Below are 70,812 nucleotides of genomic sequence, written 5' to 3'. Positions count from 1 at the left end.
TTTAATAAAGAAGTTTAGATGAGTTTACTTATTTGCAACCCAATTCTGTTTATACCAAATCTCAATCTACTTAAAATCGGTCAGGTTATAAATTACCATCCTTAGTCTCTATGGCAAGGCCCAGTTAAATTTTCAATTAGAATGCATGTGATTTGACCCAGTCAATTGGCAGCCAAGGGGTTCCATCAAATAGGTTCAACTCCACAAGGATGAGGCGAGTGTGACGTGATGGGCCTCATTTGATATATCTGTTAATAATTTTATCAACTTGGTAAACTGGTTTAAAAAGCATGGATGGTATAAATTCTCATATTAGTTGGTGCACTCCTCTTACTCCTCCTAAATTAAAATAAATTAAATAATTAAAAATATTTTATTAAAAATAGATATATGCATACAGGAGAACAGCGGATGGCGCTCAAGAACAAACAAAAGCTAAGTACAATAGGCATGGATTGCCTGCATTATAATAATGGAGATTCATGGTCTTCGCTGATGGCCAAATGATTTGCCAAATTATTGTTGATTAAATTAATTAAATATTAAATTCTCATAATTCTTTATAAAATATATACTCGATGATCTGTACTATCTATAATAGATTTTATTTGCCACATTTCCCTAAATGCTCTCTCTCTCTCTCTCTCTTCATGATAAGTATTAGTCTTTTAAATTATATGTAACTCCAACAAGTGCATATCAGGATATCAAGGTGTTTTCAGAGTTTTGGGTCTTGGGTAACAAGATTGTTTTGGGAGGTGGGGCTTCCCTTGATTTTGGTCTTTCTAATTGCTTTACCTAGCCTCTTGGTGGGACCTTATCTCTTCTTTTCATTACCTTAATGAACATGAGTTAGACTTTGCATCTTGCTTGTTCTTTTAGTTTTTTTTTCTGAAAAAAGGTGCATTTAGCCAGACAAAGTATGCCACGTGAAGTACTTTAGAGTTTTGTTGTATTTGCATACTAATTTATTCGTTACTTTTTTTTGGTGTGATAGGGGTTTTATTTTTAAATATCATGGTGTAACAAAGATTTTATTCATTTTGTTTCTTTTTCTTTCTTTTTGTCTATAATTTATGAAAATTAACACTAATTTATATGGATCAACTAGATTAGGTCATGATGAGTAGGTAACATTTTTTGGCTATTTATTAGTAGGATCTAAGTGTGGGTGGATTTCCAGCGCAGCATTTTTTGGCCCTAATTAGCTTTTAACTCTGGGTATGAGAAAGGGGACAGGGACTCCTGCTGTCCTACCATACATTCTTCCCTTGGCCTTAATGAGCTAAGTGTCGGAAACTAAATTTGCTAGACCATGAAATTGACTATAGAAGGTTTCAAGCCTTACAATAGGCCTAAGCATGGTGAGAAGTAATGCAGTTTATGTCCCATTCTTAAGAACTCATGCATTTTTTTATTTGAGAAAAAAAAAAAAACCCTTTCATATGACAATTGACTAGACACTCCTCCGGCAAAACTTCCCTTTAGGATTCCATGTTTGAGCATCCAAATTGTGCTCAAGTTGGTGTTTTTTGGGCTCTCAAGATGATATTGAAGGTTTGGCTTCCTTGGCCATTCTCGGTGTTCCATCATAACGGATGACTCTAGTTTTAATGAAGCTCAAGTCCTCTTCTTGGAGTCGTGGGCTTCAAGATGAGAATTGCTAGGAAAGGGAAGATAAATACTACCGGTTGGTAAGATATATCCCTTAAGTCACAGCCAATGTCTTGCATTTGCGGTGTGCCTGCTCAGCTGATAGAAGTGGACTGTTTGGTGAAACCGGAGTTTAGGATGAAGTTATGCTGATGAGCCTTTCCAATATAATAGTAAAGTATATGGAAGACGAATACTATAGTTATGACCAAGCTTCCCGGAGCTTAGAAAGGAATCAAGGGAGCCTATGTGGATATTCAAGATCTACCCAGTGAATAAATACATGCCCGCTCGAGTTCTCACATACTCTTCCAATTTAAACCTTGACGTCCTCGTCGGGCTAAGAGTTCAAATCCATTCAAATCTAATCACAAGCACCACAATCGGCTAGTGGTCAGCCCCAATAGATATATGCTGCAGTGTCCCCTAATCCACATAGGTTATGAGCGGATCCACTCTAATACCATTTGTAATAACCTAGGACCTTTTTTGGTTCTTTAGTCCTATATAAGTACCTAAGATCTCCTTAGTGAATAACCGATGTGGGACTAAATATACGCCTACACGGATCCTCACATACTTCCCCCATTCAAGCCCTGATGTATGCTAAGGGTTCAAATCCATTCAAATCTAATCACAAGTACCACGATCGGCTCGTAGTCAGTCTCTATGAACTCGTGCTACAGTGTTCCATAGTTCACATAGGCTATGGGCTGAGTTCGCTTTGATACCATTTATAAGAACTCAAGACCTCGCTCCAAATGGCTAGTCGAAAGGTATTATTTGGGTTTCTTGATCCTATATAGCTACCCAAGATCTATCCAGCAAATAACTGATGTGAGACTAAATACACGCCTGTACGAGTCCTCACATACTGCCTCTGTTTAAGCCTGACATCCTCATCAGACTAAGAGTTCAAATCAAATTCAAATTTAATCACAAATACCACAATCAGCCCATGGTCAGCCCCAATGGATCTATGCTACAGTGTCCCCAAGTCTACATAGGTTATAAGCTAGGTCCGCTCTAATACCATTTGTAACAACCTAGGACCTCACCCAAAATGGCTAGCTAGAGGTATTTTTTGGGTTCCTTAGTTCTGTATAAGTACCCAAGATCTCCTTAGTGAATAACTGATATGGGACTAAACATACGCCCGCACGGGTCCTCATATACTCCCTCCATTTAAGTCCTGACGTCCTCGTCGTGCTAAGAGTTCAAATCCATTCAAATATAATCACAAGTACCACGATCGGTCCGTACTCAGCCTTCATAAATCCATGTTGTAGGTCCTCTAGTCCACATAGGCTATGGGTCGAGTTCGCTCTGATACCATTTGTAACAACTCAATACCTCACCCAAAATGACTAGCCAGAATATATTATTTAGATTTCTTGATCTTGTAGATAGAGCTCCAATGCAGTTCAAGCCGCACTGCAACTTAATTTGCAAATCGTTGAGTTGCAAGGGCTCTACCTTAGCTATTTGGAAGGAATACGAGGGGACTGGTGGAGGGGTGGAGACTGAGAGCGATGGAGGAAAGAGGGTGAAGGATGACAGGGGGGAAGGTAACATAGAGACAGGTTGCGAGTGGGGGACCTCCAATGTCGGCAGTTGGGGTGCATAATAGCTAGATTGAGGAATTGGGTGGGTTGGGAGGATGAACAAGACGGTTGGCATCTCAACTGTTGGTGTCCAAACACCAGGCCAAGCTGCAGTGCTTCAACAACTTGAGTTGTACCATGCATCTCAACTGTTGGTATCCAAACACTAGGCTTAGCATGCACCCCTAGGTGGTTGAGTTACAGGTGGCAACCGGGCTGGGCTGTGTCAAATATGAGTTGAGTGGGATGCGGGTCGGATAAAAAATTTATCAACGCAAACGCGACTTATTTATTAAATAGATCAAAATTTTAAATTTGAATCAAACCTATTTATTAAACAGATAATCCGACCTAACCCACATGACCCATTTATTAAATAGGTCAAGTCAAGTTAAACATGTTAAACAGGTTAGATAGACTTTTCATGGGTTAAATGGATTTAAACAAGTTAAACAGATTAAGCAGGTCGGGTTAAACATGTTAAGTAGGTTTCAAACGGGTGATGTTTTAAGTAGATTAAGTAGGTCAACTCAGTTATTAAACGGGTCAAAATAGATTACATGAGTCAAAAGTTTAAATCTGAACTCAACCCATTTAATGAATAGATCTAGATGGGTTGATCCATTTATGATCCAAACTTGTTTATGTTAAACCCAAATCTACCTAAAACAGGTTGTTCGTGGGTCAGATTGATAGGTCGGGTCATAAATTGCTACTCCTTAATTGAGTTGCCCGAGGTTTACCTACAAGATTGCAAACAATTCCTTAGCCTTCCAAACCCTGCTGAGGGTCGGATCTGAATGCAAGCCACTTGGCAAACACTAAGAGATTTTATCAGTGGATTTGTAATTAGAAAATTATATTGTGAGGTCAAAGCCAAAAGATAGTCCCTTAACCTCCCACACCCTAATGAGTGGGGAATCTGAACGCAGGACTCTGGCAATCACCAAGATTTTATCAGCAGATTTTCAATTGCAAAATTATATTGTGAGGTCAAACCCAAATTTTTTTTCACCCTCTTCCTCCCTTAATGATTTTCTTTTGTTGCTATAAAAAAAATGAATCATTTTTTCTCCATTTATGTTCCCCGTGGACATTGGACATTGAATGTTTAGATGTAAGAAATTTAAGTTCTCTAGTTCACGGTAAAACTATGAGGTCAGAGATGAAGAAACACACTCTCTCTCTCAAGATAACTATAAGGACATTGAATTAATTTTGGAGGAACCAGGAATCTCCAACGCAACTTTCTTCTATTCTTACTCTAGTGGAATCATTAATGATGGGAAGCTGGAAAGAAGGCCATCACTAAAAGCAATGAAAGAGAAGGCAAAGATAGGAAAGAGAAGAAGAAAAAAAGTATCTTTTCTGTGTTGTTTAACCGTCTCAGGATGTTCCCATTTCCACAGTAGAGTGCAGCTTTGTCTTGCAGAGGAAAACAAACAAAATCCTACTTTCCTGCTGTGAAGACCCGAACTGAAGTCGGCAAGGAGTGCCGACTTCAGTTGGGTCATCGTGGTTTGCCCACGAAGACCACGCCGGCCGAACGGCCAGCGAGATCTCCGCACGCCCTTCCCCTCTCTCCCTCTCCCTCTCTCCCTCTCTCTCTCTCGCTCTTTCTCTTCTCTGAGAGCCCCAACCCTTGTTCCATTTCATTTTTCCTCCTCATTTTCCCCTCTTCTAGAGACGGTCGCCGGAGCCGTAGGCGTCGCCGGAGCCGCCATCGCCGCCGGAGAAGCCACTCGTCGACCGCCGGAGGTGAGAAAGACTACACATTTACTGTTTTATGGATTTAAGAGGGGAAAGAATAAGGTTAGGTTAATCAATTTCATGCCCTGTTTCGGAAAGACATTTTTTTTTTGATCGACCGGCCGACGGTGGCCGGCCGAGGTCAATCCGGCCGAAATGGGTTCGGCCGGAGGTGGGTGACGGGGGGCCGGGCTTCCAGCCCCGGTCTCCCTCTCTTTCCTCCCTTTTTCTTCCTCTCTCTCTCTCCTTCTTCTCTCTTTCTTCCCGTTCGGTGCCGCCTGTGAAGGTGGGGTAGCCGACGGCGGCTGGCCGAGCACGCCGCCGAGGACCACGGTCGGCCGCCGAGGGCCGACCACCAGCCACCTTCTTCTTCTTCTTCTTCTTCTTCTCCTTCTTCCTCTTCTTCTTCTTCCTCTTCTTCTTCTTCTTCCGCCGGCTGGGTGTTTTCCTTGCATCATTTTCTGTGCCCTGTTGGTGTCTCAAACCAGGCACAGATGAGCTTTGGGTGTTTCCTTTGCATCGAAATCCGTGCCTTAAGGGTGAACCAGACTTTGAACCGGGTTTAAATTGTGAACCGGTTCCACCTATTCCATGAATGGGTTTTGTTATGGTCTGATCAGACCTGGTTTGGGTTGGGCTAGGGGTCTGTGTTGGGCTGAGTCGGGCCAAATTGGAACTGTGGGCTGGTTTGGGTTGGGCTCGAAATCTGATCCGGACCTGTTATCTGGTTTGGCTCAATTGGGCTTAATCTGTGTTGGGCCACGATTGACTTGAGTTTAAAGGATCCTGATTTTAGAGTCTATGTTTGATCTTAGGGGCCCATTCTTGGATCTATGAACTTAAGGGTTTAAGGGATTAGAAATAGTTTAAATTATATTTCTTAGTTAATTAAATAATTAAAGTTTGTGTTTTAATCAGGGGTTCGTGATATCTGTGGCAGGGATTCTTAAGCTAACCCAGGTAGGTAATCTTGCTCAAAGTATGATTTACATGTATTATGCATATGTGTATGGTTATTTCCAGCATATTGATATGTTTTACATTCTTGGCATCATTATTATTTAGAAGCATGTTTTTGACTGGAAATCGATCATCTGAAAATCTATTATGTAGATATTGGTTTGAAAACTTATGTTTATATTAAGTTTGATTGTTGGAAATTGTGGATGTGATTTTGGAGACCGCGTGACTATTGTCTAGGATTCCCGCCAATGGGGTGGAAACGTTGGCCCTGTCGACTTGTATGAGGAACTAGTTCCGGCACTATGGGGTGTTTTGGCTCTGCGGAGCATGCTCTGAGGAGTAGAGGTTGGGCACCCTGGGGTGCAGCACTGCGGTGCAGGGCTCCATTAGGAGCAGAGTGTTGACACTTCGGTGTGACCATGCCACTGGGTGATGTGGCCGTAGTCATGCGGTTTGATCTGTGGATTATGTTATGCGTGATGTGATAGACTGAGATGGTATATATATATATTACTTGAGTATCGGATTGGTTTGCGGATCATCATATTTATTTTGTGCACATGACCTGTAGTTACATTGCATATGCTTTAATACATGTTATCGTGACTTTTTGCATGTTGTTACCTACTGAGCTGTTGTAGCTCATACCTGTTTTTGACATAATTACAGGAGATGATTGATAGGGAATTCGGGAGGAGAGGACTTATGACACTGGACATAGATAGATTTAGATTCATTTTGTCATAAGTAATTGATCTTGTAAATAAATGTTATCAACTTTATTTGAGACATTTGAAATTGAATTATTGATTTGATTATCATAAATGATAGATTTTTAGTATTGATATTGTGATCTGATGTTGCGACTTGAGTGTCTGATTATTCAGCCTTGCACGCCCGTGCGGTCCGCCGTGCGGGTGTGCGGCGTCTGGCGCGTCCCGGGCCTAGGTTCGGGTTCGGGGCGTGACAGATTTAGTGGTATCAGAGCTTAGGTTAACGATCATTAGGGACATCAGAACAAAAGAACAATAACTAATGAAAACCCTAGGAGCATAGGGACATATGTGAGGAAATAAGAGTGGGGTAGTAAACTCATAGGATGATTTTTGACTTAACCCTAACTTGTGGTATTATGTCTGTATCAGGATGCCGCCCCGCCGTGCTCGTGTACCACCTCGTCGTCTGATTGAGACGATGGGAGATGATCCGGCGACTCCTCGCCCAGCTGAGCGAGTTCAGGAAGAGGAGATTGCTCCGACAGTTTTAGACCGATCAGAACAGGATCAGGCGGGAGGATCGACCCCAGTATTGGAACTGGTCAGGGAGGTGATTGGGCTGGTCAGACAGCAGAGGGACCCACAGCCACAGCATCCCTCTGCTAGCTCGTCGGATCAGGGGAGGAGCATTGCAGAATTCCGGAAGTTGGCTCCTCCGGCCTTCAAGGGAACCACAGATCCCCAGGAGGCCGAACACTGGCTAGACGAGATGGAGAAGGCCTTCAGGGCCATGGGATGCACCGAGGAGGAGAGAGTCAGATATGCTACTTATATGCTCCAGGACCGGGCACACCACTGGTGGGAGTCAGTGGAGCGGACCATGATACAGGATATCGGGACTGTGACTTGGGCTGGATTTCGGACGGCTTTTTATTCCAAATATTTTCCGTCCAGCCGTGTCAGAGAGTTGGAGAGAGAGTTCCTGAGTCTCTCTCAGGGGAGTATGTCAGTTGAGGATTACGAGGCAGAGTTCGATAGATTGTCTCGTTTTGCACCCTCCCTCGTCCAGGACCCTATAGCCAGGATGAGTAGATTTGAGGAGGGATTGAGACCCCACCTGCGTCGAGGCTTGGCTGCTGTTCATTGGACCGACTATGATGATCTTGTAGACAGAGCGAAGAATATGGAGATTATCTGGAAAGAGACGCAGGAAGCACATAAAGGGAGGCTGAAGAGGGCCAGAGATTCTGATTCGGATAGTGAGCGGCATGTACGTCGACCCGTGCAGATCCGTCACGGAGCAGGACAGCGAGCTCCACCTGGGAGGACTGCACCAGAGCACCGGGTGATATCAGGAACCTGTTATTTTTGCAGTCAGATTGGACACAAGGCCATTGATTGTCCCCGGAGACTGCCCAGGGTTGGAGCATGTTACAGATGTGGCCAACAGGGCCACAAGATGGCTCAGTGTCCTCAGACCCAGTCTAGGACTATTGTCTGTTATGGGTGTGGTCAGCCGGGCCACAGGATTTCTAGTTGTCCCCGGGCCGGATTTGTGCAGAGGCCACCGAGCGCTAGGGCTCCTCAGCGGCAGATTCCCCCTGATCCAGCACAGATTTCTCAGCCAGCCGCTCCCAGACAGCAGACAGGAGGAGGGTCTCGCACCCAGGGACGGGTATATGCACTGACACAGCAGGATGCTCAGGCATCCAACACGGCAGTGACAGGTACCTTATTAGTACATTCTACTTATGCATATGCACTATTCGACTCAGGGGCCACACACTCTTTTATTTCATCTACATATGTGCATAAGCATGATATATTTTGCTCACCCTTGGAGAGGGAATTATGTGTGAGTACCCCAGCTGGGGGTAAGATGATCACTTCACTGATATGCAAGTCTTGCCCAGTAATTGTAGAGGGTAGAGACTTGAAAGCTGACCTTATTGTCATGGACTTACATGAATTTGATTTAATTCTGGGTATGGATTGGTTAGCTATATATCACGCTACCATTGACTGCTTCTCGAAGCGGGTGACTTTCCGAATCCCTGACATTGAAGAGTTTTATTTTGTGGGTGATGGAGGGTGTGTCTCCTCTCAGATAGTGGCAGCCTTACAGGGTATTCGGTCTCTCAGGAAGGGGTGCTCTGTGTATATGGCGGCCGTCATGGATTCTGAGCAGTCGGAACAGAAAATTGAAGACATACCCGTGGTCAGGGAATACCCTGATGTTTTTCCTGATGAGCTTCCTGGTTTACCACCAGTTAGAGAGGTAGAATTTGCCATTGATCTAAACCCTGGTACGGCACCCATATCTAGACCTCCTTACAGAATGGCCCCGGCTGAACTAAAAGAACTGAAGGAACAGTTACAGGAGCTATTGGATCTGGGTTTCATTCGACCCAGTGTCTCTCCTTGGGGTGCACCAGTGTTATTTGTGAGGAAGAAGGACGGCAGTATGAGGCTATGCATTGATTTCCGGGAAATTAACAAAGTGACTATCAAGAACAGGTACCTCCTGCCCCGGATTGATGACTTGTTTGATCAGCTTCAGGGTGCCCAGGTGTTTTCAAAGATTGATCTGCGATCAGGATATCATCAGTTGAGGATAAAGGAGTCTGATATAGCCAAGACTGCCTTCCGCACCAGATATGGCCATTATGAGTATCTGGTGATGCCTTTCGGGTTGACAAATGCTCCAGCTGCATTTATGGATCTGATGAATAGGGTATTTAAACCTTTCTTGGACAAATTTGTAATTGTGTTTATTGATGACATTTTAATCTATTCCAAGAGTCATACTGAGCATGAGCAACACTTGAAAATTGTTTTGAAAATTTTGAGACAGAATCAATTGTATGGGAAACTGAAGAAATGTCAGTTCTGGCTGGATCAGGTGATGTTCTTGGGGCATGTGGTATCTAAAGAAGGAATTATGGTTGACCCGAAGAAGATCGAAGCTGTAGTTGACTGGAGCAGACCGACAAATGTATCAGAGATCCGCAGTTTTCTTGGATTAGCCGGCTATTACAGAAGATTTGTAGAAGGCTTCTCTAGTATTGCTGGGCCCTTGACTCGACTCACTCGCAAAGGAGTGAAATTCGAGTGGTCAGATCAGTGTGAGAAGAGCTTCGAGGAATTGAAGCGCCGGCTAGTGTCAGCACCTATTTTGACTCTGCCAGTCACGGGTGTTGATTATATTATTTACAGTGATGCCTCCAAGAAGGGTTTGGGCTGTGTGCTGATGCAGAATGGAAAAGTTATTGCCTACGCCTCTAGACAGCTCAAGCCTTATGAAGAAAATTATCCCACTCATGATCTTGAGCTTGCAGCTGTGGTGTTTGCTTTAAAGATATGGAGGCACTATTTGTATGGAGAGACATGTCAGGTATATACTGATCATAAAAGCCTGAAATATCTCTTTACTCAAAAAGAGCTGAACATGAGACAGAGGAGGTGGTTGGAGTTGTTAAAAGATTATGATCTGACTATCCACTATCACCCTGGAAAGGCAAATGTAGTAGCAGATGCACTGAGCCGGAAATCTTCAGGGAATATTGCAGCCTTGATTACTACTCAGAAGGATATTCTGGAAGATCTGAGGAGAGCAGAGATAGAGGTGTATCTACATGAGGCTACTATGAAATTGGCAAACTTGCGAGTCCAGCCTACACTTATTGATAGAATTAAGGCAGCGCAAGTTGATGACCCTCGACTCCAGAAGATCAGGAAAGATATCGAGTCTGGTACACAGTCAGATTTCCGTATACATGAAGATGGCTCTTTGAGGTTTATTAACAGAGTCTGTGTTCCAGAAAATCCTGGTCTGAAGAAGGAAATCATGGATGAAGCTCACAGTACGGGATATACAGTGCACCCAGGCAGTACCAAGATGTACAAGGATCTGAAAGCGGTGTTTTGGTGGAATAACATGAAGAGGGAGATTGCCCAGCATGTATCGCAATGCTTAACTTGTCAGCAAGTTAAGATTGAGCATCAGAGACCAGCAGGTATGCTACAGCCTCTGCCGATTCCAGAGTGGAAATGGGAGCATATCACTATGGATTTCGTATCAGGACTACCTCGTACCCTTAGAGGTCATGATTCAGTCTGGGTGATTGTAGACAGACTGACCAAAACAGCTCATTTTCTGGCAATCAAGACTGGGATGACACTGGAGAAGCTGGCAGAATTATATATCGAGCAGATAGTACGGCTGCACGGAGTTCCAGTATCCATTGTATCAGACAGAGATTCCCGGTTTGTGGCACATTTCTGGGGCAGCTTGCACAGAGCTTTGGGGACCACCCTTAGCTTCAGTACAGCCTTTCATCCACAGACAGATGGACAGTCTGAGAGGACCATCCAGATTCTAGAGGATATGCTGAGAGCCTGCTCTATTGATATGAGGGGCTCTTGGGATCATCACTTGTCACTGGTAGAGTTTGCTTATAATAATAGCTACCAGGCAAGCATACAGATGGCTCCTTATGAGGCTCTATATGGTAGGAAGTGCAGATCGCCTATCTGTTGGGATGATGTGGGGGAGAGGAAGATCTTGGGTCCAGAGATGGTGCAGCAGACAATGGAAAAGATTCAGTTGATCAGAGAACGACTCCGAGCAGCTCAGAGTAGACAGAAAAGCTATGCAGATATCAGGAGGCGGGAATTGGAATTTCAGGTCGGAGATCATGTGTTCCTCAGAGTATCCCCTTCTAAAGGGATCATGCGGTTTGGAGTTCGAGGCAAGCTCAGTCCGAGATATGTGGGACCCTTCGAGATTCTCGAGAGAGTTGGATCTGTTGCTTATAGACTGGCACTTCCACCTGCTCTATCGGGAGTTCATTCTGTATTTCATGTCTCCATGCTGAGGAAGTATATTGCTGATCCAAATCATGTGATTGATGTGGCACCTTTGCAGCTTCGCGCCGATCTTACATATGTGGAGCAGCCTGTCCGTATAGTGGATAGGAAGGACCAAGTCTTGAGAAGACGCACTATCCCATATGTCAAGGTCCAGTGGAGCAATCATAGTGAGAGAGAAGCCACCTGGGAGCTGGAGGAGGAGATGAGAGAAAAGTATCCAGCCTTGTTCTCGGATTGAGGTATGTTTTTAATTTCGAGGACGAAATTTCTTTTTAGTTGGTTAGAGTGTGAAGACCCGAACTGAAGTCGGCAAGGAGTGCCGACTTCAGTTGGGTCATCGTGGTTTGCCCACGAAGACCACGCCGGCCGAACGGCCAGCGAGATCTCCGCACGCCCTTCCCCTCTCTCCCTCTCCCTCTCTCCCTCTCTCTCTCTCGCTCTTTCTCTTCTCTGAGAGCCCCAACCCTTGTTCCATTTCATTTTTCCTCCTCATTTTCCCCTCTTCTAGAGACGGTCGCCGGAGCCGTAGGCGTCGCCGGAGCCGCCATCGCCGCCGGAGAAGCCACTCGTCGACCGCCGGAGGTGAGAAAGACTACACATTTACTGTTTTATGGATTTAAGAGGGGAAAGAATAAGGTTAGGTTAATCAATTTCATGCCCTGTTTCGGAAAGACATTTTTTTTTTGATCGACCGGCCGACGGTGGCCGGCCGAGGTCAATCCGGCCGAAATGGGTTCGGCCGGAGGTGGGTGACGGGGGGCCGGGCTTCCAGCCCCGGTCTCCCTCTCTTTCCTCCCTTTTTCTTCCTCTCTCTCTCTCCTTCTTCTCTCTTTCTTCCCGTTCGGTGCCGCCTGTGAAGGTGGGGTAGCCGACGGCGGCTGGCCGAGCACGCCGCCGAGGACCACGGTCGGCCGCCGAGGGCCGACCACCAGCCACCTTCTTCTTCTTCTTCTTCTTCTTCTCCTTCTTCCTCTTCTTCTTCTTCCTCTTCTTCTTCTTCTTCCGCCGGCTGGGTGTTTTCCTTGCATCATTTTCTGTGCCCTGTTGGTGTCTCAAACCAGGCACAGATGAGCTTTGGGTGTTTCCTTTGCATCGAAATCCGTGCCTTAAGGGTGAACCAGACTTTGAACCGGGTTTAAATTGTGAACCGGTTCCACCTATTCCATGAATGGGTTTTGTTATGGTCTGATCAGACCTGGTTTGGGTTGGGCTAGGGGTCTGTGTTGGGCTGAGTCGGGCCAAATTGGAACTGTGGGCTGGTTTGGGTTGGGCTCGAAATCTGATCCGGACCTGTTATCTGGTTTGGCTCAATTGGGCTTAATCTGTGTTGGGCCACGATTGACTTGAGTTTAAAGGATCCTGATTTTAGAGTCTATGTTTGATCTTAGGGGCCCATTCTTGGATCTATGAACTTAAGGGTTTAAGGGATTAGAAATAGTTTAAATTATATTTCTTAGTTAATTAAATAATTAAAGTTTGTGTTTTAATCAGGGGTTCGTGATATCTGTGGCAGGGATTCTTAAGCTAACCCAGGTAGGTAATCTTGCTCAAAGTATGATTTACATGTATTATGCATATGTGTATGGTTATTTCCAGCATATTGATATGTTTTACATTCTTGGCATCATTATTATTTAGAAGCATGTTTTTGACTGGAAATCGATCATCTGAAAATCTATTATGTAGATATTGGTTTGAAAACTTATGTTTATATTAAGTTTGATTGTTGGAAATTGTGGATGTGATTTTGGAGACCGCGTGACTATTGTCTAGGATTCCCGCCAATGGGGTGGAAACGTTGGCCCTGTCGACTTGTATGAGGAACTAGTTCCGGCACTATGGGGTGTTTTGGCTCTGCGGAGCATGCTCTGAGGAGTAGAGGTTGGGCACCCTGGGGTGCAGCACTGCGGTGCAGGGCTCCATTAGGAGCAGAGTGTTGACACTTCGGTGTGACCATGCCACTGGGTGATGTGGCCGTAGTCATGCGGTTTGATCTGTGGATTATGTTATGCGTGATGTGATAGACTGAGATGGTATATATATATATTACTTGAGTATCGGATTGGTTTGCGGATCATCATATTTATTTTGTGCACATGACCTGTAGTTACATTGCATATGCTTTAATACATGTTATCGTGACTTTTTGCATGTTGTTACCTACTGAGCTGTTGTAGCTCATACCTGTTTTTGACATAATTACAGGAGATGATTGATAGGGAATTCGGGAGGAGAGGACTTATGACACTGGACATAGATAGATTTAGATTCATTTTGTCATAAGTAATTGATCTTGTAAATAAATGTTATCAACTTTATTTGAGACATTTGAAATTGAATTATTGATTTGATTATCATAAATGATAGATTTTTAGTATTGATATTGTGATCTGATGTTGCGACTTGAGTGTCTGATTATTCAGCCTTGCACGCCCGTGCGGTCCGCCGTGCGGGTGTGCGGCGTCTGGCGCGTCCCGGGCCTAGGTTCGGGTTCGGGGCGTGACACCTGCTATCCAGGATTCCTACTCACGAGCGTCCATTACCTTGTGGCAAGTTACTTTCATAGCATCTTATTTTGTTTCTCATAAACATAAATCTACTCTATATTTTCTATTTCATGGAAGATCTCAGAGACATATAAAATCTAAAACAGCAGCTGCAATACAATCGACTAGAGCAAACAAAATAAAGCACATGTAAGTGACCCTCTCTTTCTCTCTCTCTCCATCTGCTTTCCTATCAAGTACCAACCTACCTCTGACTGCACAGGTCCAAGAGCTTCTTCCTGCCTTCCACAATGTCATCAAAGAAATCATCCAGTTGTCCTACAAGACCCTCAATTCCAGACCTCAACATCCCAAACCACCCCTTCAAGCCCTCAACCCTCTCTCTCAGACCTCCTGCAATCCCCTCAGGCTCACATCCCATCCTCCCTCCCCTCTCCAGATCTTCCCTCAGCTCCTCTGTTGCTGCCCTCGCCCTCCGGAACTCATACATCAGAGTTCCCGGCCGGCCATTCATCCCTTCCATCTCCTCCACCACCCTCTGCTGCAGCCTAGCCATCGACACCATGTATCCTGAGCCGAAGAAGAGCGAGCTCTCGGTGGCGGCGGAGTGGCAACTCGGTTCCGGCCAGCAGGAAACTGATCCCCACAGCAAGATCATGAGCAGGAAGGAGCTGGCATTCCTGAACGCATACAGCACTCCCCTGAAGCCATTGAAGCCAACGAGTTTGGACTCCATGGGAGCCCTGTCGTCGAACCGGAGCGACAGCGGCTCGACCCTCGTCTCCATCAATACCCTGTTCTCCTCCTCCAAGCCCATGCCTTCTCTCCGGCACACCGAGATCGCCCTCATCACCTAAAGCAGAGAAAGATTAGCTATCTGTATAGAATTGAATTGAAGAAAGGAAGGAGTTTGATGGGAGACCTGACGGGTGAGGTGGGGACTGGGATTGCAGCGCCACTCATCGAGGGAGGAGACCATGCCGGCCCCGGCAGAGCAGTAATTCTCGATGCCGGAGACGCCGAGCTTGATCACATGGCAGGCGTCCCGAAGGCGGGAACTCTCGTCCATGTATTCGTCGAGCCATTTCTCGCCGACGGGCAGGTGGAGCTTCTGGACCAGGTGGGTAAGGTGGGAGTGGAGGGAGCGCAGGAGAGCCACGGCATGCTGGAGGAATTGGAGGGACATGAAGGCGTTCGACGAGAAGGAGCGGTCGAGGTCGTCAAGACCATGGGTGAGAAAGGAGTAGAAGCTATTGACAGTAGTAGAATAAGGCTTCATTTGGATAGGGAAGAAGTGCTGTTGATTCTGGAGGTTTGGTTGGTAGATGGAACTGAATCAAGGGAGGGGTAGGAGGAGATTTAAGCAGGTGGAATGGCTTCATAGCTCAGCTTCCCAGGTTTGAAAGGGATGGCTTGAGAGCAATGATGGGTGTCTCCTGTGGAGGAGAAAGGATGATTGGGAATCTGCCATTTCCCATTGTTTAGTGGCAGAAAGAAGAGCGAGCCATGAAACTTGGAACACCCACCTCATGAATCCTGTTCATTGAACCTCTCTCCCTGGAGGAAGGGGTGGGGAGTTGTTCCTCCTCCTTCGCGTCGTTCTTGCTTTGAGGTAGGTCGTTGCCTTCTTAATTGCTCTAGGCGTTCCATCTACGCATGGAGTGGGGCGCAGTGGGGAAAGGAGGAGCAATCTAAATTGACTGAATTGATTGGATTTCTCCTCCAAAATGGGGACCAGGAGGAGAGGTGGAACAGAGGGCCCTTTGAGTGCTCTCTTTGCTTCTTATTCTCTTCTCCTGAGTGGTGACCTTTTTCTTTCGACTAGTAACCTTTTTGTTGCTCTATTACATACCATTAAGGAAAGGATTCCAAGTTAATCATGAAGAAGAATTTCTGCACACCTACTACTTCAATATAAAAGTTGTGGATATGATAATTGATAGTTTAACTGTGGGTGATCGCTTAGTTCAAGTGAAATTTAGTAGATTAAACAAGAGATTTGTCCAACTGCCCAACGCACATTCCGTACGAGTCCCCATAGTTGGGTTTCCTTCCTTCCAAGCAATGGCATGATGGATTTCCTTGGTAATCCGTCCATATTTCTCCATCCACTACACAATTAGTCTTTTTATGCTTCTCTTTTCTCCCTGTTTTAGGCTGTCAAGCTGGGGCTTAGTCCCTTCGCTGCCTCGCCAATAAGAACAAGCCTTAGTTTGGCTTTAATTGAAGTTAAAATGGAGGGAGGTGCCCGCGGGTTTTTGGAGAACGGGATGCTTGAGAGAATTTTAGGAGCATGTTGGTTTTAAAAGATTTCATTGGACAATGGAGGACTTGCTACTTGACATACAGTGCTAAAGCTTTCATTATTCCAAGTGCACAGTGAATATTACCTTATAGCACCACAGCATTCGTCCATTCGGTCAAGCTATCCAATGAGAGAGTGGTATTGTAGGAAAGCCAATGCCCCACTTTGACTGCCATTGGCGGCCATTGATCCCAATGGCGAACATCATAGGCAGACAAAGTCTTTATCAGATACCGATGGCGTGGTAACCATGGCCATTTGATGATAGAGCTTATCTCTCCATACCAGAAAATTATGTAGAGTCCATTAATAAGATGAAGAAGATTATTAACCTTTATTTAAGTTAAAGGGTATGGGACCTGTTGCATGCATGTGATTTTTTACTCTGGAATTTTTATGTTTAGTGAATACACAGGGACTACGCATGATCCTAGCAAGACTTTCTGATGAGAAAATTCAGTGGGTATACGTAGATTTCTGTCCAATTTGGGAAGGATTTGTATTAGTTGCAGCCTTCTAAGCCCTGCATGAAAATCATAGGGGCCATCATTGCTCAAACTTTTGCATGGGAATATTGTCGAGTCTTCATTTCAAAGCACATGTGGTCTGGTGCTCCTTTTATCTCTCTTTTGGATTCTAGGTACTTCATGATATTTATCATCTATGTGGATTGTTAATTACAATTCCAATTTTGGATGATGCTCTGCTTATCAACATGCTCGCATACATGCATGCATATGTTCGGTCATTCATTTGGATTGATTGCCATAACAACATTATAGCAACCACTATAATGGTTAGGAGAGCGGTCTATTGTTTGCAAAAGTATGTGCAACCATCAAGGACCAATTTAGTTGTTAATTGTCAAAATCACTAGCATTTGACAGAGCACATATTGTTATTTTTCAAATATAGTGTCTGAAAAAAATCTACCCATATTTGTAACACTTATCATAATAATCGCGAATGCATATAATTTTTTTTTTACAGTGTATATATTGTCAATTCTGAAACATAGTTTCTCAAAGAAAAAACTTACAGAACTTCTGCTGTTATAATTCGTATTTTGCATTGCGTAGGCGACAATGAAGTTAAACTAGTAACAATTTTATTTTCTTGAGATTTGTTTGATCTACTCGTGCATCGCCATTTTATTTTCATCGCAGTTATATCGAACCCTCCTCTTCAGAATAATGGTTAACAACAACAATATTTTTCGGTCGGGTTAACACTTAACAGCAACTTTCAAGGGGGCTCCAAAATGTCCAAGTTCCATGCAAGGAAGAAGCTGATCAGAAGACCATATTGATTGCTTTCAGCATTCATGTCTTCCAAGAGACAAGGATTGCCCTCAAGTCATCATGCATGGTTATCATTACTGTAATTAGTTGGTGCAAAGGATCATCACTGAATAAGCACTCAACTTAGCAATAATTGTGACACTGAGGGCAAGTGGTGAGGTATTAATCCGGGTACGAGGATTTCAAGATGGTGCTCTTATCTGTGAATGGTAAAGTAGGGACACACAAGGCTGCAATGTACTGAATAATGCCCTAGGTTGCGTTAAAGCGTCATGGACAAATAATGATGGCTAATGTCTTGTACCTTAGTAAGCTTCATGGCTAGAGTTGGCGAAGGGGGGATGAACGGGAAGCTAAGAAACTTTTGTTTTGGTGTAGTAGTTCATGTAATAATGGTCACTGCAAATTGGTTACTTTTTCCTCTCTCTTTTGGAAATATTTATTTTCATATTTCAAAAGAAAATATTAATCATTTGTGTGCTTTTTTGGGGTTTTGTGAGAGTCCTGGAAGGGCTTTCCGCATTGCCATTGCACAAATTGGCTTCAACAGCGTATATTTCTTGGCCAAGTAGGTTGCTCTAGACTAATCATATAAAGGAGGAGAAGAATTGTCATGCCTCATATCTGGAATATGACATGGTCATGCTACCAAGGGGTACAACTCACGATAACACGAAGCCAACATTACATTGAGCTTTCAAATCCATCTCAAATATAATAGAATAAATAGAAATATAATTTCATTATTCATTAAATAAAAAAATAAAATTAGTTCAAAGTGTCTAAATCCAAACTTAAATACCAAACCCATAATCCTTACTATTCAGAAAATCACTAATTACAAATTCATAATCAATTATAAAACTAAAATTCTGCTCGGCTATATATATACATCGCCAAGCTTGCTAATGCAAACTCCAAGTCTGGACCATCCTTCATTCCTATCGACCCTATTTGTCTCGAGAAAGAAAAAAAATAGAAGTATATGAGCAACACAGTTCTATAACTAAACCATTTATTACCTTACTGGATCAAAAATAAGTTTTCTATGTCAATGCATCATTTAAAAAAAACAGATATTGCAAAATAAAGCATTTTATAATAGAATATATTAAAAATAAATCATGCAGGAACAAATTACCTGTATTTCATAAACATAAGTTTCAAGTTTATTTTGCAAATAAATAAATAAATCTTTCTTCTACCATTTAGCCATAGTATAGTTTAAAACATTGCCCACATATATTTATGCTATGGTTACTTTATACCCATGACAGGCTAGTATTCGTAATCAATATAGATTTATGTTCGTATGCCAACTTTATACTCGTTGGTAGGACTAGTATTCGTATGGATGGTAGCTCTGGGTATCAATTTTCACAATTCAAGAGATCATACATAGCTATCTGAGAGCCTTTAGAAAACTTATATGTTTTCATAAAATATACATATAAATAGATAAAAAATATCAAATGGTATGATTAGATTTATATTTTATAACAAAACTATTTTCACCAAAACATTTATAAAATATTTTTCATATTAAAGCATGATTTTCATAACATATATGCCGATCCATAATATTTTTTTAAAAAAACATGATATTTCCATAAGCAAATTTTATGCACGAAAGACATGATCATTTAAAAGATATTAAGAAGCACAAGATCTACTTACAAGTTTGAAACTAGTAAGGAGTATAAGATTTGCTCACAAGTTTGAAAACCAGTAAGGGGTATAAGATTTACTCAGAAGTTCGAAAACTAGTAAGGAGTATAAGATTTACTCACAAGTTTGAAAACTAGTAAGAAGTATTAAATTTACTCACAAGTTTGAAAACTAGTAAGAAGTATAAGATTTGCTTATCTCTTTCATCTTAGGCCGTCAAACTTCACTAGGAGATTCTGCTAAATCTATTTAAAGATATTAAAAGGGAGATTAGTTTCTATTCGAATTTAAATAATAAGAAAAGGAGACAGTTGGTCTGGTGACAGTGTTCGGCGGCTCTAGGTGGTTCAAACTTGGACGATTCGATCAATAAATCATAGGGCATGGACTTGATCAAGGCCAAGATTAATCAACATAATTTATCAAAGAAGATTTTCAAAGACATTCAATAGGGCCAGGGTGATTGGTCCAGTAGGCAGCCTGAGCATTAGGGCGGATCAGGGCCCTTTATAGGGGTCAACTCGAGTTCGTAGATCAGGTCGACATGACCCAATAGTGAGTTCCTTGAACATTTTATAGAGAAAAAGTAGAAAGAGAAACTGGTGAGAGGAGAGAAAAAGTAGAGAGAGAAAGTGGAGAGAGAAGAGTAGAGAGAAGAGAGAGAAAGATAGGGATGGTTCTCTCTCTCATCATTATCTTCTTCTTTTCTTCTTTCTTTTTCTTCTTTTCTTCTTCTTTCTTTTTCTTTTTCTTCTTCTTTCTTCTTTCTTTCTTTCTATTTTAGTAAAACAGAGGAAGAAGGAGATAACTGGTGGCCGTAGACTTGGTGGTCCGATGAGGTGGCGGATGAAGGTGGAGACATGAGATGGAGGGCGGTCGGTGGCAGCGGCATGCTCGAAAGAAGGGAGCCGAAATAGGGCACCCTATTTCAGATCAAATCCTGGTGATTTGCTAGCTAATACCCAAGCAATGTCTGCTAAGAAAGGAAGGGGAGCAAGGAGGAACATTTACCTTGATCCAGCGAAGTCTCCGGCAGCTATCTTCGGGGAGGAATCAAGGAGCAAACTCAGGAAGAATAATTGGAATTGGCAGCGATCTTTGGCGTTGCCAGTGGAGAAAATCAAAGGAGGAGGAGGAAAGTTAAATAGGCGAAGTCTCCAAGTCCTAGATGAACTCAGATTGCCCTGGGAGTCCTCGATTTTCGCCAGATTGGGAGGAGAGCGAAGACTCCGATTCCTTCTCTGGCTGCAGCAGGGAAAGATTGGGCGTATTCTTCTCGGGCCAGCCCTTTAGCCCAAATAAATCGGGCTGGGCTGCTACAAGAATTACGGTCATGCAATATTATTTTGCTGAAAAGACTCTGAATTGTAATTTGGAAGGGAAGGGTGATCAAACAACTGTCTAGAGAAGTTTCTTGGATTACAATTTGTAAGACAGTTGCTGTTCGTCTCCTTTGAATTGCAGCAAACAAGTCCTGCAGTATGCTGATCATGGCATTAATTAGCATGCATTGGAGATGGTTGAGACCACTGACATGATGCTACTACTTCGGTCACATCCAAGTGGTTCTGTTAGGAGAAAACAATAGGTCAAGTCGCAAGCAGTCATGTTGAGCGATCCATGAAATGCAAAATAATTTGTTTTAAAGATATAAAACCATTATGCTAGAATTTACTTCTGCCCTGCCAGTGAAGGGAGTACAAGCTCTGAGAGGTCGCATAGATGGAAGGATGACTCATGTTTTTCATCACTTTTCTTCCTAAAATACTTTGCTTCACGTGTCCTCTCAAAGCTTGGAACTGGCATCCCTGTTACCTTGCTCATGGACCAGTTCCTCATCTGTCTTTGAGATGTTTCAGGAGCAGGAGATGATCAAAGGGAGGGGAGGACCAAGCCTCATACAATGAGGTGCAGAAATCTTTGTGAGGCCCTAAAAGCGACCAAGAATATCAGGGTATTATTATTGGTCACATATCTGCAGTTGGCAAGCACTGATTCTTATGGGGAAATGAAGCCTCATTTTGGTGGAGAGGTCTGCTGCTTTCATCAGAATGTACAAAAAATGTTGCTTACATTCTGCCTGGTCGATGTAGAAGGGCTATTAAACACATGTCCTGTTTTATGTTGTTATTTATGTTGTTTAACAGGTTATGTGACTCATTTTTTTTGCCAAGAGATGGTGACTCTGGTCAACTAGTTCAAATGAAAGCCATGTATCAGAGACCAACATTATGGAATTTCTAGACTATATCGATCCATTGGAAAAATCAGGAATGAAATGGATAGACAAAGTTCATTCCAAATCTGACCAAAAATCCTGAGTTGCGGATCATGTTCAGTCCCCGAATGAAAATAGATAAATGCATCTATTTGAATGCTTATCTATTTTCAGCATGTTCTGTTCACTGGTTCACTGAGTCTTCCGTATAATGTTGAGAATTTTTTATGCAAATCAAAGAAAAAATACGAGTTCCTCAGACACTTCCCTTTATTTTTGACCAAAGCTTCAGGTCTCCAAATGAAAATAGATATGCCCTGTAGAAGTGCATCTATTTGAATGCTTATCAACTTTCGGCACATTCAGTCCACAGGTTTATTGAGCTTTCCATATAATGTTGAGAATTTTTTATGCGAAATCAAAGAAGAAATATGAGTTCCTCAGACATTTAATTTTTGACAAAAAGTTTAGGTCCCCAAAGGAAAATAGACATGCCCTGCAGAAATGCATCTATTTGAATGCTTATCAACTTTCAACACATTCCATTCACAGTTTTACCGAGCCTTCCATATAATGTTGAGAATGTTTTATACAATATCAAAAAAGAAATATGAGTTCCTCAGACAATTTCCTTTATTATTGACTAAAAGTTCAGGTCCCCAAATGAAAATAGATATGCCCTGAAGAAGTGCATCTATTTGAATGCTTATCAACTCTCAGCACATTTGCTCAAAGGTTTGCTGAGCCTTCCATATAATGTTATATTTTTGACTAAGATTTGTTACTATTGGCCAAGCTTAGAACCATTAGCTAGGCAGCCCATGCAACAATCTCAATAGGCACGACGAATGACCAAAATCGATGATTGGCATGCAAATAAAGTCAACTTATAAACAGATCTGCAAAAAGGTTGGCGATTAACTCTAGTGAAGGTAATAATAAAGCTCTATCGACACTTGGGAACAAGAACCAGACAGGCATGGAGCAAGCAATTAGTATCCTCTCCTATCTGAAGTTGCTTTGGAATCTCTCTGTATATGTAAAGCGAAGTCTAGTGCAGCATGTCTTCATTACGCATATAACAACCTATTTGTCTTACTGGAAAGAATCCTGATGTCTCGCATCTAAACATGCTAAGTGTTATTCGTCCTTCCACATGCATTTCACTTCGATCGACCACTAAAGCCCTATGAGACATGGCTTCACATTATTGGTAAGTCATGATCATTCATTCATCTCTTAAAATGTCATCATGTTGGAGGTATTTGTGATGCATCATGGGCATGATATAATATGATTGCTTTTGGAGCTAATTTGATTTTGAAGCTTTCCTTTGTGCCCATGTTTGTGGACAAAGCATTCCAGAAGGCTCCAACTGATTAGAAGTAAATAATATCTTTCAGAAAAGAAAGGGTGACCTCCAAATTTGAAATGACAAAAAGAACTTCATCAATAAAAGTATAACTTCAAATCGTATATCCGAACTTGCACAATATATTTAAAACAGTTGCGTATTTATAATATAAACAAGTTTGAATGAGCATAATAAACCATAATTGTAGATTAGAAGTCACTACTTTCATGGTGGTCGAGTAGCGGGCAATAATTCAAGAGGATTTGGTTTGATCCCTTGTGTAAGTGTATATAAAAGAATTTTCTCCCCACTAAATTATAAGAGTACATTTTATTGACAAAATTCTTACTCATTTATCACCATAAATTAATTTTTAGTGGCAAAGAGTATTCTTTATTGAATATTATCACAAAAACATAATCTCTTTGATAACGAGTTTGTTAATGTCATGAAATTATCATTTCTTATGACAGAAACTATCATCGCCAAATGCTTTACTATTAAGTAAAAAATATATTTTTTGTCACAATTAAAATATATTTTTGACCAAACATGTCTATCGCCATAGTACACCTATAGCGACACTTTTTTTGACGAGCATCATGATAATTTTTTCGTCACCAAATTTTTTTTTATGATGAAATTGATTTTTCTAGTGACAATTATTTTTTCAAGAATATTGTTTTTTGTTTTAATGATATAGAAAATAGATGTAAACTATCCATTCCTCAGCAAACAGAGAAGCATGCAATGAACAAAGATTGCTTGGATTACATTGCTATAATTATACTAAAATGAGAAAAGTGGAAGGTTCAGAGGTTGTACAATGATCTAAAAAATGTTACTATGTTTAGATCGGCTAAATCAGCCAACCGACCATGATAACTCTAACATGTTATATTGGAAAAATTCATCATTCAGAGCTCCAATTTTTTTCTCCTTTTTTAAACCGTTCTTGAATTGCAATATACAATAGATATAATAAAATAGATAACTGAAATAGAATAGAATATAATAGAAAAAATAATTTTTCAAATTAGTTCTTCAAAAGACAGTGATTTTGAGAGAAAATCGCACAAAGGAAAAGTGTATTTGGATAACTCCAAATATGATAATATATGCTAACGCTCTTTCTTTGCAATTTCCTTGGCTTGGACAAAAGAGAACGACTTTTGTTTTTCCTCCCTTTCTCCTAATTTGCTTTCCTGTTCTTCCATTATTTCACCTTCTCCACAACCAAAGAGATTAGATACTTATGATGGATTTTGGTCAAACAAATTGGTCATCTTCTTTGCTTCACTTGGCTCCAAAGTTTCTCATATTCAAACTATGGAAAATTTGATCCTTGTAGTCTTCTATCCCGGAATCACATAAAAATCTTCTTATCAGCATGATCCATTGAGGTGGGGTGAGAGAACAGGAGAAATGCAGGGACCAAGCCACAGGAGAGAAATTCAGGGCCCAAAACATTTTTGGCATTTTCTCCTTCTTGTTTAGAACCTATCATGCTCAGGTAAAGGTGGAGGCACCTGTGATTCAATGACCTAAGCTGGCTACCGTCCACAGCCAAGTCAGGAAGCTAGAGGCTTCTGTTTTGCCGCTGGGCCAGAGTAAGCCTTCATTCTGCTGGTAAGATCAAGGAAACTGGCCTACGATAAATCCACTCACGAACTCACGGCCCCGGGTGTAAGGCCGAAACGAAATCTAATAACTTGAAATGGAGCATTTGCTAAAGAACTGTTGCTTACCACTGAATTGAAGCATGCCGTTGCCAGTTCAACTGTTTTATCTTAATTGACATCTTTCGTTGCTGATGGCAGCATGTTTAGGAACAGCAGTGAGGATTTTGTAGGGCAGTGTGATAACAAAGCTGACCGACACTGGCTGTGAGGAAACAGAGCAAGGGTGTCACGCCATTTGGCTTAGCGCGCGCGGGGCACACGCGCGCATGCTCGGCCCATGCATTTGCTGCGCGCAGGTGGCGCAAGACAAGGCCGGGCGTAGGGAGGCTGTGCGCAGGGTGGGCGCACGATGGACTCGGGCGCTGACATTGGTTGCAAGCCAGGCGCCCGTCGAAGTCTGGCCCTGCCAAGGCCAGACACTCGGCCCATGCGCGGGCCATGCGCAGGCGACGCACAGCTGGGCCGAGCGCAGAAGCATCAGTGCGCGGGCAGATGCACTGTGGTCTGGCCGAGCCCAGGCCAGGCGCATGCAGGACGGATGGTCCGGTTGGGCGCGCGCAAGGAAGGCGCGCGCGCACATAGAAGGAACCGTGCGCAAGGGAGCGCACGGCAGGCAGGTCGGGCGCTGGCCTGCGGGCCAAGCCGCGCGCAGTTGCGCACAGGACAGGCCGACCCGGGCGCAGGCCACGCGCAGGCGTGCGCACGGTTGGGGCAAATTTTGCCTGGAGCACAGTGGCTTGGCCCTCTGTCGGGCCGTGCGCAGGCGGGCGCACGGCTGGGCCAGGCGCGGTGAGGATAGCGCGCAGAACCTCGCAGAGACAGACAACAGTCCGTGCGCGCGGGCGCGCGCGGGCGATCCTACCGCCGAGCCTTGCGGCAGGCGCGCATGAGGCGCGCGGACCAGGCTGTTGGAGGGTGGCTTTCGGCCCCAAGCCACCACACCAAGTCTTGCACGTTTGCTTCTTGTGGATGACTTAGAGTTGTAGGTAAAGGGCCGAGCGGGTAACGCCGTGGTAGTTTGAGCTTGCGCCGCGGTGTGCCAAGTTCGTAAGTAGCCGAGGGAATCAAGGCAAGGGAAGGGTCTACTGGTTGCAGCTTGACCTGACCCTTGACTTGAGAAGAAAACAATCAAACTCAAAAGGATATTTGTGGAGATATTTAGAGGAACGCTTGATTGATTCTATTTTCCAAAATGAAGCTTACAAGCAAAACATCTAAGGAAAACTATGATGGATTTTCCTTAGCCCAAGTCTTGGACAAACCTCAAGACCGAATACAAAGAGACAAGGTCCCTCCCAAGCCACTAAGGCCGAAATACAAGTGCTAAGATAAAAGATGTAAGATGGTCAAAAGAGCCTCATTCCCTCTTATTTATAGTGCTCCCCAAGTGGCCCAAGAGTGGCCAAGGCATAGGGGTCTTCATGGCATGAGAAGGGCCAAAGGCTTGGCCAAGGCATGGGCAGGCATTGGGCATAGGCTGTTGGCCCGGCTGGGGCCTTGGCAGGAGGCTGGCAGGCCTATGGCACGGCCTGGGCACTGTGGTAGGGCGCCTGGGCGCGGCAGGCGCGCGTGGGCGCGGCACGGGCGCCGAGGCGCGGCAGGCGGCGTGCGCAGGGGCGGTCGGGCGCGCGTGGGCGCGCGCGCAGGTCCGGTCGGGCGCACGTGGGCGCTCACGCAGGCGGCGCGCAGGGACGGTCGGGCGCGCGTGGGCGCGCGCGCAGACAGGCGGGTCTGCGGCGAGGTTCGCTGGGCCAAACCTCGCCCGGGCATGCTGGCGGGCGCGCGGCCGGGCGCGCTGGCGGCTGCGGTCAGCGGCGAGGTTCGCTGGCCCGAACCTCGCCTGGGCGCGCGGGCGCGCGCCTGGGCGCGCGAGCGGGCGGCTGGGCGCGCGGCCTGTGTCCTGGGCATGCCCAGCCGTGGCCTGAGTGCGGCTGTGGCCTGGGCTCGCCCAGCCATGGCCTGGGCGCGCCCAGCAGTGGCCTGAGGCATGCTTGGGCATGTCTTGGGCGCGCTCGTGCGTGGGCACGGGCGCGGGCTTCGTTGGGCACGGTCATGGGTGAGCTTGGGCGAGTGGAGAAGAGCTTGGCCAAGGCTAGGCCAAGCATGGAGGGGCTTGGCCAAGCGTGAATGGGCTTCGGCCAATGCTTTCCAAGCAAAATAGTAAACTCATACCTTGGCATGTCCTTTCGTGGTCCTCCTCCGGGCCGGTATTCCCCCTTGGTTGAAGGCCCCGACGGTGGCGCTTGCGAGGGTCTTCAACATTCTCCCTCCCTTGAAGAATATCCTTGTCCTCAAGGATAAAATGTGGGTATCGCCGGGTCATTTCTTCATAATTCTCCCAAGTGGCCTCTTCTTTTGGCATACCTTCCCATGAGATTAAGACTTGCCATTCTTTTCTTCGTTCTCTCCCTTTCCTCCAAATGCGGTATTTAATGGCTTCCTTGGGTTGGAGTAATAATCTTCCATCATGATCATAGGTGGGTAAGTCTTTTTCTATCAATGAAGGGTCACCCACCGCTTTCTTGAGTAGAGACACATGAAAGACCGGATGTAGCAATGAAGTAGTGGGCAAGTCCAACCGATATGCAACTTCTCCCATTCTTTCCACTACTTTGAATGGCCCATAAAACCTTTGAGATAGTTTGTGGCTAAAATTCTTCTTGAGGGATTTTTGAGTATAAGGTTGTAACTTTAAATAAACAAAATCCCCGGGATTGAAGGTTACCTCTCTTCGGTTCTTGTCATAGTACCTCTTCATCCTTTCTTGGGCCTTCTTGAGCTCCCTTCTTGCATTGGTTAGAGCTTCATCTCTTCCGGCCAATGTTTGTTCTACTTTTTCATTCTTGGCCGTCCCCCTCTCATGTCGGTGCAAACCCGGAGGCGGTCTCCCATAAACTAATTCAAATGGGCTAGTTTTGATAGATGAATGAAAGGTAGTATTGTACCAATACTCGGCCCAAACAATGAAATCTCCCCATTTGGATTGTTGGTTGTGGCAAAAGCATCTTAAGTATTGTTCAAGGGTCCGGTTGGTTACCTCCGTTTGCCCATCCGTTTGAGGATGATAGGATGAGCTTGTCTTCAATGTGCTCCCTTAAAGTGTGAATAATTCCTTCCAAAATGTGCTCATAAATACTCTATCCCGGTCAGATACTATGCTTTTTGGAACACCATGCAACTTGATCACCGACTCCACAAATGATGTAGCCACCGATTTGGCCGTGTAGGGATGTTTGATGGGGATGAAATGAGCATATTTGCTTAGCCGGTCCACTACCACCATTATGACTTCATACCCCTTGCTAGTAGGCAAACCTTCAACAAAGTCCATGGAGATGTCTTCCCAAATCATACTTGGAATAGGAAGTGGTTGAAGAAGACCCATTGGCGCCCTTGGATCATACTTGATTTTTTGGCAAATTTTACATCCGGCCACCAATGCCTTGACTTCGGCTTTAAGTCCTTCCCAATAGAAGAAGTACTTAACTCGGATATAAGTGTGAAACATACCCGAGTGTCCACCCTCCTTGCTATTGTGAAAATGATCAAGGATGTTTCTTCTCAAATTAGGGACATTAGGTACATAGACATACCCTTTGTAGATGATGAGTCCTTTCTTGAGCTTGTAGTTGGCCACCCCCTCGGTTGAAGCTTCAATCTTTTCTTTGATCTCCAAGGCTCGAGCATCAAGCTTGTTTGCCTCCCGGATTTGGTCCCAAATCCTCCATTCGATCCCACTAAGAGCCATGGAAGTAGGCTCTTCTCCTTCGGCCGCCCAAAGCATTGGGCTCCCCTCCTTCCTTGATAGTGCATTCGCCACTTTGTTTTCTTTTCCCAGTTGATATACAATATTATATTCGAAGCCAAGAAGTTTGACTAAGAATTTTTGTTGCTCCGGGGTCACAATCTTTTGTTCTAAAAGATGCCTCAATGCTTGTTGATCGGTGACAATAGTGAATTTTTTTCCAAGCAAGTAAGGCCTCCATACCTTGACGGCGCGCACCAATGCTAATAACTCCCTTGCATATGTTCCCCAAGCCTTCTTCATGGGTCCCAAGGCTTTTGAAAGAAAGGCTAAGGGTCTCTTTTGTTGTACAAGGACCGCTCCGATGCCATCTCCACTTGCATCGGTGTAGACTTCGAAGGAAATAGAGAAATCCGGAAGTGCTAGGACCGGTGTTTGAGTCATGGCCCTCTTCAAGTTGTCAAATGCTTCTCTTGACTCCAGAGTCCATTCAAATTCACCCTTCTTTAACATGGAGGTTAGAGGTTTTGCAATCAAGCCATAATTCTTCACAAATCTCCGATAGTATCCGGTCAATTCCAAGAAACCTCTAAGAGCCGAGATGTTCTTGGGTAGAGGCCAATCCACCATAGCCTCAATCTTCCTTTGGTCCACCTTCACACCTTCCCCCGAGATGATGTGCCCCAAGTATTCTAACTCCAGTTGGGCAAAGGCACATTTGGAAGGCTTGATGTAGAAGTGGTGCCACTCCAAGATAGATAACACAACTTCCAAATGCTTGACATGCTCTTCCATAGAGTGGGAGTAGACCAAGATGTCATCAAAGAATACTAACATGAATTTTCTCAAGTAAGGCCGGAATACCTTATTCATGGTAGCTTGAAATGTGGAAGGAGCATTGCAAAGTCCAAACGGCATGACAAGATACTCATAGTGGCCCGAGTGTGTCCGGAATGCCGTCTTGTGGATGTCCTCCTCCTTCATTCGAATTTGGTGGTACCCCACCCTTAAATCAAGTTTGGTGAAGACCGTTGCACCATGTAGTCATCAAGCATCTCATCCACTGTGGGAATGGGGAATCGATCCTTGATGGTTGCTTCATTCAAGACCCGGTAGTCGGTGCAAAATCTCCATGTGCCATCCTTCTTCTTCACAAGTAGAACCGGAGATGAGAAGGGACTTGTGCTATGGCGGATCAACCCTTGCTTCAACATCTCCTCTACTTGTCTTTCTATCTCTCCTTTTTGAAAATGGGCATACCGGTAGGGTGGAACATTCACCGGTGTAGCTTCATTCTTCAATCTTATAGGGTTATCAAAGCTTCTTGGAGGTGGGAGAGATGTGGGTACCTTCATAACACCATGGTGAGCCTCCAATAAGCCTCGGATCTTTGGAGGGATGCCCTCCAACTCATCTTCTTTCTTATCTTCTTCTTGGTGTTGGCCGGTCATCACAATGGCATAGCAAGAAGCTCCTCCTTTGCATAGCTTCTCTATCATGTTGGCTTCACAAGACCGCACCTCTTTGTTGCTCATGGCGGTCCACTTCTTCTTTTGGCCTCCAAGCTTGAACTCCATAGTCATGGTGCTATAGTCGGTTAGTACCTTCCCCAAGCCTTTGAGCCAAGCATTGCCCAACACCACATCCAAGCCGACTAGTTGAAGAACATGTAGGTCGGCCTTGACCCTTACTCCTTGGATATTCATGCGAACATTCCTTACCACCTCTTGACATTTGAGCTTCTCCCCACTAGCGACCTTTACTTCAAAGGGCTCCACGGTCGCCCCTCTCAATCCAACCTTCTTTACTATTCCGGAGTTGATAAAATTATGGGATGAACCGCTATCTACCAAGAGAGATACCTCATGTTTGCCCACCCATGCCATCAAACGCATGGTGGACGGTCTTTGTACTCCGGACATGGCATGCAAGGATAGCTCGGCCTCTTCTTCTCCCGGGCTAAAATCAGCCCCATGGTCTTGCTCCTCCTCATCTTCTTCCTCCGAAGCCTCCGAAGTAGCCTCCTTCTCCTCGGAGCCCACATCTAGAAGGAAAGCTTGGCCGGTTTTGCATTGGTGGCCCCGGCTCCACTTGTCACCGCATTTGAAGCATAGTCCCTTCTTGATGTAGTCTTGGAGCTCATCTTTAGAAAGCTTCTGGACATGTTGAGGCCGCTCCTTGTACTTCTTCACTTCTTCTTTCCCCTTCCAAGGCCCCTTCGGTGGTAGTGATGTAGAGGCCTTGTTGTTGAAGCTTTCCTTGGACACTTTCTTCTCCATGCCATAACTTTGGTCCAAGATCTCGGCCATCCTCATAGCTTCTTGTAATCTTGCCGATTGCTTCAACTTTAACTCCTTGGCAAGCCAAGGCTTCAAGCCATCAAGAAAAGTGCCCAACAATGCTTCTTCCGACCACCCACTCACCATGGTTTGTAGAAGCCGGAACTCATCAATATATGCTTGCACTCTTCCTTCTTGCTTTAGCTTGGCGAGTTGGCCATGATGATTCACAACGGGAGAAGGCCCCCATTGTGACATGAACTCCTTCACGAAGGCCGTCCAACCAAGCCTCTTGCCATCTTTCTCATATAGGTCACGGATCCACCTCCACCACTGGCTAGCTCTTCCCTCAAGATGGAAGCTAGCTAATGTGACCCGATCCCTCCTTGGTACTTCATAGACATCAAAAGATTGCTCGGCTTTGTCCATCCATTCATAAGGATCACTACCGCCGAACTTGGAAAAGTCAATCTTCGGTTTTCTTAGCCCTCTATCTTGATGTCTTGGGCCCCTAGCATCATCTTCATCATAGGCTTCATTCCTCCTTCTTCCTTCCATGAAGTTCCTCCGGCCTATAGGCCTTTGGTCATGAAATGGATCTCCCTCGGGTTCACTCCCCTCTTCACTATGGCTAGGTCCCTCTTCTTCTATCCACCTCTCAATTTCTATCCCTCGGGCTTCAATTCTTCCTCCTCTCCTCCGAGGCCTCCGGTGATCTAACTCCTCCATTCGGTTAGCCCGTAGGCTTTCCGCATCACTCCTCCTCTCATCCCTTTCATGACCCCGCCGTGAGGCGTGCGACCATGGCTCCTCATCATTTGATCTTTTATGCTCTCTCTCTCTTTCTTTTTCTCCAATCCTCCTCTCTAACCTCTCCAAGTGAGCATTCATCCCGGCTAGGGTATTGGATAGATTTTCTAGGGTTCGATTTTGGCTTTCAAGGGTTCGGTTTAGGTGGGCCGAACTCTCCTCCAATGCCTCTAGCCGAGCATGGTGAGAATTTGAATTAGCTCCCGACTCCATTGTTTTGCTTCTAACAAATGCACCTCCAAACCTCCTTTGGCCGTCACTCAAGGGATGAACCGACCCTCCTTCTTATATATGTTTTGAAAGGTACACCACTCAATCAACTCCAATTACAACAATGGTTTACAACAAATAAGCCTCACAACCCGAGAGAAACGTGTTGTTGCTCTACTTGCTCCCTACCCGGTGTAGTTAGGAGGGCACGAGGTACTACCAGTAGCCTCCCTCTTGTGCCGTCCCTCTATACCCTAACACCGAATAGTTGGGTCAAATAGCGCCGGGTACTACCAGTAGCCTCCCCGTTGGCACTATCCCTATGATGAGCGAAATAGAAAAACAAACCGTCCTCTTTACAACAAAAATGTTCTCACTCCCTTTTGCAAGCAAGAAATTTAAAGTGCCGAAATTTAAGTACTACTTGCAAGTAAAGAACTTCTAGTTTACCCTCCCACACTCACAACAAGAAAGTCTAAGTGCAAGAAGTAGTAAAAATCTTAAGGCTCACTTCTAAGCATGCAAGGAAGTAGTGCTCCTTAATCCCAACCCGAATTGAAAATTTCTTGGTTTCAAAGGCGTTACCTCTTTGGAGAGACCTCCCTCGGAAGTCTCTCAATGAAAGCACCAATGTTGGAGGGTGGCTTTCGGCCCCAAGCCACCACACCAAGTCTTGCACGTTTGCTCCTTGTGGATGACTTAGAGTTGTAGGTAAAGGGCCGAGCGGGTAACGCCGTGGTAGTTTGAGCTTGCGCCGCGGTGTGCCAAGTTCGTAAGTAGCCGAGGGAATCAAGGCAAGGGAAGGGTCTACTGGTTGCAGCTTGACCCGACCCTTGACTTGAGAAGAAAATAATCAAACTCAAAAGGATATTTGTGGAGATATTTAGAGGAACGCTTGATTGATTCTATTTCCCAAAATGAAGCTTACAAGCAAAACATCTAAGGAAACTATGATGGATTTCCCTTAGCCCAAGTCTTGGACAAACCCCAAGACCGAATACAAAGAGACAAGGTCCCTCCCAAGCCACTAAGGCCGAAATACAAGTGCTAAGATAAAAGATGTAAGATGGTCAAAAGAGCCTCATTCCCTCCTATTTATAGTGCTCCCCAAGTGGCCCAAGAGTGGCCAAGGCATAGGGGTCTTCATGGCATGAGAAGGGCCAAAGGCTTGGCCAAGGCATGGGCAAGCCTTGGGCATAGGCTGTTGGCCCGGCTGGGGCCTTGGCAGGAGGCTGGCAGGGCGCGCGGCAGGGCGCCAGGGGGCGTTGCAGGGGCGCGGCAGGCGCGCGTGGGCGCGGCAGGGCGCGTGTTGAGGACCCCCGCAAGCCACGCCGCAAGAAGAGCAACAATCGCACACCAACTGAGGGCCAAAGTAGCCATGCCAACTAAAGAGGGCCATCGAACCACAAGGAGGCCAACGGAGGGCCAAGCCAAGGCCAACTACTTTGCTTGGAAAGCCTTGGCCAAACCCCTTCATGCGGCCGAGCACGCCCAACCTCGGCCAAGCCAAACATGTGCCCATGCATGCCCAAGCCTTGCCCAAGCATGCCCAACCTTGGCCAAACCCGCCGCGCGCACCGCCCCGCCAAAGCCAAGCCGCAGCCAAATCCTGCCACAGCCAACCTCACTTGCTACAGTGCGGCGAGGTTTTTGGCCAAGAACCTCGCCAGCTACAGTGCCCACGCACAGCCAGGCCGCCAGCAGCCAGCTACAGTGCAGCGAGATTCGGCAGGACGAACCTCGCCTGCTACAGTGTCCGCGCGCCCAGGCCCGCGCACGCCCAGGCCCCTGCGCGCCCAGGCCCGCGCCCAGCCGCGCCCGAGCGCCCAGGCCCGCGCCCAGCCGCGCGCGCACGCCTGCCCGCCAGCGCGCCCAGCAGGCCGACCGCCCGCGCCCGCGCGCCAGGCCGCGCGCCCGCGCCCGCGCCCGCCCGCCTGCGCCCGCCCGTGCGCCAGCGCCCAGCCGACCGCGCCCGCCCGTGCGCCAACGCCCACGCGCGCGCCCGTGCGCGCCCGCCAGCCTGGCGCGCGCCCAGTCCCAGTCCCGCCCGGACTGGGACACGCCCAGCCGGGACGCGCGACCCGGTCAACCGGGACACGCGTCCCGTGCGTCCGGTCCGCGGAACCCATGCAGATCCCACCCTTCATCCCTTTCCATCCAATGGCCAAAAAGCAAGCCAAAGTTCAGCCATGGGAGGGCCCTTCTTGGGTGATCTTTAGCCATCTATCTCATGCCCATCAACGGTGGAAAAGCCTTGGAACCATGTGAAGACAAAGTGCCATGTTTTGTCTAGGGCTTAGGCTATAAAAAGAGATGTATAGGGCCATTGAAAGGCATGAAGAGTTCTTCTAGAGTCATGTTGTTATGTCGGCCGTAAGGCTTGGGCGGCGTTTGTGCCGAATTCGGTCTTAGATCTTGTGTTCTAGGACTTGGGCTAGTGGTAGATCCATCAATCTCCACTAGATTGGGCTAGGAAGGGATCTCTTCAATCTCTTTCTAGATTTCTTTTGCTTTCTTTATTATTGTTCTTCGTTATTCAAGTTAGTGGAATATAATCCAAGTTTGCTTTCATTGTTGATCCTCTTCTTGAGTTATTCCACCGGGCGTTGCCTACAATCGGTCCTTCGTCATCGTTTTCAAAGGCACACGCGAGGAGCGCAAGGAAAGGGGCTTGGTGAGGGGCTTTGGACCGTGAGCCCCCATCAGCGCGGCACGGGCGCCGAGGCGCGGCAGGCGGCGTGCGCAGGGGCGGTCGGGCGCGCGTGGGCGCTCGCGCAGGCGGCGCACAGGGACGGTCGGGCGCGCGTGGGCGCGCGCGCAAACAGGCGGGTCTGCGGCGAGGTTCGCTGGGCCGAACCTCGCCCGGGCATGCTGGCAGGCGCGCGGCCGGCTGTGGTCAGCGGCGAGGTTCGCTGGCCCGAACCTCGCCTGGGCGTGCGGGCGCGCGCCTGGGCGCGCGAGCGGGCAGCTGGGCGCGCGTCCTGTGTCCTGGGCGTGCCCAACCGTGGCCTGAGTGCGGCTGTGGCCTGGGCGTGCCCAGCAATGGCCTGAGGCATGCTTGGGCATGTCTTGGGCGCGCTCGTGCATGGGCACGGGCGCAGGCTTCGTTGGGCACAGTCATGGGTGAACTTGGCCGAGGGGAGAAGAGCTTGGCCAAGGCTAGGCCAAGCATGGAGGGGCTTGGCCAAGCGTGAATGGGCTTCGGCCAATGCTTTCCAAGCAAAATAGTAAACTCATACCTTGGCATGTCCTTTCGTGGTCCTCCTCCGGGCCGGTATTCCCCCTTGGTTGAAGGCCCCGACGGTGGCGCTTGCGAGGGTCTTCAACACAGAACCTCGCAGAGACAGACAACAGTCCGCGCGCGCGGGCGCGCGCGCGGGCGATCCTACCGCCGAGCCTTGCGGCAGGCGCGCATGAGGCGTGCGGACCAGGCACGGGCGCGCGCGGTGCGGCGCTTGGACATGGCGGCCGGCTGGACTGGGCAACAACGGGCTGGACTGCAGCCAGACTGTGAAACACCCAGCCAGACCGAGCGACCAAGGGCTGTTGGCTGGTCGGGACGCGCGAGCGGACAAAATCCAAGGTGCTGGGCGGATGGTCGGACAAGGCAAACTTGGTTGGCTGACTTGGCGGATGGCACATGGGCTGAGCCAAGAATCAAGAAACAGTTGCTACTACTAACCGAAGTCAGTTGGGGAAGTTGCAACCAACTCAACCGAATCAGTTAGGTGGTTAGTCGGTTAGCCTTGTAACTACCTTTGTAACCAAACTAGGGAGAGCCTATAAAAGGACTTGGGTTGTGGCTGGTTGAGGGGAGGAAAAAAGGGCTCTTAGGCTAGCTTGTGAAGGGCTTGGTTGAGAGCTAAAGTTGGGATTCACTTGGAGTCCGAGAGAGCTAAGGCTGAGGTGAGCTCGGGCACTTGGGAGAATTCTGGGTGCAGGCCGAGTGAAGGACTCTAAGAAAAAGGGTTGCCTTGAAGGAATTCCATCGGCCAACACTTAGGCCGAGTGTGGCTAAGTGCAGGTCACGGCCAAGGGGAGATTGGCCGAGCCATTTGAGTGGCTGGAAAGGTTTTTCGGAGCAGCAGGAAGCTAAGCTATTCCCTTGGCTTGTAAGGGACGATTTTGTAATGAGCAATGGAAATGAAGAGCTCCTTTCCCTTCATCCTCGTGCACTTTGGAGATAAGGGTGTGTGAGTGGTTGGTCGAGTGTCTAAGAGTTAGGCCGAAGGCGTGCGGGATTGATCCTAAGCCGTGAGCAAGTATGGAAGGCTGACTAGGGCTTTGGTGGTGCATTGCCTTAGTGCCGCACACCGAAAAGAGAGAGAACTCAAGAAAAATTTGGTTACTCCATTCCGACCTTTTCAAGGGTGTGACAAAGGGGGTGGGAGGATACCTGATCAGTAGCACTCCATGGCAGAAGAATTTCTGACTCTTGGCCTAAATAACGAACCTTTGAGATAAATCCCTGAGTGCTCTAACCAAAAATGACCTCTCTGGCCTCATGATCACGACTTGGAAAGCAAGCCCTAACCTGACCCCATCGGCATGAGCTTCTGCTGACATACATCAATCATTCTCTGTAGCGCGTATTTGGCTCATTGATTTCCATTTTTACATGGCATTTTCTTAAGTTCAGTAACTACCTTGCTTCTTTTCAGCTAGTAGTTGTCACAAAACATTTATAAACTTTCATCAGCTAAAATGCCCTTCCATGATCAACACCCACAAATCCTTCAAAATTTGCAGTATGTAAAAGCCGATAACAGCATATCCTTAACAATAAGAAAAGATACTTTCTTAAATATAATTTTGAACAACCATAACGATTACATAGCAAATGAAAAATCAAACCACCCTCACAGCTGCTGAAACTTTTTGCTTCCAACGTAGTGCCTGTAACTGACTAAAAACTGGGGTTGGGTTCGTGCAAATATGGAAATATAAAGGTAACCACAGCTTGTACTTTGCTCTCCACACTAAATCTATCATCAATGCCGATCAACAGTTAGATGAGGTGAATAAATATCAGTATGATGTTAAACATCTTGTTTATCGTTTACAACAGGCAGCATCTCCATTCGACTTCTGGGGGTGCGTGGAGTACGTGGAGTACGTGGTGTTCCAGGAACAGCAGGTTGCTGAGAAAGCTTGTGTCTAACATACCCATAGAACGTGCAGCCTGATAGTGTAATTGCACATCCAACAGCATTAACTGCAGAAATTGGGTTCCGGAAGATAAGCCATGAGACCAAAACAGCAACTGCAACCTGAAAAACAAAATGTTCATATGTAATTACTCCATATCAAACAGAACACTGTGAAAGGTTAATAGAAGAATACTGAATTGAAACTAACTTTGAGATTGCCAGCGACGTTGAAAGTGACAGCAGTTGTTGAGTGGATGACATAAAATATAGAGAAGTTGAGACAAAAGGCCAGCACTCCGGAGCAGAAAATGATGATCAATGATGAATAAATTGATTGGTGAGTGTAAAACCAGTTCATAACTCCACTTCCTTCGAGTAACATTGCTGGAAGGGCCAGTATCATGGTTGCAAAGGGCGCCATGTAATATACTGTGTTTATGCTACAAGAGAGAAAATATTGATAGATAAGCAACAGGAATGGAAAAATATTAAACCTGAACCTTCCAGTAAATCATATTTGTTTCTTCAATAAGGTATAGTTTAAGTGATGTGCAGTAAGCTAGTTCACATGTTTCATAGTTACACCCTCTTAAAAGAAATAAGAAGCAGAGCTTATGTTCTATCCACAATAGTCATTTGAAAGGATCCTCTTGTCGTCATTTGTATTCAAGCAATTCCACAAGCACATGGAATTCTAGGATTCCTTTCTTCGAAAACCTATGCTATGCCTTTTTTTCACACTGCTGTTCAGCAATTTACAGTCTCAATCATTAAAACCAGCCACCCAGCACTTAGAACTTCAACATCTTTCCTGCTTCAACTAGTTTTCTACTGTTTACCCTTCTGCACTCTTGACTTCAGCACCCAGATAACTAAGCATGCAGGAATCAGTATTCTTGCAAGCAAAATATAAGCAACTTCCTACTTACCAAAAAACCACGACTTTTTCTTTTTTTTGATGTCACAAAAATTTTTATTAACCACATAATCCCACTGTTTCTTTATCCAAAACCTTCAGAGGAATTGTTTGTATCATGACAATCATACAAATTGGTCAACTTTGTCTCTCAAACAGATTCTCAGGAAATACTTGTCAGATTGATAATTACAGACAATGTTCTAGTGTTTGAAAAGAAACCCAAATGTTGATGATCTGACCAGACTTTCATCACAAAAAGGTCTATATAAGACTTTCTTTTGGTGGAAATATTACATATTGGCTTAATCTATGTTACATGTTACATAAATATATATATATATATATGTGACTTGTCTTTCGGTCTTTGTTATTAACTGTTTTTAAACAAAAAAAAAAGAAATTCTATCAGTATCAAGTTCTCCTCAAGTATTGATAGAGGTCAAGTGAAATAGATATATATATATATAGCGTAACAACAAAATCCTATGAATTTGGAGAACTTGACATCCCTGCTGTTGCCTAATGCAGCATTCAGAGCACAATCCAAGCAATGCATTTACAATCATGTCACACAATCATGTCACCATGCTTGGCCCAAACTACAGATCACAAGCCAGCAGATCAACCACTCATTGTATGTGATTCCTAAAGGTTAGGAATTAGAGAATTAGCAATGTACAATTAATCAACAACTCAACGTATACATTTTAAAGCACTGGAGTTCTAATCAAGTGTCAAAGAAAAATGAGGACAAGAAAAATAAAGCAGCTAATTAAAATAAGATTCTTAATTGGGTCACAGCAACAAGTAAATTAAAGCTTCAACAAGCAAACATGAATTTCCTATATTCTAAAATTTCAATTATGGCAATCATTCTTTATTAGTAGCCTTGATGTATAAATCTAAATAAAATGTCTAAGACTGCAACAATATTGATAATACAGCATCAAAAGAATCTGGTAAGTAGATACAGCACAATTTTCGATATTCAAAATTTAAAGTGCAAATATCAGACATCATAACATATATTGATCTGCTACCTGTCAAATTTATATCCATGAAGTAGCGACTCTGCTAGAATAGTCTTTGTAGATGTAGCCAGACAACCAAACAAGGCAGCACAAAATCCAAATATATTGAAACTAAGCTCTGTTACAGAGGTCAAAAGAATTCCCCCAACAATGGGTACCAGAGAAGCCCAAATACGCCACTCAAAATATTTTCTCCACACTAACCACTGCAGGAAGACTGTTTCAGATGCAAGAAAATCAGAACTGGCTACAATCAAATTGAAAAGGCATACGAACAAGAAAAGAGGTCATGGACAAAAATCAAAAAAAAATCCACGCAGATCAAGTCATTAACAAACCTGTTGTCGCAGGAGTAAATGATTTTATTGTCTGCATGAAAGAAACAGGAATGTACCGCAAGCTCACATTCCCCAACACAATGTTGATGCAAAACACAAATGACATAGGAAATATCCTTCTCCAACGGTCTTCAGGATCAACCTCAATCAGTGGTTTAATTTTAAGCAATTTGATGGCAATATATGCTCCAACAGAAGAGCATATAAAGTGGACGCATGATACTGTCAGAGGAAACTTGAAATCCAGTTTCTGTATTCAAAAAAAATGTCTTCAGGCCATCCAGGTTGTAAGTTCAAGGTAAAACAAAGTCACATTATTACACAGAACTGTGAATAACCAAAACAAATTTTTCATTTGACCATATGTTTGTGATGATGATGAAATGAGAACAAGCATATGAATAGAAAATGTCAAATGAAAAAGTCTATGCCAAAAAATTGGATTAGAGCATATTATGAGTACAAATCATGGAGAAGTTCATGCATACATAGGTATTTGTTAAACTATTTGTAAAAGGATAGCGGGGTCTAGGGAGGATCGGATGTACATAGCCATATTTCGAACCCATGATACCCAGTCACAATGGAGCAACATTATCATTGCGCCAAGGCTCACCCTCTATTTGTTAAACTATCTATCAAACATGTACTTTTTGTCAACCATGTAGTTTGGTTCAAAAGTACAGTCTAAAGACTTTAGTGCTCGGCACTTCTTTCAACCTCTTCAGCATTCCTTAAAACAAGCTTGGCTTCTCCTCTAAGGGGAAAAAAAAGAAGAAGAAGAAGCTGGTTTCATATGTTGAAGATCTTTACTTTTATGAAATACTAAATGATCTTGGAAAAAGACCATAATGCATAAGCTGAATATTCTTATGCAAAATAATTTCTAAATAATCATAAAAAAATTGTTTCCCATCAATAAGAGTATAGAATAATAACATGTTTCAGTATGGACAAATAAAGATGATGTTAATTTTGTATTACATTTAAACTAGTTTAGTCAATGCAACTGAAGTGCTACTATAACTTACCGCTTGAAATGGGAATGTATAGCAACACTTGCTTTGACACAGAGAGTAAATATGAAACGAACAAGAACTAGAAGGTGAGGGAAAAGAAGGGAAAAAACAAGAAACAACCAAAAAATCTAACTTGCTAATGGCATCCAGTTTGGTAATATACACCCATGGATGGCACTGAACAAATAACGGCCAAGAATCTCCTTAAGAGGGGATCCTTATCCATAGTGGATAAAGCTCTTTCCTTGGACACATTTTTGGATCCCTAGAAAGTGTACCAATATGAACTACAAAATCACAATTTACAAATGGAGTTTATCCTGCACTATTTCAATAAGTGGAAAGAATCTGCAGAATCTTCAATGTAGCGAGACCATCCTCCCCCCGCCTAAAGGCTGAAACAGATACTTTCCTATTTTAACCTATGGTAACACCTCAACTAGACAGATAGCTATTTGGCCGTACAGAGTACGTAGGCCAAGGAGGAAGGAGGAAGGAGGGCAAAAGAAGGGCAAAGTAATCCTTGTCTTCAATCGAAGACCCCCTTGGCTCATGATTAAAGTAAGACAAACAAGCAGCCACTTATCATGGACATTTGGAGAATTGAGCTGATTATAGTACAGTTCCTGAGACCATTAAACCTAATCAAAGCACCGTCCAGTGTTTTTGGTTAATGAGATTCCTACCCCTAGTGATATGAGATATTCAGCACCTCTCTTGGTTTTTAATTAGAGCAGAGGATGTGCTGGGCATATCAAGGTCAGTATAACCTTCCACCTCACAAATGCTTATTAGTATAGTACCAATGTTGCTTACCTGCACTTGCTAATTGGAAGTCAAAATCCTTCTCATATAGATATGAGGATTGTCAAAAACCTCCACTACAAGATTCCAATTATTACTTGTTTGCCAATATATTTTTTCTCCTCTTGTAACTAAAAAGAGATGAATTGTCTTCACCTCCGCAGAGCTCCTCTGGTTGATCCATCTGAGGGGACTACTATCTAGTACATACTGCAATCCTTTCTACCCATGTCTCCTCCAACCCATCATAGTTGCCCTTCTTCTGACCAGTCCAACTTGAACAAAATATTAGAGACCACTCCTACTAAAAGAATTATGCGTTATGTGGATGACATTCTCCTCAATCTCCTCTCCTAGAAGATATGACTATATTCTAAGCCATCCTTGACCACTGGAAAACAGTTTCAAGGAAATTTCTCCCAATCTCTCCAACTAAACTCGTGACCCAAAAGCAATCCACTAAGCTTCTGCAGCTGTTTTAGTTCAAGAAAGCATGTTTGGACAATTCTCCAAAAACAAGGCGTAAAAAGACAAGAACTTCATGAAAGAAAAAAAATCAAAGAAATGCATAAATTATAAAACTAAAATGATCAAAGAACATCACAGCAAATCTGGCATTAAATCCACACTGCAACCTAAAGATCAAATCCGATTCACAAATCCCAGAACAAGACCAAGCAAGCAACCCAAAATCAAGATTCCAGTAACATCCGACCTAGGGCACTAAATTATCATCCAAATTCAGCACAAAAATACATACTAATTTAACTCAAGAAAGGAAAAAGGAGAGAAGAAGGAGACCTGGAAGATCCACTTGTTCATGATGATGACGGCGACGTTGAATCCCCACCACTGGAAGATGGCCAGCACCGCCCGGAACATCCCCCAATTCAGCACCCGGCTCTCCTCCATCTCTTCCCTGCTTCGACCCGATCGTTCTCTCTCCAACCCCCACGTCTCCACCCAAAAAAATTCACCACCGAAGACAGCGCACCGAGAAAGTCGTAACGGCCGATCCAAAGATTAAAATCCCCCTGCCCTAGATCTGTTCAAATTAAATCCCAGCTGAAACCGCCGTTAAATCCCAGCTGCAACCGCTGGGAGAGGGGAGGAAAGGGAGGAGAAGCCGTGTGAGGACGAGGCGGTGGCGAAGGACGCCGCAGAAGCAGCGGAAGCCGGGGCTCCGCCCCGGGGGGCGTGATGTGGGTGATGCTGGTGTCCCGCTCTAGTCTCTGCCACTTTTCCTTCTCGCTGGCTTTGCTTCTTTCTTATAAGAAAGAAACAAGAATTATTACAAGGGCCAAAGGTACAACGGCCAAACAAGAGAGAGAAAAGAGCGAGACTTGGCGGAATGGGAAGTAGGCAAGAAGTTAGGTTTACAGAAGCGTTCCATGTGGCTCCTGGAGTCTACGTTTTAGGCTTGGAAGGAAGACTCGGACAGCCATTGGATTTTTCTTTTCTTTTTTTTTCATTTGTGGAAGTGTGGGGGGCACAACCAAGCCCATTTTCTTCTATAATTACTCCACTGGTGTGGCCCACGTGGGGGCGATGGGCGACAAGATTAAGGGAGAAGTATAAAGGACGCTTGGAATATGTCACTAGATTCGTTAAGATTATCCTGCGTGAGATGGCATCGGTGGCCGGTGGGAGAAATTAGACTCTGCACCAGTGCAATCCGACTTCGGTACATGGGCCAGATGCACCACGTCAGCTTAAGTTGAGAGAGAAATGTCATTTTTTTTCTTTTTTTTGTTTTTTTAGATAGATAATTTATGCAACATGTACACGAATACACCTAATAAAATTATAAAATAATACGAAGCTTTCGAGGCAGCTTCTTATCTCTTGTCCATGGAGTACTGCTGGCGTGGTTAGCCACGTGGGTGGCCACCCAATCCGCAGATTCATTAGCTTTTCTAAATACATACTTAGTCAGGACAATACATATATCCTTCATTATCATTCAGATATCATGAATCAATGGATGATCACCGACAACAATCTTTGGATCTTTTAGACCTAACTAATAACCATGGCCGGATCATCCAGAGAGAAATGCCATTCGAAAAATTATTTTTAATACTGCATGTACTATATGGTCATGCACATCAGAGGTAACAATCTCTTGGTTCCAATAACAGGATATCGAGATACATATTTTATAAATGGTATCCACAGAAATAAGTGGCTATGGTTGATATATATATATATATATATATATATATATATATATATATATATATATATATATATATATATATATATATATATATATATATATATATATATATATATATATATATATATATATATATATATATATATATATATATATATATATATATATATATATATATATATATATATATATATATATATATATATATACACACTGCATGTACTATATGGTCATGCACATCAGAGGTAACAATCTCTTGGTTCCAATAACAGGATATCGAGATACATATTTTATAAATGGTATCCACAGAAATAAGTGGCTATGGTTGATATATATATATATATATATATATATATATATATATATGCGTAGGGCGTCAGCCTTAACAGATTGTCTTTGTTTTTATTCCCATCCCTATCATGTGCCGCAGCAACGGACGATCAAGATCGCCCCGATCTCATATCCCCATCTGAAAACCACCCCCACCCCAAAACGGCAACGGCTATCGGAAAACACGCTCCGCCAATCTTCTCTCTCTCACCTTGATTTTCTGATGGGTCACGGACAGTGGAAGCTGGAGCCGTGGATGGAGCTGCGGCAGAGGACGAGGCGAATCTGGCGGAAGATCGAGGAGGTGAAATGGCAAAGGAGGGAGAGGAAATTGAGCATCGTCTCCACCATAGAGCTCATTCGCTCAGAGGAACGCAAGGAACTGGTTAACGACGAGTCTCGCGGCGCTCCTAGGATGGAGACAAGGCAAGAGGATGAGGTCATCGTTCGACCACCGGAGATCGTGCCACCGCCGCCATAGCTACGGAGAAGGCGAAGAAAGAGAAAACGAGAGATGATGTGAAGAAGACAGCGATGGCAATGGAGGAGGAGACCGCAGCAGCGACAACGGCTATGGCGGAGGAGGAGGAGGAGGAGGAGGAGGAGGAGAAGAGACGGTTAAGATTCAGGGATGAGTGCTAGGGTTTTCTCATTAGGAGGAGAAAGAGGAGCGACTCTCTTCTCCCTCATCTTAATTTGACGTGGCACACCTGATCATGTGTTAAAATCGGATTGGCATGGTGCACCGCGGATATGGTGCACCTTTTACAAGCCAATGGAAATACCTGACCAGGAGCAGTTGACCTAGGATTCTTTGCAGTGCCCGATTTGCATGCAGAGTGCCGCATATAATCACCATCAGAAAATAGACAGCCATCAACGGTAGCGCGCTATACATGACATGTAAAATTTTGTTTGATAGCCGTGTATCTTTTAATAGAGAACATCGAGTACTGCATGATACTCGACGAGATCAATGTCCGTAGCTGTTTGAGTTGGGAGTTTGCAAACATGGTTTCCTCGCCGATACTGGTAGAAATTGTGACTGCAAGAATAATAAATAGCCAACAGATGAGGTTATGATTAATGAATATGCATGGAAGGACGTAAAATGCATGGTTGCCAATCATCCCGGTTGATAAAGTCACTAAGAATTTTATAAATGAATGGAAATTGAATTCTGCATATACCTTGCGAGGGCTGTAAATCTCTCTCTTATTAACTCTTAAAAAGAACAAGTTAATCATGCATGCATGTTTAGTCATAATATTTTTTATTTGCGAGCATGGTGGAGTTTTGAGCCAGGAATGGCTAGATAGCACAAAGTAGGAAACTTCCTATTGCCGAAGTCACCGAGCCAGTAGTGGCTTGATACCAACAAGTATAAAGGTGGGCTTTTCCATGACTATTAGATATTAAGGGTCTATCTGGATGCCAAATATTATGTTGTCTATTTATGGTGAGAGAGAGAGAGAGATTTTATTATTTTTAAACTTTAGAATATGAAAGTCAAAATAGAACCTAAAACTCTAAACCTATAGTTATCATTCAATTGCCTAAGTCCTAACATTTCCCAATTGAATTTTTCAATTGAATGATATCAGTTAGTTCACTTTCAACAAATCCAACCCTTGCCCAACTAAACACGAAGTTGGGCAAATTACAACCCACAACATGCAAAGTCAATAAGTCGAAGGGCCTAATGACTTAACATATCATCAGCACACTATTATTATTATTATTATTATTATTATTATTATTATTATTATTTTGATTGAAAGGTGGCGGAAGCCACCTATTTTATTGATAAGTAGAAATTACGGGATACAGACGCTAAAGTAAAACCAGAAAAAATTTACAAGAACCCAGAGGAGATTGAGCAGCAACATGACAAGGCAATGAGCATACGCCCAAAAATTTACAAGAACCAGCAGTGTTTTTTTCAAATAGTGAATATTCCTTCAATATTAAGGAAACAAACATTTATAACTCAAATCCGTGGATCAAGTATGAGACCGGAGTTCCAAGTCAAACATTCAACTAAATTTGAGTCAACATCAGACAATTGGATCAAGTAGTATCAGGCCAAACCAAAAACGTACAATTGGATCGGCACAAGAGTACTGGCATAGACCGGTAGAATTAGATTTGTCTCGAACCCAATGTTCGAACGGATTTGAGTTGTCAAGTGAACAAGTTAGGTCTAGATCTAACCTTTGTATCCTATGCCAATGTAGAATAAACTTGAGGTCAGGAAGCTAATTAAAGAAGTGATTCGGCAAAGTCAGTAAATTCTGGAAGCATCCAATATATATATATATATATATATATATATATGGCCTGATCTGATTGCCACCTCTATGATTAGAGTCCACTGAAGTCTGATCTGCTTTAATCCATTTGATACTTAATCAGACATTCTAATGAATGTTCTAATCAGCTTCAAATAATGGACCATGCTCCAAAACCGTTATTTTCCATTATATTGGCAATAAAGACCATTATTTTTTCAGTACAACCATAAGCTTGATTTATTTGGGAGTAAAGAAATTGTTGTAGTGATGGCTATCATCAGCCATTATATCAATGATAGCATACAAAAATGGAAAGTAAAGTGTCATTTCATGGATGAATTTCTCAAAAGGGGGAAAAGTTGCGATATGATTATAATTGTTCACTAAATAAAATAATTCTTTAGTTGATATATAGGTATGTTTTAGAACATATCAATTTATGATGAGTTAGGGCTTGTTCTAGCAGCCCACTGTGCGGCAATCAGAGATTCTGAATTTGATTTTTGGATCATGTATTTTCAAAAAAACACAAATAGATTTCCTCCTTTTAAAAAAATATATATTATTTTTTTGTTATATAGAAATACTATTTAATAATTAATAATTTATCTATAGATTTTTCTAAAATTAGGATGAGAAGTGATATCAAGGTGAAGTAGAATAGGAATCTATGTCCACTACAAAAGAAAGGATATCTCCCGGCGCTTTTGTTGGTCTCTACCGACGCTTTTAAGGATCGGCGAATTTCCAGCCTACGCACCCCAAAGCGTGGGTCAGACGTCGGGCAGGTGGGCGTGGGTTCAGTTTAGGTCGACGCGTCAAAAAAGCGTCGTCGCTCTATGCCGACGCTTTTTATAAGCGTCGTTCATCTTCGAGGAACCCGACGCTTAAAAGCGTCGGCGTACTTGGACCGACGTTTCAGACGGTAGTTTCTGTTGGACTATGCCGACGCTTAAAAGCGCCGGCTTATGCTCCTTGACCGACGCAAAGCGTCGTTAAAGGCGTGGTATTTCCGACGCTAAATAACGTCGGCAATAGCATTTTTTTTTATTTTTTTTTTTGTAAAAGCAATTTTTAATACTCTGTATATATTAATTTCTAACAAAACACATGCACTAAATCACATAGATAACAAAATACACATCACAAACAAGAACTTTTCATTTAAAATATTCATATTATCATATTTGATTACATTGTACTTCAAAAACATTCTAAAAACATCCATCTCAAATTTTTAAGTACACAATCTACGATGTATCAAGAGTCGACGACTGTAAGAAAAATGATAGATGGAGAGAAGGAAGAACTTATCAGTTGAGGCGTGATTTCACTGTCCTTAAAAATAGATCGCGCCCCTCGGAGAATGAATCTCGGTGTAGCAGGTAATGGCGGCCTATCCTCCAGGATACAACAACTGGATCACTCCAAGCGCACACTCGCAGATGCAGTGATCTTGTCGAACAGCCCAGAAGCGCTCAGAACAGAGGAGAGTATCCTCTCGGAAACAGAACAGAGGAGAGTATCCTCTCGACAGAGGAGAGTATCCTTCCTCTCGGAAACACAGAAAACAGAGAGAGAGAGAGGCTTTTTTTTGATTGATTAACTCTATCGGATCTGATAGGGTTTAAAAAGAAATGAAGAGGCGTATTTAAAAGACATGTCGTTTTACGAACAGAGGTGCGACGTTTTAAAGACGCGACGTTTTATCAAAACAATTCAAAAAATAAAACGGCAAAAAGAAACCTGACTCAAGCCCACACCCGCGGGGGTGCGCGTGATAATCGCAACGCGCCCGGTTAAACGTTTTCGGATCGGATTCGCCAATTTTGGCTTGGACCTCCATTGGGCTCATGCGCGCGTGGGCTACTTTCTTTCTTTGCTTCACCAAGTTAAAAGGTTGAATACTATATAAAGATCTTTTGAGTTTTGTTCCTTTCCAATGTGGGACTAAAAGAAAGTACACTAGACAAAAAGACAAAAGACAAAGAAGGGCAGACTCGGAATTTTGAAATATTCCAACAATCCCCCACATATTTTAAAATTCAATAATAAGTTAACGAGCGCGAGAGTTCAATGCATCAAATTGGTGTCTTTGAGACTATGAACCATTTTTTTAGGACTAGTAAGTATGACTTACAGAACTTTTGGTGAAACATGAAATTTCTATGAACCAAAAGTCCTTTATGTAAATCAGTGACTCATAGCCCACATTGACCTCTCAAGTTCTGGGCTTGTTCTAAACGGGTTGGTGCAAATAGGCCATGCACCTTACCTGGATATTCATGAGTGCTTTAGAGAACTGCCTAATTCTCATAGGAAGCGGCCCCACTTCCACACCCATATAGGTGGATCCATCAAGTGTGTACTGCAGGTATACACACCATCCTAAAGGACTATGGTATCCATTAAGAGCTTTACCTCATCCTTATCTACTACAGTTTGCACTATCTACACCATAGGGATGGATTTTCAAAATTAAATACGATAGTGTACTCACAGTCAACTAGCGACTTGTTATTACCCATATGAACATGCTTCATGGGATCTCCAATCACACATGTTGGGTTTCTGTCGTTATTGACTTTGATATAGGCATTAGTCCCATCCCCCTCGATGTTTCACTCACTAGTTTTCTACCTAGTGGTTTTGTCAAAGGATCGGCCAAATTCAACTCTGACTTTACAAACTCAAGAGATATAATCCCATCATCAAGCAGCTGCCTTACAATATTATGTCTCAACCTTATGTGTCTATTCTTCCCATTATAAACTTTATTCTTAGCTCGATATATAGCAGCTTGGTTATCACAAAGAATAGACACAGAAGGTGTTGGTTTATTCCATAATGGAATATCTCCCACAAGATTTCTAAGCCATTCAGCTTCAGAACCTGCCTTTTCTAAGGCAATAAACTCGGACTCCATTGTAGACCGAGCGATGCATGTTTGCTTGGATGATTTCCAAGATACTGCACCCCCACCAAGAGTAAAGATATATCCACTCGTGGATTTCATTTCATCTGAATCAGAGATCCAATTTGCATCACTATACCCTTCTAGTACAGCTGGAAATCCACGATATAACAAACCATAATTAATGGTTCCTTTCAAGTACCTTAGTACTCTATGAACAGCACTCCAATGGTCCTTACTAGGATTATGAGTATACCTACTTAATCTTCCTACTGCATAAGCAATATCAGGATGAGTGCAGTTAACTAAAAACATTAAACTACCAATGATGCGAGCATATTCTATTTGTAAAATACCATTATTTTTATTTTTCCTTAAATGTATACTAGCATCATATGGAGTAGATACGGGTTTACTATCATAATGCTCAAATTTTCTTAAAATTTTTTCAATATAGTGTTCTTGTGATAGCATAAGTCCATTAGAACTTCTTGTTATTTTAATCCCAAGAATTACATCAGCTTCACCCATATCTTTCATATCAAAATTTGAAGCTAAAAATTTCTTAGTATCTATAACTATATTCAAATCAGTTCCCATTATAAGCATATCATCAACATACAAACATATGATCACAACAACATTATTAACAACCTTACTATAAACACACTTATCAACCTCATTAATTAGAAAGCCATTAGATACCAATACTTTATCAAATTTTTCATGCCATTGTTTAGGTGCTTGTTTTAATCCATATAAGGATTTTACTAATTTACAAACTTTGTGCTCATTACCAGGAACAACACAACCTTTAGGTTGTTCCATGTAAATTTCTTCATCTAATTCTCCATTCAAGAATGCAGTTTTTACATCCATTTGGTGAATTACTAAATTATGAATGGATGCTAATGCAATGAGTACTCTAATAGATGAAATTCTAGAAACTGGTGCAAAGGTGTCAAAATAATCAATATCTTTTCTTTGTGAGTATCCTTTTGCTACTAATCTTGCTTTAAACTTATCAATTGAATTATCTGGTTTTAACTTTCTTTTAAAAATCCACTTACAACCAATTGATTTAGCACCTGGAGGCAAATCAACTAAGGTCCATGTATGATTAGACATAATAGACTCTATTTCATTATTAATAGCCTCCTTCCAAAAAGGTGCATCAGCTGAAGTTATTGCTTCTTTATAAGTTTGAGGTTCATTATCAACAAGAAAGGTGTAAAAATCATTTCCAAAATTTTTCTCTTTTCTAGTTCTTTTACTTCTTCTTAAATCAATTTCATAATTTTCATGTGCCTCCTTTTCTTGTTTATTATGAGACTGAGAGTCAATTTTTTCTTTACCTAGTTTCATAGGAAAGATATGTTCAAAGAAATCAGCATTTTTAGATTCTACTATAGTGTTGGGTTCCATAATATTAGATTCACATTTTAATACCAAGAATCTATAAGCAGCACTATTTAATGCATAACCAATAAATAAGCAATCAAAGGTTTTAGGTCCCAACTTTCTTTTTTTTGGTTCAGGTAATAGAACTTTGGCCAAACACCCCCACACTTTAAGATATGTAAGGTTAGGTACATGACCTTCCCATAACTCATAGGGTGTCTTACCAATTTTCTTATAAGGTATTCTATTTTGAATGTGACAAGCGGAGAGAATAGCTTCCCCCCACAAATAAAGAGGTACTCCTGAGCTTATTAACATAGCATTCATCATTTCTTTTAGAGTTCTATTTTTACGTTCAGCAACTCCATTAGATTCAGGAGAATATGGTGGGGTAATCTCATGGATTATACCTTTATCTTCACAAAATTTATTGAAGAGATTATACTCATATTCTCCTCCTCTATCAGTCCTTATTCTTTTAATTTTCTTATTAAATTTATTTTCTACTTCAGTAACATATTGCTGAAATTTTTCAAAAGTTTCATCTTTAGTCCTAAGTAGATATACCTTAGTGTATTTAGAATAATCATCAATAAAAGTTATATACAATCTTTTTCCTCCTCTAGTTGGAGTGTTTTTCAAATCTCCTAAATCAGAATGTATTAATCCAAGTAATTCAGTTTCTCTTTCTATTGACTTATGACTCTTTTTAGTAGATTTAGATTCTACACACACTTCACATTTATCATTCACATTTCCAAAGGTAATATTATTTAACAAGCCTAGATCTTTCATTTTCTTGATATAAGAAAAATTAACATGTCCTAATCTACCATGCCATACATCAACAGAATCAATCAAATAAGCAAAAGATGATGCATTTTTATTCATAGTTTCGGTTACATTCAAGACAAATAAACCCTGGTTACAATAACCCTTCCCAATGAAAACATTGTTCTTAGTCATTACAATTTTATCAGACTCAAAATACACTTTAATTCCAGCCTTTCCTAATAAAGATACAGATACTAAGTTCCAACGGATATTAGGAACATGCAGCACATCATTCAGGAAAAGGACTTTTCCTGATGTTAGCTTGAGGAGTACTTTTCCTTTGCCAACCACTGGCGAGGGTCTCGAATCACCCATGAACACTTGTTCTTCGCCTTCATTTAATGGAGTGTAGGAAGTATATGCACTCCTATTGCCACAAATATGTCTGGTAGCCCCAGAATCTACCACCCAGTCCTTTGCTGCCATAACCATGTTGGTTTCAGACACAACTGCTGCAATAATATCTGTCTCTACCAAGTTAGCATTTGGTTTAACAGATATATCATTCCTTTTTCTAAACCTGCATTGATTAGCATAATGTCCAGGTTTTCCACAAACAAAACAAGTTCCCTTTCTTTTAAAACCAAGACCTTGGAACTTAGGTTTCTTATCATTTTTGAGATAAGGCTTCTTGAACTTTGAACGAGACCCACCTGGTTTGCTGACTATTACATTGGCTTTGGAAGTCATTTCCTTGGCCAATTGTTCTCGGTCTCTGACTCGATTTTGTTCTTCAATTCTAATATGAACAATAACATCTTCAAGACTCATATGTTTCCTTTTGTGCTTCATGCTGTTTTTATAATTTTTCCAAGACTCAGGTAATTTTTCAATCAAACAGCCGGCTAGGAAAACTTCTTGAAGCATTATATCTTCATTTTTAATATCAGTGACTAACCTATGAAAATCATGTATTTGGGATGACACATCCCTATCCTCGGACATTTGAAAGTGCAGAAAATTTCCTATAGCATATTTCTGTACTCCAGCATCTTCTAACACATATTTTTTATTCAAATTTTTCCAAATTTCTGCAGCTTCTTTGTATGAACAGTAGACATCAAAAAGTTCATTGGACAGTGTACTCAGAATTGTGTGTCTACAGATTTTATTTCCATGTTCCCACTCTTTGAATTTAGTGTCAAAATCTTCAGACCCTTCTATCGGTTTTGACTGATTTACATACTGAGCAAAATTAAGCATATCCAATGCAGAATAAACACGTTCTTGCCATCTCTTAAAATACATACCATTGAAACTCTCAATTTTAGAAGTATCAGGAATTGATCTAGCAGTAATCATAGCAGAATCCATGCCGAACTATTCTTAAGATTGTAAGAAAAATGATAGATGGAGAGAAGGAAGAACTTATCAGTTGAGGCGTGATTTCACTGTCCTTAAGAATAGATCGCGCCCCTCGGAGAATGAATCTCGGTGTAGCAGGTAATGGCGGCCTATCCTCCAGGATACAACAACTGGATCACTCCAAGCGCACACTCACAGATGCAGTGATCTTGTCGAACAGCCCAGAAGCGCTCAGAACAGAGGAGAGTATCCTCTCGGAAACAGAACAGAGGAGAGTATCCTCTCGACAGAGGAGAGTATCCTTCCTCTCGGGAACACAGAAAACAGAGAGAGAGAGGCTTTTTTTTTATTGATTAACTCTATCGGATCTGATTGGGTTTAAAAAGAAATGAAGAGGCGTATTTAAAAGACATGTCGTTTTACGAACAGAGGTGCGACGTTTTAAAGACGCGACGTTTTATCAAAACAATTCAAAAAATAAAACGGCAAAAAGAAACCTGACTCAAGCCCACACCCGCGGGGGTGCGCGTGATAATCGCAACGCGCCCGGTTAAACGTTTCCGGATCGGATTCGCCAATTTTGGCTTGGACCTCCATTGGGCTCATGCGCGCGTGGGCTACTTTCTTTCTTTGCTTCACCAAGTTAAAAGGTTGAATACTATATAAAGATCTTTTGAGTTTTGTTCCATTCCAATGTGGGACTAAAAGAAAGTACACTAGACAAAAAGACAAAAAACAAAGAAGGGCAGACTCGGAATTTTGAAATATTCCAACAACGACATCATCATCTCTACGAGTAGATAAAGTATCAGCAACCTACAAGAAAAAAATACTTTAGAAACTAAAAATACGAAAGTCATCATGCTCATACAAGAATACATTATAATTACATAAAATATTCAAATATATTTAGTTATGTACCGGAGGAGCAAATCTCTGCAAAAAAGATGAAATATGGTCAAGCTGATCCTGCAAAGATTGTATCTTCAACTCTTGGCTCGCTTCAACTCCGCCATATCAGTCGTATGACTCTGCCTCATCTTCTCTATCCTTATCTCATATGACTGCTTTATCTGTGCCATCTTTGTCTTCAAACTACAAATCTCTGCAGTGCTAGTACCTTGTCTGGCATCTTGGGTATATCGGCTCACTGCAGACAGCTGAGTGGGTAACTCCGATACCGTAACCCCTCACACGACCATAACATTCCGGGCCCATCAATTCAGCATAGACCTGAGCCTCAACGCGACTGGCCGCGTCGGATGATGATGACTCCCCGACGCGCTCTGAAATAAGATTTGTAGCTCTTTCCTATATCTCTCTCAAAAAAATAAATAGTCACATTAATAATTTAAAAGAAGTAAAACTAATAAAAAAATTATGATCAAATAAAAAATGAATACATACAACTATATCTCTCGACTCGTCCCGGACAAAGCTGTCATCTCGGTGAGTGTGAGTCATCTTATAAAACTCTACCTCACCAGGCTTCCTTCCATGCGCTACTATCTACACATACGGAAAGTATATTGGCAAACTATATATCATGATACGTGCTATATGTTAGTAGAGTTTCAAATAGTTTCAAAAAGAACTTACGAATTCATTTCTACGTCTCGCATAACTCTTCGAGCTTGAAGTATGAGGAACTGCTTGAGATGCTCGTGTAGCTCTACCAATATTAGAATATGTCTACCAAAATAAAAGCACACAGTATAATATGATTCAATGTATATATTTGCAATTTATATTAATAATAAAGATAATAGAAGATATTGAAACAATATACGTGACCTGTTCTCTTTCAGAAAACCAGTAGTGAACAAGCTCCCTCCACTGCTCAGGGTATACATCAGGAGGAGTCACACGAGCAACCTCCTCCTCTGTCATACCCTCGTGCTTGAAGTCCGTCTTCAATTTTGCTTTATATTCTTTCCATTTGCGGTTGAGGGACTTTAGCACCCAATTATGACTCTATGGAGGAAGTACAAACTTACCCTACAACAAGATACAGAATGTTATAATAATATTAAACCTCTAATAAAATTATGATACTAAGCAAATTAACATACAGGAGGTGTCGAATTAAAAAGAATAAATTCAATTCATTACCTGTATAAGTCTAAGAAGCTCAACCTTATATGAAGGAAGCATGTCATTCCACTTCGTATAGTTGAGCGGACACAGCTGACCCTTGCGTCAATCGATCCTAAAAAGCTCGATAGTAGACCTCCTGCTCTATTGATGGGCTACCCCATTTCGTTGCATCGGATGATGATCTTCTCACCCGGAGGAAGCTTCCACACATCCTTTGCTTGAGTGGGTCCCCGTCTCGTCCTCACTGTCCCTTGTCCATCTATTCAAATTAAATAAAATGTCTTAAAAAGTTGAAGACAAATATGAACTTTAAATCGAATTACCCTGGATCCAGAGCTCATCCTCCGGACAATCAGCAGGAGGCTCGCGCTGAGATCCTGACTCGTGCTGCTGGTGATTACATGGCTGCTGGAACTGTAGGGACTACTCAGAAGTAGATCCCACCTGAGAATGCTGGAACTCCACATCTCTAAATCGTCTCTCTCGGGGCATATTGTTACCTGGTATGCACAAAAAAGAATCAATATTTGGTTAAATGATAAATTTATACTAAATAAAGGGCTAATGAAAGAGAATATAATAACTCATTCAATATATGCTTCATAAATTTTACTTACCATTATGAAACTACATTCTCATTCAACATCCATCCTAATCAAACTCGTTGGCGCATTTACTTCATCAGTTGGCACAACATTATAAGGCATACACTGAGTATAAGTATCATCGTCCTCCTCTTCCAACTTTTTTCCCATATCATACAAGTCCCTAGGTTTCGTTTTAATAACAAGAGACCAATTTTTATCTTTTGAGTCTTGCACAAAAAATACTTATCGAGCTTGAGATGAAAAAACAAATGGATCATCTTTCAATAACACACCAGTATGTATCAACCTTGAAAAATTTACAAGAGTGAATCCATTTATGTCTTGCCTCAAACCTCTAGGGGAGTTTATATCCACCCAATCACATCGAAATAATACTACCTTAAAATTTCCATAATAATTCTGCTCATAAATATCTGTTAGAGCACCATAATAATTTTTTCTGTCCGCCTCAACCATAACTCCACTATTTTGGATTTTTCTAAATTTCTCATGCTCTTTAGTATGAAATTTAAAACTATTTATAATGAACCCATCATATCTGTTGACAATATTATTCGGACCTCGAGCAATGACTATTAACTCCTCAGAACAATTCCTCTCCATCATCACTGGTACCTAAAAAAAATGGAAGTAATGATTAATTTCTCTCTATAAAAATTTAAAAAAAAGCTTAATATATTAGACATCTAACCTGTTTGAAAAGCCATTCTGGAAATAATTCAACCAACCATCGTTGCTCAATCCTTGGTGTAGGACGAATGTTATGGTTGAGACTTCGCTGAGCTATTAAAAATTCTCTGCACGATCTAGGTTATCCTTAATTAAATACCAATATTATATTCTCCTGACATGATAGTAAATTTAGATTTCAATTAACCGTACTAACCTGCGAGACTCAGATATTATATCACGATGAAGTAAGACATAGCGATGTGCCTGTGCCAACGATTTCTGGTCAAGAACAACCAACACTTTCAACTTTTCCCAAAACTCTTCCACCAGATGAGAACTTGTAAACATCTGCATTCTTTATGATATCACAATTCCTTTGAGGTCGATTGAAAACCGTTTTAACACCTTCAAGATATCTCGAACGAAATGTCAAACACTCCTCAGCAATATATCCTTCAGCAATCAAGCCCTCGGGATAGGCTCGATTGCGTGCATAATCTTTTAAGCGCATAAAAAACCTTCAACAATAAATTTTTAAAATAAATATCAAGTAGGCCCCTTATATCATCTTCTTCTACAGAATTTTGTTTCGTGTCACTACATCCAAAATTGAAGGTGTCTTCTAGATCGGAGGGTTGGTTACATGAAGGTATGAACTCTCCATGGAGTACCCATTCAGTATAACCCTTCAGAAAACTATTCCATACCAAATGTTCTTTAACAATTTTTGGATCAAGAGCAAAACCGTTTACACATTTTTGACATGGACATAAAATCTTCCCGTTCATATTAGATTTCTCAAAAGCAAACTTAATGAAATTCTGAACTCCATCTAAATATTCAGCACTAGATCTTAACTTATTTATCCAACTTTTGTCCATTCTATTAGAATACCGATTGAACTGCAGTTTTTTAAAAAAAGATAAACAAAATTAGAAAGATGGCCTACATATAAATTTCAGAAGATATTTTGCCTTGCAAATTTATATATCTAACTGGAATGCTACTTCTTGTATCAATGTCCATATAAATCTTAAAGACGCAACATTTCAGACTTTCAGCAATGTATGCCTTATGGTGCAAAATCATAACATAGAGAAAGGGATGTATTGCTTTCAGAGAATACCAATAGTTCACTAGTGTCTTCTCTTGCTTTGACCTAAAATCAAACCTTGATTATCTGAAACAAAGTGAAATGATTGAATTAGTTATATGATTCAAAGTAAACCAAAACATGTTGATAACATAACTTTGATCAATCCAAGAATGCTACATTATTTATCTTAGTTTAATGTCACACATATAGATAGACTTAGCAGTCAAGATTCAGCTACATCAATACTCCCTAAGACATTGACATGCATCTCCTTTTGAAGAAGTTCTATTTAACTAACAAGATAGAACGAATATAATGTTAAAATATTATATTGGGCTTGATCTCAATGCCATTGCAACAAGTAATAAAGTCCAGAATTCAGAGACCATTAGTGAAATTATTAAAGTATCAGCCACGAGCAATTTCATCAACTTAATTCTAGATAATTTGACTCCATAATCCATCTGCCATCTTTCTTCCTCTGTTTATTTCCAGATAGTTTGTTTCTCCCGTTGGGCTCCAGAACTAATCCAGCTTATTTCATGGATTTTGGTGTCTTAACATTTGAGCACAATATTACAAATAAGAAGTATTAGTGAAGGAGACACAGCAATTTTAATGGTACAAATAAAAGGTGCAAATAAAATGCAAAAATTGGTGAGAACAAAAGAAAACACTTGATGATACAAGGTTCGATATGAATGTTAAAGTTTCAATTTGAGGTAAAGAAATCTAAGAATTTCAATAAGACTAATAAGTATCATGATACATAGTACATGATACATAGTTTTATTAAGAAGTATAAGAGTTTGTAACATATCAAAGAGTTTCAAAAAAATATACGAATGCGTATTTGCGCCTCGCATAACTCTTGGAGACCAATGTATGAAGAATCGACTAAGATGCTTGTGCCAGCTTGGTGGATATCGGAATGTCTACCAAATAAAATAAACAATGTGGTATATCTTTTATACACACACATACATATACATACACACATGACATACATACATACGTATACATGTACACACACACACACACACACACACACACACACACACATATATATATATATATATATATATATATATATATATATATATATATTAAGAGAGTATATATAATGTATCCTCTCTCAGAAAATTATTAGTGAATAAGCTTTCTCTATTAATGAGGGTATACGTCGCCGGTGCCGCCTCCATCGCCAGCGTCGAGAAGGTTCCATTGCGTGCTCGCCCTCTCTTCCTCGAACTTTATGTAGCGGTCCTGTGGCTCGGCGTTATATATCACCGACGTGAAACATAACTCATCATTATGTAAAAAGACTCTTGTACCCTCATCGATTTCAGTAGTTGTCGGTTGAGCTATAAATGAGATGAGAAGGGCAGATGTGGAAAATGCGCTGGCCCAGACATATTACTCTGTATTCCGAGTTAGGTCTAGTGCTGTCTTAGGTGACACCATAAGCCCCATTTAATAGTTTTGGACATATATGCTGGTTTGTTCCAGATTCAATTTCACTAAATTCAGGCCTAGTTTTATGGATTCAATTCTTGTATACAACTGAAAGTAGTATCTGTAATTTTAATTACAATCTCAAGTTCTCAACTATAATATAATTATCGGACTCATATTGGTATAAGAACCTCACAATCTGCACCCATATATTCAGAGTGCGATGGCCATATCATGCCTAACAAAATTTGAAGTGGTTAGATATGCCCATATACATCAGTCTCCCCTAAATATTGTAATTATAAAATTAAGAATTACCTATGACATGGCTTGCAATCTTGGCTTGTAAATCTGATCTGATGTACTTGATTGCACTGTTGTTCAGAAAGAAAAGAACAAATTAAAGAGATGCAGAAGATTTATTTCTGAAGGACCAAAGCAAGCCTCTAGTAGTTTCTGAAATTTGAACCACAGCCAATATTCTGACAAACTTGCTGATTGTTGGATTCAGCATTGTTGCTAAAATCTTAAAGATCGAGCAGGGCTCTTTCCCTCTTTTTATCACTATAGGCTTAGTGATAATAAATATATGCTCTTTGATACGGAAGGAAAATTGGTCACATCCATTTGCTTTGTAAAAATAGTATCACCTTTGGACTTTCATCGTCAATGAAAAAGAACTGGTCACATCCAGTTATTTTCCAGAAATATAATATAATCCTTACATATACTTTCATCATCTATCATCCATACAGTACTCACAAAATGGCCACTTCCCAGAAGTGAAGGTATCAGTCCAATGGCAACAGTTTCAAAACAAATAGGTCCCTGGTGATGCTTTTCAATTACAGGGGCATGCATCAATCATCAAAACAACAACGTTATGCATGATTGGATATAACTCAAGGCAAATAGATTACGATGATCAAAGAGTTTCTAAGGAGGCTACATGAGGATTGCAGTTTTAACAGGACTCTGAAGATGCTGTATGCACACCTCTGCAATTGTTTATATCTCTTCTTCATCAAATGGGTCCCTCTCAGGATAGTCTCCAACCTGTAAAAGGAATGCTAGTTAGCACAAATTTTATTGGCAAATTTTCTACCTACATGTCTTGCAACTGATCAATACGATAAAAATGTAAAAGATTCAGGATTTAGAAAAGAGGGAAAAAAGGGGCAAGGTTCCATATCTTGTGCCATAAGATCTGCAGTTCTACTAGACATTATGAGCACAGATATGTTGACTCATTACAGTATTTCCATTTTTGAACATTTGATATTTGTCATTATAAAAAAGTTGCATTAAGACTAGCTGTTTTATCAACTGAAACTAATACATTATAAGTTCATCTATAAGCCTCATTCCATCTGTCTGGCATGGGCTGTATGGATTGTGCTTTGATGTAGGTGCCCAAGGAAAGCCAACAATGAAATAAGAAAAATTCTACTTGAGACGCTAGAAATTTTATCTTTGTTCCTTCTGGTAAAACAGCATAAACTTTATTCATATGCTCAGCATCAAGCTTCGCATTCTTGGTACCTGACTGCATACCTGTAGGAGGCCACTAAGGTCATACCAAACCGTAACGGTACACTAAAAATATATTTTTTTTTCAAAGTTTTTAAGTTTTCTTTATTTAGTTTTGAGTATAAAATAGGATTTTGTGAGTTTGTTTTTGATGTTTGAATGCAATATACTTTATTTTTTATATTACATACCTAAAGAATGGTTTGACTATATCATACATGTTAAATTAACTAAATATAATACTGTAAATATAAAATATTTATATTAAAAAAATTGGAAACGCATCATCTGCTCAATTCCAAATTGAGTGAAACCTGGATCTAAAGACTGGCTCACCATTCCCCTCTCTCCCTCTCTTTCTCCTCTCCTCTCTTTAGCCTCTCTTACCTTGAAATAGAGGGAGATAAGGGTGCCGGATTTCTTTCTCCCCCAATTATTGAGGCCCTGAACCAGCATGGGGCCCTTAATGAGTCGAACCGCTCAGAATCAAGCAGTTCTAGGAGATTCGGCCCAATAAGGACCAGTTCACACCAATGCATGCAAAATGCCATACCAACACCACAAACCATCCCAGTTTATGGTCGATACGGAATGATGCTGACTAAACAGGACCGATTCATATGGTATTGCATTCTTAAATTGGTAGACTAGAGCTATAAAAGACTAATAAACACAAATTACAAAAAAATAAAGTAAATCACCAAAAAAATGTTAAGAAACTTGGTATAAAAGTGCATACACATGGATAAAGGTACCGATATCAATAAATCATGTCATCCTGCCTACTTGTAAGAGTTAAAGTTTCTAATCTTATTTTCGCTTATATTTATTTATTTTTCATTCTGAAGTCTGAACAGCTGAGGTTTAGTTCCTATACTTGTACAAGGTTGGACAGATCAACCAGCTACGTTATTGCAAACTTGTCAGCCAGTCACCAGATATCTAACAACCTGGTAAGGTTGCAATTCAATGGGCATGTTAATTATATTAATGTACCGCACTAATGCTCACTCCTTATCCAAACAATTGTCCGTTCCTGGTACAAGAAACATTCTTTACAAAATCAGATGGCCTGCAGAAGCACATCTAGAAGTTTTCTTTCCAGTCAACCAGCAGTTCCTCATGAACCGAGCAGATCAGAGGGTTTTGTTTGTTCGTTTTTTTGTTCATTTGTTTGTTTTTGCATCTGTGCACTGGCATTTATGCAGGTCTAGCAATTCTTTTTGGCCAGCACAGCTGAGAGGGATGCACTAAATCAACTGATTCTTACATGGTTACTGGGAGACAATTGCTTCAGCTGGCTAGCTTCTAGGGCTTTGATCACAAGCCTACCATGTACTAGTTCTGGACCAGGATTTCAAGGTGATCTCAGAAGGTTCTGTTCAGTTAGATGTGTTTTCTGCATTCTCTGTCATAATTAGGAGGCTGTAATAAAGTATCAGCCCTATCCACTGACCAAAAAGCACATGCATGCACAAACGGACACGTGCATGAACAATTCAATCTCTATGCACTTATTAAGAAGCTTGAGCAAATGTGAGTGAGAAATGAACTACACTTCAAATACAGGCTCTACATCCATATTACTTCATGAAATTATTGCTCTTGAGTCAAGTACTCAGGATTGAAACAAGTAATGCAAACCAGTATTGCACATATACCTTGACTTTGTCCGGCCTAAGTATGGCACCATGTTGTGGCAGGCACTGAAAATAGCGAATACCTTTCACCCTACAACAACAAAAAAGGCCAATAGATGAACATACGAAAGTATAAATACACTACCAATGATGATATATTAAATAATCTACACATAAAAGATGGATGGATTTTCTTGAAATAAAAATGACATTACCAAGCATCCTCCAAGTCTTCTTTTTTAAAAAAAATCTTGAAATAAAAATGACAACAACCAGCATCTTACAAGTCTTCTTTAAAAAAACAAGCATCCTAGAATCATGTCCAGCAAGAAAACTGGTCTCCTTCTGTCAAGCTTGGACTAGTTATTAAACATGATTCTAGAAAAGAATACTGCACCACATGATTGCAGGATTTCATGATTGGCCATTAACTTAATGTCCAATCCTCCAACTATTTCTGCTGATGTCATCTGCGAAGGCAAGTTATCAGATAGTGGGTCCAAAATGAAAGAGTGGAAAAAAATATAGTGCTATCTGATAGATAATAAAGGAGGTGAAAAAAGAAAAGCATTAATTGGTAGAGGTTACTAGACACTTGAATTATCAAATTAATTTATCAGTTTCTTGAAACTGACATGCGATCCAGATTGTGATGATGGAATTAGGATACTATCTGCTAGGGGTGCAAGAAGGTATGACAGACCTTTATCAGACTCAAGCTTGAGAACAATAAATTTGGACTTGGGGTGTCTCAAATCTAGACAAGATTATAGATTGTTAGAACCTGAACCCATTAAAAATCTCAGGCACAAACAAAATGATTTGAAATGTTGTACCTAACTCATAATCAAACGGACCCAACCTACAAAAACTTGTTGAGTGATGGATATGGTCTAGCCCATAATAATGAATCTAATTCAAGTTGCACACAACTTATACCTAAACCAGAGGTCAACCGGTAATGCCTTGTGGATGAATAAAGGATCCACAAAGAATAAAAACCATAGGTTGATCCAGATCTGGATTGATCTGAACTGCATTGGCAATTTTTAGATTTTTCTTTGTAATCTTCACATCCAAGCACAGCTTGATTAGGTTATATAACAGATATCTGCTTCGGTACAGAAGAAACCTATCATAGCAATGCAGAAAATTAAAGATAGAATAAAGAGAGAACAAGAAGAAGAAGAAGAAGAGGAACAGAAGGAAGAAGAAATAAGAAGAAAAGCCAACAGCCTGCTTTGCATGATTTCAATCCCATGAACCTGCCCAAATTGCAGGCCATATGACCTCTTAAATAAAGATAACCAACCCAGTTTCCTTTCCCACATAGGACTGTAAGAAAATAGAGATAAATATCAACCAAATTTGATTAAAAAATCCACCAAAATGAAGACTTGATGATGCCTATTAACAACCCAATTTGAGCCCCTTCAGGCTCAAACATACCTCAATTTGACTGCAATTGGACTCCAAAAACCCCTATAAAAATAACCAAATTACAAGAAAAAAGTAGAAAAATAGAAAATTAAAGCCTGAAAACTGAGACATGGAAATGAGATATTAGGGTTTGATTCACTTATTCCAGCTTACAGTTCTCTCCAATCTAAGAGGAATAATGTCTTAGACTAGTGATAACATCATCTTGCATTTAGAACTACGAAGAAAAACACATTGGCTATATAATAAAGGCGATATAGTATAAAATAAGGGTGTGTATCATATATACAGTATCTAAATAATACATATGGTAATTAACATTCTAAAACCTAATATTATACTTGCAAAGAAGAAGAAATTATGAAAGATTATTAGTCACTGATTATAAAACCAACTTTTTTTGTCAAATTATTTTTAGATTTTAGAGACTTTCTTTAAAATAAAAAGCAATTACCGTTGATGAGTGGTGGTAGTCATACTCATAATAAAGTAGCAGTATTAGAAGTAGCAGCAGTTATAAGTTATGACAATACTGTAATAAATGACAATTCAAAGTAAAACAGTGAAGGTAGCATTTTTAGATATCCATTCTTTGTAAAAGCAGAAAGTCTTATCTTCTCTTTTAATCAGCAATTGAACTTGATGTAGAAGATAGTCCATTTTGCTATTTAAATTAACAAACACTTTCCTTCCATTACTTAATTCAGCTTTCAGAATCTCCAGTCAAGGAATGAATCTCTTAACAGAGTTACCTCAGCCATGAGCCTATGAGAGAATAAGAATAGAGCATCATAATGCCATTGCTGTTAGTCAGTTAGATCTTAATTCATCACTCTTTTCTGTCATGATTATTTACATTTAGCATTTAAAGACACCTTTTTGTGTGCCGTGTAACAGATACAATCAACAGAATACGATACCATGACCTTATGTGATGATTGTATGAAAGATCAATTCTATTTGCTGGGTTTCCAAACATTAACCAGACAAACTACAGATGTGAGAAAGAAACACATAAGAGGATATTTTGGGAAAATTGCAGTAATGGAAAAGGTATAAGGCCACATACATGCCATCATGTTTTCCGAGAGGTTCGTCATATTGAATTCCAACCCAAAATCCAGGTCCTAAAGCCTCAGCTCGACCAACAAACTTCACGACTCCCCTTTTTCCCCCAGGTTCAACTTCACATCTATCTCCAACCTAAATCAAGAAATAATGAAGATAACAAATAAGATAGAAGTAGCCTATAAATATTACTTAGGAACTACAATCCAATCTAGAGCAGATCATTCAAGTTCCTTCACTTGATATTTCAGATATAAAAAATAAGCATATGGATGCATTTAGAAGAGAAATGCATGCAAAATAGATATGATTCTAAAGATAATGGTTACATATCTTTCAAAGATTTATAAATCCACTGCTTAAGCAGCACTCAATAACCTAATTAGCAGTTTATAAAGTTGAAGTTATCATATAACAAACATCTGTGATGTTCAACCACATATTATCAATTAAAAAGAGGTGAACCATTGACAGCTAGAGGTCACATATGGAAATGTAATCTGTGACCAAGCCTTTAGAAAGAAGCCTCTACATATATTCTCCCTGGTTCATCCAAAGAGATTCATGAAACCAATGCCCCAGTTCGTCATTCCATTGACCATGAATTGAGATGTAGATATCAACTATGACCTCAACTTTTGCCTTCAGAATCAACTAAACTTTTAGAAGAGCAAGAAGCATAACAAGCTCCAAATTTAGCGGCTAGGGACTCATGAAACCTCAAACAAGAGAAATGATGATTAGACCAACAGTGCATCTAAACAAAACCTGCATTTCAGTAATTAAGATATCTGCTCCATCACTTCAATAACTTCTTACTTTCCAAGCAGCTTTAAAATATTTTCTTTTCAAGAACTAGGACAGGAGGAAGCCCGGCTATGATTGGGTCAGGGTAGGATTGAACCCAGGTCATTGGTATATCCAACAATCAGTGACTTTACCAACTCAACCAGCTGGCACAGTCTATGAACTGTGAATCTAGAAAGGGAGAAATGATAGCCTCTAAGCAGTTTGAAGGGTAGGTCTTGAATGTCTATATCAGATAGTTATAGACAATGCCACTAGTTTTAGCCAAAAGCTTCACAGGGCCTACTACATCATTGGTTACATCTGCCAAGGCATGGAAGCAGGAAGTCTTGAGTTTAAGATTAGGGCTATTAAAAATTCAGATTTGAAAGAAGATAACAGAGGAAAACATTTGAATGAACTGCATCTCCAAAATGAACATGGTTTATTATTAGACCAATGGGGTCCCTACAAAAACCTGCACTTCAGCTCCAAGACATCTTGTCCACTTTCTCCTCCATCACATACTCAGGTCAAAAAAAAAAAAAGTGAGACATAAGCCTTGGCCAGTTTAAAGGACATGGCTTGAATGCTTACATCGGATACTGGATACGCCGACCAGTTTCAGGCTTAAACTTCCCAGGGTTTCCACGTCAACAGTTATCTCCACCCATGCAAAGTAGCAGGAAGCCTCCAATTTAGGGTAAAGGGTACTTAAAATTCAGATCTGAGAGAAGAGAAAAAGGAAAGAAAGTTGAATGATTGGTCACTTTAAAGTGGAAATAATAGTTGATTTAAATTTAATCAGAATTTTGTAGCTTTGAAGGATGTCATGTAACTATATAATGAGGTGCATGCTCCTTCTCCACTAAGGAATTAGTAGAGTGGGTGCCTCACCTTTTCTAAAGCATAAGTCTTAAACAATGACACTGAGGAGAAACCTTGGGACCTCTTTTGTTAGCTTTTCAGCCTTATCTAAAGTTGTTAGCTATTTTTGCCCAAAAGTGTGCTTTTCAGTGCAAGGTTCCTCCCGACTTACTAAGTTCCTGAGTGGTATATGCTTTTAGCTACATTAGCTTTCAACAAAGACCTCCTTCTGCAAGTTTGAGGGAATAAGTTTTTCCTAAAGAGGATGCAATGGAGTAATTTAGGTAAAAATGGTTGTACCATGTACACCATCAATTGATGATAAAAATAATCAGCAATAACATGTGAAAAATGTAACACGGTATATGTATATATGTATATATTTCTGCAGTTTATCTCTTCCAATTGTATATGCCACTGATATTCAGGCTCTATGAACCATACTATTCTTTCAATGACTGTCTTTTTCCTCTTTCATCACATCTATAATCTATTACAATGTTTATAACCAAACTATACTGGTAAGGCTCACATGGCCACAACTTATTCAACTCATGGAAGAATATGCTGACCAAACGGGGCAACATTTTTTTCTTAAAAAGCCACTAATATAGAGAAAGATATTTTCAAAAACAATTAGTTGAATGTTATTAATACATAGACTCCACCACATTCTGTGTACCCAAAAAGCAGGAGAATTTGATTTAGGTGGCATCTATGACTAGGATAAAGCAACACCTTTCTGCTAACTAGATCAAACATTGACATTCACAATATAAAAGTAATATCAATCATAGATTACTGACCTTGATATTTGCACAAAGGTCCTCCATGTAACTGTCCGCTAGCTAAGGTAAAAATCACAAAAAATTGAAAGTTAACAGAACGTGTATCCTTCACCTTGAAAAATATACTTGGACAGACTAAAGAAGACAAACGGTTAGAATAGGAGAAAACTTTCACAAATTATAAGAAGAGAAGATCAGTAGAAGGCCATTATTAAAGAAAAATAAAAAAGATAGAGATTAGAAGTATTAAAACACCATCTTCATGTGCAAAGGAAAAGAATCAGAAGAAGGACAAATAGATGGAATAAACAATGAATTGTTAAAAGACAAAACCTGCATGGCTTACTTTGCTTTCACCGCTTGGTGGATTTTGAGATATCATTTTTTCTTTAAATTTCCTAAAGTTTCCTGATCAAATAGAGAAAATCAGATGACAAAGTTGTGCACTGCACATGAAAACCTAAAATATAGAAGAAAAGTCTCGATCATTATATAATTTTCACAAAGCAACAAAATCATAGGCATTCATAAGACCAGTGTATTCCACTATCAAATACAGTTTGATTGTGCCGACCCTGACTAATTTCATTGAATATACAAATAGTAATACCATAAGTATCAAGCCTTACTTGCAAAAAATTTGGTGTTAGATCTCATATCATCTGGTAGGGTTTCATATTTGCAATGGATGATTCACACTCTGGTGTTGGTTAAGTGTATATAAATAGAATGTTGTAGTTACTATCCATTTGCAGTACTGTTATGGTGATCCTACCACGTCCCAACTGTGCTAGTACATTTTAGTGCAGTTGTACACACATCTTAGGATATTTACTAATTGGATGGAACTTCTAATTTTTGCTTAACTCATGAACATGTATCCATATCCATGACATAAAATGTAGGTCCAAAATATACTTGATTTTAAAAACAATAAGCAATCAGAGAGATGTTTGAGGGTTAAAAGGCATGCATTATCTATTAAATAAGAAATATAAAATTCCACAAGCATGTCATTATTAATCTTTCATGCTAGATGCACAAAAAAACAGCAAGGAACTTACGATCAAGTTTATTATAGGCTTCTTCAGAAATTTTATATTTCTCCACCAGTGAAGTGTCATCCAACCAGCCACCGGAGGTTACTGATGAGGGGTCCAGATCTATAATATGCAGTCGGTACCTTCAGATTATCATGGTTAATTCAATAAGTAAAAAGGAAAATGTATGTTGTTCCATAGACAACAAATGAAATAAACAGTAGCTCAGTAGCTAAATCATTACCTAGAATCCAGATAACCATTTCAGTCAGTCCAATATAAGAAGTACTTGCAATTAAAATCATGGCATGAAATTGTGAATCATGTATTACTTGAGTTACGAACACTACCTCATTACCTGGAAGCCATAAAATCATTTCACTAACTTAGCATAAGAAGTAATCCTGAACAAAGTTTTGAATTCTATTGCAGCTAGTTCTTTATATAGTTTGTGACTCTTCAAACAATAAATATTCATGGATACTGGAGCACTCCAGAACTCTATTACTAATTAGTTAAGAATATGATCAAGCAACAATACTTGCTACTTCAAGCAATGTTCATTTAATATATTTGCATTGAAAAATGATCATGAGGAGCTTACGCATATAGAATGCATCCCATCTCTTAAGTTCTCAATCTCCTGGAGGCATCATCTGATCCTAAACAAGCTCACTATATTCTGCTTGTGAGATTGAATCACACTAATTTCCAGAAGAAGGGCAGATGTTCTTCTAACGGCATTTTGCATATTTGTAATTCTAATTGAGCCTTGCTTAGCAAACAGTGATGGAGAATTTTTCAATGGGGGAAGAGTTGGGAAAAATCTTTTTTGACAATCAAACGTAGCTTTGAGTGTTTTTATTGTCTTTTTCCTTTCTTCAGTTGGCTCAAAAGTTCCTTCCCTAGAAGTTCTTCTATTTGGTGGAGTTAATGCAAAGTGAAGGATGTCATTCCGAATCTAAATTTCTTTCTCCCCCTATAATGGAACCGAAATCAGGTTCCAATTTGATCGGAGGATAGAAAAGTTATCTTTCCGAGGTTGTTCTCCTTCGATTAACCTGAAGATAGGGTCTACAATCAATGAAATCTTTCAGAGGAGGGTCTCCTACAATGGGATCCCAGATTCAGGTCATGAATTAAAAAATGTATCAAGAACTTGGCTACCTTGTCTGACCTTCTCTCTGTGTTGCATCTCAATCAGCCTAGAGATTGGGTTCTACAAAATGGTAATTCGCAGGAGCCTTTACAGCAAATTTGGCCTACAACCTTCACAAATTTGGGGCTTGCAATCACACTCTTTCATCAACCAGCAGGACAATCAGACATACAAAGAAGGCATAAGGAGCAGCGTAAAAGATTGCAACAAATCTGAATCAAAAATATCCAAAATTCGCACATTAAAGATTGTGGACTCACTAACCCATTTTGAGGGGAATAGAATCCAAGTGGCCTCAGATTGTCGCTCAGGTCGCACACTTTGGATCCGGCGTCATCGTAGAGCTCGAGGCGCATCGAGTCCACGGAGGTCCCGCACTTCCTCCAGAGCTTCTCCTTTGCCGACTCCACCGGCGTCTAAGAGAGAGAAAGAGCGGAATGGAACCAGGCATCTCGTCATCTAAGATCGATCGAAAGAGGGTTTTAACTTGTAGGTTTTACCTCGAGGGAGAAGCGAACGTGGGAGGAGAAGCTCTTTATGTTGGCATGAGTGACGACGAGGTCTACAGCGTCGTCGCTGGGAAGCTGAAGCCGAGAAGCCATTTGATTGGACCCTTCTTTCCCTCTTCCTTCCCTTGGTCCCTCGAGAGCTAGAAGAGAGTGGGAGGAAAGCCGGCGTCAGGGAAAGAGAAAGCGGTCGAAGAAGATATATTATATTTTATATAAGCATAATTATCAGAACCGGGCCCGACTTATCAGAACCGGACCAGATGCCAACCCGGTCCGATCGGATTTACGTTGAGGAAATCTTAAACGTTTTTTTAAGAGCTGGAGGCAGGAGGACGTCCGTCGCCTCTGGCGTCGTCCACAAAGCCAGAGATTGTACGGAAGGTCATGTCAGAAAAAGTGTCCGACCTTCACCAACAGCTCGGACTTTGAACGAGGAAATCGGTTTTATCTGAATCTTTGTGAAAGTAGAACTGTAGAAGCAGTTTACTAGCCGCTGCGTCTAGAGATCCAACAAAATCATCGAAAAGTCAGCTCAATGATAACATAAAAGCGACTAACCAAGATAGAAATACTGAGGACTTAACCCTTAAAAATGATAGGTCGACTGCATGAATGAGTCGAGATGGCAAGCATAATTCTTGAGCTTAGTTCATTCGATTCAAATTATTCGAGCCTAGCTGAGGGTGGGAGGAGGAGGGGTGTAGTGTACATCCGAAGGGAGAGTGTAGAGTACATCCACTTGGAGGATGACTCCGCCTTTGTGATCGAGAAGATTTGCGGACGACATACCGTGATGGACGGGCAGTCTCTGATCCATGACATACAGAGGATGGTTGAGAACTGTGGCTCATTCAGGATCATTCATATTTATCGGAAGGCGAACACAGCTGTTGACTGAATAGCCTCCTACACGGTGCATTATTCTAGAGATTTTCTCTGGGGAAATCAGACAGATGTTCTCTACTTACTTAGCCAGCTTCTTTTTTTCTGACTTTATTGGCTGTACTCATAAACGTATGGTGTGAGGAGCCGGTATACTAAAAAAAAAAGAAACGGTGGATCGAATCGTCATGCAGTGCTTATATTTTTTTTAAATTTATTAAAAAAATAATAAATTGAAGTGCTAGATTACCTCTCGAAGTATAGTAATCATTTCCAAAGGTTGGTGAAAAAACTAGCTAAATTTTTGGAAACCAAATGGATGTTGCCTCTTGTAAAAATCCGTCTAGCTCATGCGCCTTGGCCGGTTCTTATACACATTGATCCTTTGCTTTTGTATTGTTTCTAGTCTGACCGATTGGTCTGGTTCGATTCTCGTAACTGTAAATGAAGTGTAAATTGGTACATATCACGCTCATGATGGCAAATTGATAAGTAATTATACTGCTTTTCATTTTTCGAATCATTCAATCAACCGGCCTTGCTTGCCGCCGTTGAAGGGATTTTTAAAATATATTATTATTCTTGTTAGAAACTTGAAGATTTTGTGTGCGTGTTTTTATGTTTTTATTCTCATTACCAAAGTGGTGCTTTGTGTTTTTGCTCTCATTATGAAAATATGTGTTTTCGCTCTAATTACGAAAGTAGTGTCCATAGAGTTGGAAAATAGAAAAGTTCTTGTAGCTCATTCTTGCAGATAAAGTTGAATCCTACTCATATCCTTTGCATGAAACAAAGATTCACTTTTCCTCACACCCATTCATCATTGGATCATCCACTGCTCGCTTTGAGATCTATACAGATGGCGAATGATGAGTTTGGATAGTTTTAAGATTTGTTCAAAATGATCTAGCGATGGATGGGTGCAAAAAGAGGTGAATCCTTCTTTTGTGGGAAGGATACAACCATATTCCAATAAAATTATACCTAATGCTAGCAGCCCACTTTGTCAACAAATATGCAA

The 70,812-nt window shown here is 41.5% G+C and overlaps 6 protein-coding genes across 6 annotated transcripts; all 6 read right to left on the bottom strand.

The window, feature by feature from the left end:
* Positions 1-14,142: 14,142 nt before the first annotated feature.
* LOC103713907 (uncharacterized) lies at positions 14,143-15,849 on the bottom strand. Its single transcript, XM_088706723.2, has 2 exons — positions 14,987-15,849; positions 14,143-14,917 (listed from the first exon to the last, which is right to left on the bottom strand). Exons 1-2 carry the CDS (start codon positions 15,341-15,343, stop codon positions 14,309-14,311), a joined length of 966 nt encoding a protein of 321 aa, XP_088562849.2. The 5' UTR covers positions 15,344-15,849; the 3' UTR covers positions 14,143-14,308.
* A 13,495-nt stretch (positions 15,850-29,344) lies between these two features.
* LOC149751614 (uncharacterized) lies at positions 29,345-31,045 on the bottom strand. Its single transcript, XM_089926220.1, has one exon. It carries the CDS (start codon positions 31,043-31,045, stop codon positions 29,345-29,347), a length of 1,701 nt encoding a protein of 566 aa, XP_089782346.1.
* Positions 31,046-36,412: 5,367 nt separating this feature from the next.
* On the bottom strand, positions 36,413-42,381 carry LOC103713906 (UDP-galactose transporter 1-like). The gene is made up of 5 exons (XM_008800958.6): positions 41,699-42,381; positions 39,075-39,324; positions 38,746-38,953; positions 36,995-37,226; positions 36,413-36,906 (listed from the first exon to the last, which is right to left on the bottom strand). Exons 1-5 carry the CDS (start codon positions 41,807-41,809, stop codon positions 36,676-36,678), a joined length of 1,032 nt encoding a protein of 343 aa, XP_008799180.1. The 5' UTR covers positions 41,810-42,381; the 3' UTR covers positions 36,413-36,675.
* A 5,873-nt stretch (positions 42,382-48,254) lies between these two features.
* On the bottom strand, positions 48,255-52,163 carry LOC148715246 (uncharacterized). Its single transcript, XM_089926219.1, has 2 exons — positions 50,849-52,163; positions 48,255-49,561 (listed from the first exon to the last, which is right to left on the bottom strand). Exons 1-2 carry the CDS (start codon positions 52,161-52,163, stop codon positions 48,255-48,257), a joined length of 2,622 nt encoding a protein of 873 aa, XP_089782345.1.
* Positions 52,164-52,683: 520 nt separating this feature from the next.
* On the bottom strand, positions 52,684-58,618 carry LOC148700622 (uncharacterized). The gene is made up of 8 exons (XM_089926035.1): positions 58,401-58,618; positions 55,551-56,711; positions 54,267-55,474; positions 53,949-54,152; positions 53,754-53,846; positions 53,562-53,663; positions 53,076-53,465; positions 52,684-52,970 (listed from the first exon to the last, which is right to left on the bottom strand). Exons 4-7 carry the CDS (start codon positions 54,042-54,044, stop codon positions 53,268-53,270), a joined length of 489 nt encoding a protein of 162 aa, XP_089782161.1. The 5' UTR covers positions 54,045-54,152; positions 54,267-55,474; positions 55,551-56,711; positions 58,401-58,618; the 3' UTR covers positions 52,684-52,970; positions 53,076-53,267.
* A 130-nt stretch (positions 58,619-58,748) lies between these two features.
* On the bottom strand, positions 58,749-69,319 carry EMB2804 (tubulin folding cofactor B). The gene is made up of 8 exons (XM_008800957.5): positions 68,901-69,319; positions 68,665-68,816; positions 67,266-67,384; positions 66,548-66,609; positions 66,220-66,261; positions 63,762-63,895; positions 61,274-61,343; positions 58,749-59,138 (listed from the first exon to the last, which is right to left on the bottom strand). Exons 1-8 carry the CDS (start codon positions 69,000-69,002, stop codon positions 59,091-59,093), a joined length of 729 nt encoding a protein of 242 aa, XP_008799179.1. The 5' UTR covers positions 69,003-69,319; the 3' UTR covers positions 58,749-59,090.
* Positions 69,320-70,812: the final 1,493 nt, after the last annotated feature.

Source organism: Phoenix dactylifera, chromosome 11, assembly GCF_051530095.1.
Source record: "Phoenix dactylifera cultivar Ajwa chromosome 11, Ajwa_hap1_PhDact_Kaust_v1.1, whole genome shotgun sequence".
Taxonomy (NCBI): Eukaryota; Viridiplantae; Streptophyta; class Magnoliopsida; order Arecales; family Arecaceae; genus Phoenix; species Phoenix dactylifera.
The sequence above is the reverse complement of the archived record's forward strand: the minus strand, read 5'-3'. Positions and strand labels throughout refer to the sequence as shown.

Coding starts and splice junctions, on each gene's coding strand:
- LOC148715246 (XM_089926219.1), bottom strand. CDS start 52,163: ATGGATTCTGCTATGATTACTGCTAGATCAATTCCTGATACTTCTAAA. Junction 49,562..50,848: donor TTCTGTTGATGTATGGCATG/GTAGATTAGGAC, acceptor CCTTTGCACCAG/TTTCTAGAATTTCATCTATT.
- LOC148700622 (XM_089926035.1), bottom strand. CDS start 54,044: ATGACAGAGGAGGAGGTTGCTCGTGTGACTCCTCCTGATGTATACCCT. Junction 53,847..53,948: donor GGTTTTCTGAAAGAGAACAG/GTCACGTATATT, acceptor TTATTTTGGTAG/ACATATTCTAATATTGGTAG. Junction 53,466..53,561: donor ACGAGTCGAGAGATATAGTT/GTATGTATTCAT, acceptor AGAGAGATATAG/GAAAGAGCTACAAATCTTAT.
- LOC149751614 (XM_089926220.1), bottom strand. CDS start 31,045: ATGGACAAAGCCGAGCAATCTTTTGATGTCTATGAAGTACCAAGGAGG.
- LOC103713906 (XM_008800958.6), bottom strand. CDS start 41,809: ATGGAGGAGAGCCGGGTGCTGAATTGGGGGATGTTCCGGGCGGTGCTG. Junction 38,954..39,074: donor ATTTACTCCTGCGACAACAG/GTTTGTTAATGA, acceptor CATCTGAAACAG/TCTTCCTGCAGTGGTTAGTG. Junction 37,227..38,745: donor CATGGATATAAATTTGACAG/GTAGCAGATCAA, acceptor TCTCTCTTGTAG/CATAAACACAGTATATTACA.
- LOC103713907 (XM_088706723.2), bottom strand. CDS start 15,343: ATGAAGCCTTATTCTACTACTGTCAATAGCTTCTACTCCTTTCTCACC. Junction 14,918..14,986: donor GTCCCCACCTCACCCGTCAG/GTCTCCCATCAA, acceptor TCTCTGCTTTAG/GTGATGAGGGCGATCTCGGT.
- EMB2804 (XM_008800957.5), bottom strand. CDS start 69,002: ATGGCTTCTCGGCTTCAGCTTCCCAGCGACGACGCTGTAGACCTCGTC. Junction 66,262..66,547: donor CACCAAGCGGTGAAAGCAAA/GTAAGCCATGCA, acceptor TTTTTACCTTAG/CTAGCGGACAGTTACATGGA. Junction 63,896..66,219: donor ACCTTTGTGCAAATATCAAG/GTCAGTAATCTA, acceptor TTCTTGATTTAG/GTTGGAGATAGATGTGAAGT.